At 36.2% G+C, this 72,089-nt stretch overlaps 1 protein-coding gene across 1 annotated transcript; it reads left to right on the forward strand.

Moving 5' to 3' along the window:
* The first annotated feature begins 1,506 nt into the window (after positions 1–1,506).
* On the forward strand, positions 1,507–29,902 carry LOC126883680 (uncharacterized). Its single transcript, XM_050649340.1, has 2 exons — positions 1,507–5,440; positions 29,064–29,902. The coding sequence occupies exons 1-2, from the start codon at positions 1,507–1,509 to the stop codon at positions 29,900–29,902; spliced, it is 4,773 nt and encodes a 1,590-aa protein (XP_050505297.1).
* The last annotated feature ends 42,187 nt before the right edge of the window (positions 29,903–72,089 follow it).

A 72,089-nucleotide genomic window follows, 5' to 3' on the forward strand; every position in this document is an offset into this window, starting at 1 on the left:
CGTATTTTTAAAGATATAAGGGCTTTTCCTAGCAAGCTTGGCTAGCCCTAGACCTGGCTCCTCCACCAAATTTTTAAATATTCCCAATTTCGCCCCTTCGCCAAACTTTTAAATATTCCGGTATTAACATCATTATCATTATTATATATAATAAAACTAAGTTGATAAAATGTGTGTGCCGATAAAACTTAAAAAGGATTCCCTATACGATAAAGGGACTTTATCGTAGCCCTTTATCCCCCCTCGAACAAGTAAGTTCCCGTTTTAACTTAAAGGGCGTATTTTTAAAGATATAAGGGCTTTTCCAATTCCTCAACTTGAAAATTAAGTGAAGTAGTGGCGCCATCTGTTGTCGAGTAGTTGAACTCCATTCAGAACAACGATTATTTGAGTTGCGTTTCGAATGGCGCTGCGGGCAATTACAGCATTTGTAGCAATGACGCGAAATTTGAAATTCCAATTTCAACAAAGTCTTAAATTACATTTGTTTCTATAATAAAGTTATTAAATTTTGTGTATTTATACAGCATTAAGTAGCTTTTATTTTGGAGTTGAAGCGAGATAAGTTTAGTTATTCAAATTATTAATTATTAATTCTGAAAATATTTAAAAATTTAAGTTTTCAAATTTCGCGCCTTTACTACTTATGCTATAGCTGCAGAACTTATTGTTACGGCGGACGATAATGTCGAGTACATTCTAGAATGTGTAAAAGAAAATACTCTCGAACTTTTCCGAATATGCTAGAGCCTAGCTCTCTGAATATATAAGGGCCCGGTATCACCCGCCAGAGTTAGTTCGATTTGAAAAGCGATTGCGAAAGGAACTGAAAGAAGTTATCTGTGAGCATTTATTTTGAAGTATCACGTGTCAGTATTTTTAATAGTGTGTTTAATTAATTCTCGATTTTGAAGCCGAGAAGAAAAAAGTCGTCTGTGAGCCTTTATTGTGAAATATCAAATGTAAGTATTTTTAACCGACTTCAGAAAAAGGAAGTTCTCAGTTTGATTATTAATTATTTATATTAATTATTTTTGAAAAAATAATTATTTTTGAAAAGATAATTAATAGTGTCTTTAATTAATTATAATGGTTGTTTTTCTTTTTCTTTTAATTGTTTGTCTATAAAATGTTTATTTAATTTATATTTTACAGAATACAATGCCTAGACGTAAAAAAGGAGGAGATCTTGCCAGTTCTGCAGCGAAACGGCGGAAACAAAAAGAACATAGAAGAAATGTAACGGAAGAAGAGCGCGAAGCACGTTTACAAAATCAACGAACTAGGATGAGAACTCTGAGAAGCACAAAAAATGAAGAAAGAAAAGAGAACGAAAGTATAGAAGAATCGAGAATTTTAAAAGATAATTTAACAAAGGAAGCATTCCACTACGAACCGACGAAAAAATATTACAATCATAAACATGTTGTGATCGGAAAAATGGATAACATTTGCCAATTTTGCCACGCGAAAAAAATCAGTAAAGAAACAGCAGGTCTCTGTTGCATGAATGGAAAAACTCGACTACCACCACTGGAAGCACCTCCACAGGAATTTCTACATTACATGACCGGGGAAACACAAGAATCAAAACACTTTCTTCAAAATATAAGATCATATAACTCCTGCTTTCAAATGACTTCTTTCGGTGTTACTTCGACCAACACTAATAGAAATAAATTTGAATATGTATTTTCAATTCAGGGGCAAATTTATCACAAAATAGGATCGTTACTGCCAATGCCTAACGAAGACTATAAATTTCTGCAAGTATATTTCATCGGAAATGAAGAACAAGAAATTGATCAACGATGCACAAATTTTAATGGATTGAGTTGCGAAATAATCCGAAATGTACAGAAGATCTTACACAGATACAATCAATTGATTTACATATTCAAAACAACATTAGACCGCATGATTTCTGATGACTATAAAATTGTAATTCGAGCCGATAAAAGACCACCTGGAGAGCACGAACGTAGATTTAATGCACCTCAGATAGATGAAGTTGCCATCGTAATTGTAGACAATGAAAATACAAGCCGTGACATAATTGTACAACGAAGAGGAAAAGGACTACAACGCATTGCAGAGACACACCGTTCCTATGATGCTCTTCAATATCCATTAATATTTCTGCACGGAGAGGACGGATACCATTTCAATATAAAACAAGTGCATCCTGAAACAGGCATAGAAACAAACAAAAAAGTCACTTCCAATGAGTTCTATGCTTACCGCTTAATGATCAGAGACAATGAAACATACAATCACATACTCAACACTCGCCGTTTATTTCAACAATTTCTGGTAGATATGTACGCAAAAATAGAAGCAGAACGGATGCTTTACATAAGACTGAATCAGAAGAAACTACGCACAGAAGAATACATCCATCTTCGAGACGCGATCATGAATGACGGCAATATTGACGATATTGGAACAATGGTAATCTTACCCTCATCATACACAGGAAGTCCAAGACATATGCATGAATATACTCAAGATGCCATGACTTACGTAAGAAAATATGGACGACCTGATCTCTTCATAACATTTACATGCAACTCATCATGGCCAGACATCAAAGAACAACTAAAATACGGACAAACCTCCATGGATCGACACGACATAATAGCCCGAGTTTTTCGACAAAAACAAAAAAGATTTATTGAAGTCATCACAAAATACCACATCTTTGGAACCGTTCGATGCTGGATGTATACAATTGAGTGGCAAAAACGAGGATTACCTCACTCACACAATCTCATATGGCTACACGATAAAATTTATCCCACGGATATTGACAAAATCATCCAAGCAGAATTTCCCAATCTACAAAAAGATCCGGAACTGTACAACATAGTAGTGAAAAACATGATTCACGGACCATGTGGATCATTAAACTTCAATGCACCATGCATGAGTGATGGAAAATGTACAAAAAAATATCCAAAACCATACTTGGATGATACAAAAACTGAAGAAGACGGCTATCCGAAATATAGAAGACGATCACCGAAAAATGGTGGCTTCACAGCAAAAATAAGAATACAAGGCAAAGACGAACTGGAAATAGATAACCAATGGGTAGTACCATATAACCCACTACTTTCGAAAATGTTCCAAGCTCACATAAACGTTGAATACTGCAATTCAGTAAAATCTATTAAATACATATGTAAGTACGTAAACAAAGGTAGTGATATGGCAGTATTCCAAATAGTCCAAAATAGCGAACAAAATAACAGAAATGATGAGATTCTTATGTACCAAATGGGAAGATACATCAACAGTAACGAAGCAGCATGGAGGATTTTTAGTTTTCCCATACATGAACGCAAACCAGCTGTGCAGCATCTAGCAGTACATTTGGAGAATGGACAAAGAGTTTACTTCACAAGAGACTCGACTAGAAAAATTGCAAGCGAACCACCTGAGAACACAACATTAATAGCTTTTTTCCAACTGTGCCAAACGGATTCATTCGCAAAGACATTACTGTATGTTGACGTCCCTATTTATTATACGTGGGACAAAACAAGGAAAATTTTTCAACGACGAAAACAAGGAATGCCAGAGGAGGGTCATCCAAAAATCATGAAAGCTGACACAATAGGTCGAGTATACACTGTACATCCAAACAATGCCGAATGTTTCTATCTCCGGATGTTGTTACACGAAATACGGGGACCAACAAGTTTCACAGATCTCAGGACTATTAACGGCTACCTATGCCAGACGTACAGAGAAGCATGTCAACGCTTAGGATTATTGGAAAACGATAACCACTGGGAATTAACACTACAAGAAGCTACACTCATAGCTTCAGCTGAACAACTTCGAGAGTTATTCGCCATAATTCTAACAACATGTAACCCATCGAACCCAAAACAACTATGGGACGCTTTCAAGAGGAGTATGAGTGATGATATATTGTACCAAATCCGACAAACTAATCCAGAACTGACTATAGAATTCAATGATGACATCTTCAATGAAACACTCATTCGCTTAGAAGATAAATGTTTAGCAATAAATAACCAGGCTTTAGTAGAACTTGGAATGCCAGCACCACAAAGAAATGCTTTCAGTGTGTTAAACTACGAAATTACAAAGGAAAAAAGCTACAACGTCAATGAACTGCTTGAATACATTGCTCACAACAAACCACTCCTCAATGACAATCAAAAAAAAGTTTACGACGTTATAATGGACCGGATAATTAACAACACTGGTGGAATTATTTACTTGGACGCACCAGGAGGCACCGGTAAAACGTTTCTACTAAATCTAATACTGGCAGAAATACGTGTTAAAAAACACATCGCACTGGCACTAGCATCATCCGGCATTGCAGCCACACTTATGGAAGGAGGACGAACTGCCCATTCTGCTTTACAACTACCGTTGAATATAGCAGAACAACAATTCCCGGTATGTAAAATCTCAGGAAAATCTGGACGGGGTCAATGTCTAAAACAAGCTAAAGTTATCTTATGGGATGAATGCACCATGGCCCATAAAAAATCACTTGAAGCAATGGACAGAACATTACAAGAATTGCGAAAAAACTCTGAAATAATGGGAGGAGCTCTACTCATACTGTCGGGAGATTTTCGACAAACACTTCCAGTTATTCCCAAGTCAACACCAGCAGACGAAATCAATGCATGCTTAAAAAAGTCACATCTCTGGTCACAAGTACAAATACTGCAATTAACAAAAAACATGAGAGTTGAATTATCAAAAGATGAAACAACAGCACATTTTGCTAAAATACTTTTACAAATAGGTGAAGACACATATCCTACTAACCAAACGACCGGCCTCATTGAACTCAATAGTGATTTCTGTAACATAGCCACTACTGAAAACGATCTAATCGACAAAATTTATCCAAATTTTGTTCAGAACTATACCAACGTAGAGTGGTTATTTCAAAGAGCAATTTTGGCTACTAAAAATAATGTTGTTGACGATATCAATTTTAATATTCTAAAGAAAATACCTGGTGAAGAGAGAATATATAAATCGATGGACACGATGGTATCCAGCGAGGAAAGTGTCAACTTCCCCACAGAATTTCTGAACTCTTTACAAGTACCAGGAATGCCATTACACTGCCTTCGTCTGAAAATTGGATCTCCAATCATACTACTGAGAAATCTCAGCTCTCCAAAACTATGTAATGGAACGAGGATGATCGTAAAACAGCTATCGAATAATATTATTGAAGCTGAACTTATTTCTGGAAAGAACAAAGGACAAACAGTATTTATACCTAGAATACCACTGATCTCTTCTGAATTGCCATTTCAATTTAAAAGATTGCAATTTCCAATTAAATTAGCTTTTAGTTTTACAATTAACAAAGCGCAAGGACAAACTTTAAAATATTGTGGCATTAACCTCAAAGAACCCTGCTTCTCTCACGGTCAGCTATATGTAGCTTGCTCAAGGGTAGGAAATCCGAAAAATCTATATATATATATATATATATATATATATATATATATATATATATATATATATATATATATATATATATATATACTCCAGACAATAAAATGAAAAACGTTGTTTATAAGCAAATAGTGTAAAAAATGAGCGAATGTTTTCAATAAATTTTTTTACTATTACGTCATAGTTTATTTTTTTATTGCAACTACCGCGTAATCTCATATCAACTCCCGGGCGAAGCCGGGTATTATAGCTAGTGATATAATTAAGATATTTTAAATATTTTTGTAAATAAAACGGATACTACTTTCTGAGTTATTTATATATACATACAGTAAAACCTGTCAGTAACGGCCACTAAAAATGAAAGAATAATTGGCCGATATAGAAAGGTGGCCTGTATTGCCAGTTTTTGTAGTCTACATATAATTGGTTTGGGGAATTTTTAAACTGGCCGTTAGTACAGGTGACCGGTAACACAGGTTTTACTGTAGGTACTTCTATTTTTTTTTATTTTTATATGCATATTTTATAGATGAACATGCATATTTTTGTGTAAAATGCTGCATATTTATGCGCATATTTCATATGTTTTTATTTGCATATTTGCCTAAGTCTAGTAATAACGTAATATTTTATTCTGCGTTTAAATTTTTCAAAAATACTTGTTAGTTTTCTCAGGATTCGAAAAAAAATGAATGCGCTTAAAAACAATTCGATCGAAATTTTGCGCCTACGCTCTTAAACAGGGTTAAAGTATTATACATTTTTGTAATCAGTACTTCAAACGCTTTTAAATGAGCTATAACATAATGTACTTTCCCATTAAAAAAAATCAAAGTTTTGCCTGTCGCCTTAAGAGGGATCGCGTAAAGTTCGAAATATTGATGTTATAATACTTTGATTATTTTAAAAATCGACATGTCGATTTTTAAAAATCGACAGGTCGATTAAAAGATAAAAGTCTGAGCGTTTTGCTTATGTGCTAGAAATAAATAAGTTATTAAGGGGGGTAACACTTATTCCAGCGCGTTATATAAGTTTTCGCTTTTGGAAACTCTCTTCTCGATAAAAGATACATTTAGAATGGACCAAGGACTAAGTCACGTAAAATAAATGGAATACAACAGAAAATAAAATTTATCGAAACAATAAATGAATATATTTCTCAACTGATACATTTCTTATCTAAGAAATATACAAGTGAACTTGTGACAAGTGTCAAAAATAATTTATAATTTTTAAAAATGTAATATTTTTTCAAATAAAAAAAGATTAAAACAATAACAGGGCTCTAAAACTAAAATATGCATTATGAAAAGTGAAGTCAATAGCAAATGAACGAGAACAAAAACGTTTATCATAGTTTTAAAAACTCATCAGAAATAGTATATAAAGGCTCAGAAAATTGGAACGTCTTGACAAACTTTTGGTACGAAAACACCAATGTTATTGTGATATCTACTGTATACAGTAGAACCCCGATTATCCGTGTGCGGATTATCCGGGTTGCGGATTATCCGTGCTATGATTTTCTATTACTCAAATTGCATTTTTAAGGTTTTATCAAAATAAAGTCACCGTAAATCACTCGACGGGAACTGTATACGTCGAGAGGGAGACGCATAATGAAAGGTTTATTTTTTTCTATTATCTTTTTATGGTAGGTACATACAGGGTTGCGAAAAAGTCTGGCAACACGTTATTTTCTCGGAAACAGCTGGAACGATTTTTATAGATTTTGGTGGGTAGGGGTCTTTTAATGTGGCTGATATTATAGTGGTAATAACATTGTTGTCAAATCTTCCGTTTTCCTGGAAATCTAATGAACTTTATTTCAAGTGGAACACCCTGTATATTTTTTGAGTTTTGGAATCCTTAAGGGATACTGATTATTTTTCATATGCTATTTCTTATACCTAAATGCCATAATTTCTGCGTTATTGCTATATTTATTAAAAAAATGTTTTTAAACAATTTATAAAAATCAATTTTTGCGGCCCGGGTAGACATTACATTAGGTTCTTTGGATCATTGGGAACAAAAAAGGTCTTTTGTAATTCTTCTTTTAAAGTTAATCGTTTTCGAGTTATAAACAATTCAAAATTGAAAAAACGGAAAATGACGATTTTCAAGGTTTAATAAAAACACAAGTAAAAAAAAATAATTTTTAAAATTACAAAGTACCTAAATTCAAGATCAAGCCTTCTTCGATCAGATACCTATAAGAATGTTTGGCACGTTTTATATTCTAAGGAAGCGCATATGTGAGAACGGGCGATCGGGCTGCATTACAACTAAAAAATAATATTTTAAAATGAAACAAGACCAAATTGCTTATCGGTAACTGATAAAATAAGGCTTGAACTTGAATTTAGGCACCTCGTAGTTTCAAAAGTAATATTTTTTACTTGTGTTTTTGAATCTAGAAAATCATCATTTTTCGATTTTTTTTCAGGTTTAAATTGTTTATAACTCGGAAACGATTAACTTTAGAGGAAAATTACAACAGACCTTTTTTGTTCACAATGATCCAAGGAACCTAAAATAATGTCTACCCGAGCCAAAAAAATTGATTTGTATAATTTGTTTAAATTTTTAAAGTTATACTTCTTTAGGCACGAGGGTGAAAAAATTTTGATTTTACTGGGCGCATGCTCACACCGACTGTATGGTATAAACGTTATACGGGATCTGATTGGGTGTTAAAATCATCTGTCAATAATTGTTCAATATGGAGATTTTGGATAAACAAATTAATGTTGTGTATATTCATATTAGTTTTTACTGTTGTGATGGCAGAGAAAAAAGTTTATAATTGTAGTGACTTTTTAAATAGTTTTTAAAAGCGACAGGTACGTAATAATTGTAAATGTTTCAGTATCCTAATAAAAAATTTCTACCTATTTGGTAGAACCTACCAAAATAGTATGTAATGCTTTGATTTACATAATTTGATTACCATCAAAATTTCTATCAATATTCACCTAATATATTGTTTTCTTACTCTATGTTTTGTTGTATATTTCAATTCTAAATAATTTCAATTCAAAATCAAAATAATTTGATTTAATTCAGAACTATCAAAAGTTTAATCCGTTTAGTTAGTTGATCTTCGCACATGGTCTCCATGGGTTAACGTTTAAGGTGAATGAATTTCAATACTAACTACGCTGATAAGCGGGTTTGAACCCCAATACAAACTTTTATTTTTTTATACATTTTATGATTGTAAGTATATTTATTATATAATTTTTTTTCAGAAAATACGTATTTAGTAAAAATTTTTCCGACAATTATTGTTCAGAAATCATTTGTGGCATTTTTCAATGTGTTTGTGTGTGTTTTATTCTTTTAATTTTTGGCACTGTTTTAATAAAAATTTTTGAGAAATAGTAAGTATAAGTTTTATTATTTAAATAAACTGCTTAAAGTATATTAATTTCGTTGAAATCATATAATAGAAGTATAACTTCTTACGTGCGTACAAAGTACACACACATTCATTTTTTTTAAATAAATGTAGCAATAACTCCGAAATTATGGCATTTAGGTATAGGGAATATTATATGAAAAATAATCAGTATCTCTTAAGAACTCCAAAACGCAAAAAATATACAGAGTGTTCCATTTGAAATAAGAAAGTTCATTAGATTACCAGAAAAACGGAAGATTTGACAACAATGTAATTGCCACTATAATATCGGCCGCATTAAAAGACTCTCACCCATTAAAATCCATAAAAATCGTTCCAGCGGTTTCCGAGAAATTACCGTGTTGCCAGACTTTTTCGCAACCCTGTATGTATGTATACGTGCATATATGTATTAAGTATGTATATATAAAAAATAAATGTTCTGATTATCAGCGCTTTTCAATTATCCGTGCTGGGGCTTCCAATCCCGCAATACCTAGATCTCGGTATTGCGGGATCCCGCGTCGTTTTCCAATCCCGCGTGATGCGGGATTACAGAAGCGGGATCCGCGGGATTTGCGGGACTGAAAAAAGCGTACATTACTGCTGTAGCAACGCTCAAAATGATCAAAAAACTGTCTTTGCGCCGTATTTTACAACGACGTAGAAATGTGACTGCACTACTGATTTATCTCAAAAGCCTCGTAGTTACCAAGCGTCGTGTGACAATGAAACTTTTCATCTCGCACCGAAAAGTTTATTCGAAAAGAAATTAATGATTTTGTAATGGGAATGAACTTCAGCCTTTTAAATTCATCTGAGAGCAATGATCACGAAGAGGCTAATCAAGTAAGAAACACGTGAGAAACAATGTAGAGGTTCCATCATCGGGTTCCGATCTTGATCTTACACTGCAACAGGAGTTAGAGTTAACTATAGCGTCAGCATGTAATGTATTTACTTTGCCCGTCGCCATCTCGAGCTAATACACTTGAGTCCATTATTAAAATAGAAATGACTGGGGACTATGAATCTGGGGAGTCAATGGGAAAATATCTTACATTTACATACATATAAAGCCTAAAAAGGAATACTGTCGACGTATGGAAGCCGAAAGGGCATTTTCTGCTGCTCGCTATATTGTGTCTAAAATAAAATGTGCAAAAAAAAAACCCAAATGCCCGAATTGCAGCGGTGACCACCCTGCATATTCAAACAAGTGTCCTGAAAGGCACACAGTCCCAACCTCCGCCCAAGAGATTCAACCCCTCACGGTTGAAAGATCATTTCCACCACACGCATTGCCTTTGGAGACGCAAAATATCATAATGATACAAACAACGCTACTGTTGAACTTGTTGCCTGAACTCAGGGAACACATAGCAGCAATCGCCGCAAACCTGGTCAGTCAGGTCTATGGTCACTCAACCGTGATCCATGGACATGGCAGCCAGATCCAACTGGCCTTCAGCCCGAACAACTAAACCCTCCCTTATGGATTTCACCTTAGGTGCAGTTAACTGTCAGGGTCTCTCCAAAAAGAGACCCCTCATCAAGAATATCCTGTCGAAACATAACATACAAATCCTTGCACTCACAGATACTCTGTCGAAAAGCGATCCACATTTCGCAGGATATTCGATCATTCATCGAAACCGCTGTCAGGTTTCACGTGGGAATGGTATTCTCGTGAAACACGGAATACCACACAGCGCACATACATACCCACCAAATTTTTGTCCACCTGACGTGGACTTCCTGGCAGTTGACGTGCACATCCCCAACAACGAAACCCTCACGATAGTCTCTTACTACAAACACCCGGATCAACCACTCAACAGGCATTTGCTAGAGTATTTTTCAACGCTCGGCAAGGCCGTGTTGATGGGCGATCTGAATTGTAGACATACACAGTTTGGTGATCACCGTCAAAACCCAGAAGGCATCCGCCTCACGGATTTTCTACTAGACCTTCCTATCTCTCGAATCACGCGAAACACTGAATACACGTTTCTGAACGCCGCTGGGGCCTCTATTATCGACCACATCCTAGTTACTAGTAACATTCTGGATCGGTTCGAGGATAGATGCCACATAGGTGACTCAATAACGTCAGACCACGTACCAATTCTTGTCAACACTGACATACTAATTCCAAAACAACCCAACCCTCCAAGAACTATAAGAGACTATCGTCACGCTAACTGGACTGAATTCCAATATTTCATCACTCAAAATATCCCTATGTTAGGCGAACTTGATACTAACGATAGTATCGACACCAGTGCAACCGAAATTGAGAACCTCATCACCGAGGCGATCACGCACGCAATCCCACTTAAACAAATAACCTATGCATCACCGGCACTTCCACAATACATCATTGCCAAAATCCAACAAAAAAGACGTCTTCTAAGTCAATACAAGGCCAACAGAAATCCACTAATCAAAACAGAGTACAACCGAATCTGCGCCAGGATAAAGAGAGAGATATCTGACCTAACGGCTCGCCGGTGGGAAGATGCTACCTCAAAACTGGACTACAGAGACGGTAGTAAATTCTGGCACAAATTCAAAGTCCTAACAAAACAAAAACTATCTCAACCCTCTCTCTGGACGAATTGGCAAGACACACAAGAAGACTCATTCACACTTACAAGACCTTTATTCGACCCGTCATGGAGTACAAATCATACCTCTACTCTCTTTGCACTAGAGCAAAACAAGAGAGGTTGTTGCGAGCGGAACGTAGAATCTTGCGTATATGCAACTACGAGCACTGGAGATATCCCTCAAACGAAATCCATAACATCTCAAACATCCCCAAAATCACTGAGAGAATTAACTCTCTGAACAGGAACTTCACAATCAAAGTAATCAACGGTCCCCCCTCCGACACACAAGAATCTCTCAAATGTTCCTGTTCATCTTCCGGCCACGTACTCTGCCGAAAGCCCAAATACAAAAAGATTCATTTACCGTCTGCTCTAATGCAAACGCATTGACGAACTCCCGGTAGAGTACGAAAATATCCTCGAGGCTACCCCGTTAGCCTACCGTACCCACCTACAGAGCCGCGTTTAGGTCGATTGATGCCCTAGGCAATTCTCTAGTAGCCGCCCTTCAAGCATGTACCATTTTTGCGAAAAAAAAATTGCAAGCAGAGTTTTTTATTTAAATAAGAATACATAAAATTGTCATTCCAGTTCGATCACATCAGATTTCTTTCTTGATTTTTCTTTGGAAAAATCATCTGTAATGTCGTTATAATTTATCGCCTTTGTTACGTCACTTTCTATGGACAAAATCGACAAATTGTTAAGACGTTCTTGCGTCATACTTGATCGGAAATTATTTTCATGTCTATTTTAAATTCTTGACATTTTCGAAAATGACCTTTCAGCGGACACGTTGGTTGGCAACTGGGAGGCACAAATAAATGCGCAAAGCAATATCAAAATTAGGGAAAATATCTCTCAATCCATCCTTCTTTAAATACTTAGATATGTCAATTATTGGTGATTGGTGATTTTATTGTGGTATCCAAATGAACCTTTAAGTGAATGAATTCATGTATGAATGATGTAGGTATCTATAGGGCTTTTCATCGATTGTCATTTGTTTCGAGCTTCTGTCACATGTTGTATAATCTATATATAATATTAATATACACGGATTATACGACATATGACGGAAGCTCGAAACAAATGACTGAATGAAAAGCCCTATTAGTGCAGTCAGTGAGGGTATTTGGCTCCGAATTACATCCTACTGCATCAATTTACTTGATATTTTCACTGTAAGTAGGGAATAGCTCAAGAAACAAAGTCTACACTATGACGCTTTTAACTTAGGGGTGGTTCCCACCCGTTCTCGGGGTGGAAATTTTTTTTATCAAACTAACACCGGAAGTGGCCAGAGAACCTAATTCTAAGCAATAACTGTTTTATACCCCATTCCACGAATATACAACCCTCTTGGATTATCGCGACGAATATTTTACTGTGCAAAATATGAAGAACTAAAGTAAATTGCAAATTATAGTGTTGTTTATTGGAGTAATTATTATAGCAAAATACTTTCGTACTTCTTATGTTGCACACTAAAATATTCGTTGTCGCGATAATCCAAAACAGTCGTATATTCGTGGAATACACCATATAAATTTTTTTGAAGACTCAATACTTTTTGAGTTATTCGTAGTTAAAAATTTGCCATTTTCATTGAAAAATAACACTTTTCGGAGACTGTTTTTTTGGGAATACCATAAAAATTGTGCATCTAATTTGTGCTATGTCGATTTTAGGGGTATAATGCTACGAATAAATTTTCTAGTGCTTGAAAAGACCTTTATAATGAGAACTGTTAAATGACGGTTACATTCAAACTAAGCGAGATATGGTGCAAAAAAAACTTATGACTAATGTATTTTAAGGAAAAATGAGAAGTATATTTAACCCCTCATCCACCAGAATTTAAATGCATCGTTTTTCTTCTAGAATACCTTCTACTATAGTGTTATTTCTATATTCAAAAAGTTGGTCGGGTTTAAAATGAGTTTTTGAAAAGAATAAAATCAAATTATAGAGCGCATTTTTAAATGTTCTTAAAAATCTTCCTTTTTCTCCATGTAATTCAAAAGTGATAAGAGATACGTAAAATAATACCTTACAAAAATGTAGGTTTTCTTTTAGATAACAAATTTATTTTTATTTCATTACTGTATCTCATTATCATTTTCGAGTTACATGGAGAAAAAGGAAGATGAAATAAATTAAAAATGCTCTCTATAATTTGATCTTATTTTTTTTTCAAAATCTATACATTTTAAACCAGTCAACTTGTTGAACATAGAAATAGCACTATAGTAAAAGGTATTGTAGAAGCAAAACGATGCATTTAAATCTGGTGGATGAGGGTTAAAATATACATACTTCGCATTTTATCTTAGTATAAAATAAATTATATTTTAAAATAAATTATTAGTCATCCTTTTTTGTTGCACCATATCTTGCTTAGTTTGAATGTAATCGAAATTTAACAGTGCGATCGTTTTTTCAGGCAGTACTCACAAAAGATATTGATAGCATTATACCCTTAAAATGGACCATTTCTCTGTTATTATGTTGAACACACCCATTTGAGCATGCACAAAAAAAATTATTTTCGCCTATATACCATATCTCTTTTTATGTTATCACTAGAAGACTTATAAAGGAACGAATCTCTTTGATTTTTCATAAGCTACAAAAATGTTTTATACAGTTTATATAGTTTTTTTCGTTAGATGCATAATTTGTAAGGTATTCGCAAAAAAACGTCCAAAAAGGCGACATTTTTCAATGAAAATGGCAAATTTTCAACCACGAATATCCCAAAAGCATTCAGTTTAAAAAAAAATATAGAACAGTGCGCCCGCCGCTTTTGCGGTGCTGCCGACGGCCCAATAATCCCTAAATTTACGACTTCTATCCTTTTTGAATGAATAGTGTTAAGAAAATGCAATTTGTTTTCTAGAAATGAATGCCCACTTATATTCCATTGATGGATGTACGATGTACTTAAATGTTATTCGATTTTAATTTTTACATACAAATATTTTTTTGTACAGTATTTTTGCCGCCCTAGGCAACTGCCTATATTGCCTAATGGATAAAGCTGCCTTGCCCACCTATAACATATCCTCTTCCCTACCCCGAACAGGGAGAAGTTGGTTTTTTGCGGTTTCCCAACTTCATTGCACAATTATACCTGTTCGTCCCAAGAAAATAGCCGCAACTATTTTCACCACTCGAACGCTCACTGTCCACGCTGCGCTCAAATGCCACCTCCTGACCGCCGACGAGGGACGCAGGTTCGCCTGTCGTTGTACAAGGGTTTCTAGGGAGACTGGTCGAGAGCAAAGCACGGACAGTACACGTAAATGTCTATGGAACCAACAACAATCCATCAAACTTTCTTCTCTGTTGACTTTTTAGCCTGCTGGACGCCACCGTCGGGCATAACCCAGGAATCCAAAAAACATCAGGATACGACACTTGCCCCAGTGCGTTTTTCGGACTGTTTGCTTTTGCGGCCACATTTTACATTCACTTCAAACCCTGAAGAGGACTAAATCCTAAACGGGGACACTCATTGAACGCATTTCTACATAGCAATATATCTATACACGCAAATCAAACAATGAGAAGAACCTCGGTATCTCAGTCGGCAGTCGTCCTCCGGCCTGCACGGGCTTGTCCCGTCAGCCTGGGGCGCTGCACTCTACCCTGACTCTGTGGTCTGGGGTCGTCTAAGAGCAAGCAGTTGTTTTATTTAAGTTCTAGTGTTTAGTTAGTCTAGTGATTTCTCTTTTAGGTTAATTTCCAATCATAGTGTAAGAAAACGAGCTTTGGTTTGGTTCTTTTCAGAACCAACCAAAGTCTCATAGAAGTAGTTCCAGTAGTTCTTAAGTGTAAGAACTGTACTGAGTTATGGATCAGGCAGAACTCAGTACAACTCTTCAACGTAGCAGTAGTAGCAGTATTTTATTTTAGGTCTATTTTTAATATAAGAAAACTTGTATCGAGTTCTTTTTAGAATTCGATACACAATGCACTGGCCTTTGTTAAGGGCCATGGTGCAAAACCCAAACCCATGGCAAATACCGAGATCCCGCGGGATTGAAAATTCGTCTTCTTCTTTTGCCCTTTAATCCGTCCAATTTTGAACATAGGCTTCCCCCAGTTTCCTCCATTCACTTCTGTTTAGTGCTTTCTGTTTCCAGTGCGTTCCTCCTATCTTTTTAATATCGTCTCCCCATCTCATCTGGGGTCGTCCTCTTGCTCTCTTTCCTGTCCGTGGTCTCCATTGTTGTATCGTGCTATTCCACCTATTGTCCGTTTGTCTAGCGTTATGACCTGCGAAGCTCCATTTTAGCCTGGCTATATGTTGGCCAGCGTCTTTGACTTTTGTTCTATTTCTGACCCAGTTGTTTTGCTTTTTGTCTGTCAATTTTACTCCTAACATTGCTCTCTCCATGGCTCTTTGTGTCTTCATTATTTTATCCATGTTTGCCTTTGTCAGGGTCCATGTTTGGCATGCGTATGTGAGAATTGGGAGTATGCACTGGTCAAACACTCTTGTTTTTAAGTATTGTTGTATTTTTTTTTTATTCTTTAGGACCCATTTTAATTTTTCTGCCCAGGCCAATCTGACCCTTCTTTTTACCTCCGTTGTTTGGTTTTCCTTATTTATTTTTATCATCTGTCCCAAATATATATAATCATTAACCGCTTCTATTGTGGTGTCGTTTAGTATTACGTTTCTATTGTCTTGTGTTTGTCATTGTTTTTGTTTTGGCAAAATTCATTTTTAGACCTATTTGTTCGGATTCATTTGCTAGTTCGGTTAGCATGGTTTGTAGTTCTTCAAAACTTGATGCTATGACTACTACATCGTCCGCATATCTTAGGTGGTTTAGTTTCTTTCCATTTATGTTTATTCCCATGTTTGTCCATTCCATTGTTTTGAAAACATCTTCCAGTGCTAATGTAAATAGTTTAGGAGAAATAACATCTCCCTGTCGCACTCCTTTGTTAATTGGTATGGGTTTTGTGGTTTCTTCCAATTGTACTGTCATTGTTGCTTTCTTATAGATATTATGTATTAGCATTCTGTATCTGGAATCTATTTTACAGTTGTTTATAGCTTTTCTATTGCCCACATTTCCACGCTGTCAAATGCTTTTTCGTAGTCAACGAACGCTAAGTGCAGATCTATATGGTATTCGTTAGCTTTTTCTATTAGTGTCCTAATTGTTAGAAGATGGTCAGTGGTGCTATAACCCTTTCGGAATCCTGCCTGCTCTACTGGTTGATACGAGTCCAATTTGTGTGTTAGCCTGTTGTTGATTTGCTGAAAATTCGTAGCCCCCGAAAATACCGAGATTGAACTCAGACTGCGGGATTGGAAGCCCTAATCCGTGCCACGTCCGGTCCCGAGGAGCACGGATAATCGGGGTTCTGCTGTAAATGCATTATAAACCTGTAGAAAACACTTAAATAAAATGTGGTTCCTTACTGAGTTACAGGGTGTTTTATCTAAAAATTTAAAAACTGTTTTTGCTCAGCATTTTAAAACTATTCAATGTATCCTTTTCATACTTGGCAGGTAGTATAGGTACTATACAAACTACTAAATTATGTTAGAAAAAAGTTTCTGGCTATTACCAGAGGCCTACGACGGGGGATAGTGAATGGTTGTTCGTTTTCAAATTCTACGCCACTGGCGGAATTGCTATTTTAGTTCAATTTTTGGATTCTCCAATACTTTCTGTGAAAATAATGTACTCTTCATTCGTAACGATAAAGTCATTAGTTTTCGAGATCTTTGAAGTTAAAAATGAAACGACACGGTTATTTTGATTAATGTATTGTGTCTCTTCATTTTTAATTTCAAATATCTCGAAAACTAATCATTTTATCGTTACAAATGAAGGGTATATTATTTACATAAAAAGTATTGGAAAATCAAAAAATTACACTAAAATAGCAATTTCGTCAGTGGCGTAGAAATTGGGAAGGGTCAACCAGACACTATCCCCTGTCGTACGCCTCTGGTAGTAGGTAGAAACGTTTATTTATCTTAATTTAGTAGGGTGTACAGTACCTACACTTTCTGCCAAGTATGATAAGAATACGATAAATAGTTTTAAAGTACTGGGTACAAATAATTTTTAAATTTTAATCATATGAGTTATATCATAAAATCAAAATAACTGTGCCGTTTCATATTTAACTTCAAATATCTCGAAAACTAATGACTTTATCGTTACCGATGAAGAGTATATTATTTACGTAAAGAGTATTGGGGAATTTAAAAATGGCACTAAAATAATAATTCCTCCAGTGGCGTAGAATTTCAGAAGGGTAAACCATTCACTATCCCCCGTCGTACGCCTCTGATAGTAGCTAGAAACGTCTGTCTATCATGATTTAGTAGGGTGTATAGTAGTCGCACTTTCTACCAAGTATGAAAGGGATACGTGGTATAGTTATAAAATGGTGAGCAAAAATATTTTTTAAATTTTTAGATAAAACACCCTGTAACTCAGTAAGGAACCACATTTTATTTAAGTGTTTTAGGTTAAATCTTCGTATTTTGTGCTAAGGTTTCTCCAGTTATTATATGGACAATTATTAATGAAACACCCTGTATATAATTTTTAATTTAAATATAATTTTTAAGAATTTAAAAATCAGGTAATTTAAATGCAGAGTAAATCCTGATTTTTAAATTCGAACCTAACATAACCTCAATTCATTTTTTTATATCTTAATCTTTTTTACACTAATATATTCGTTCAAGTTGTAAGCCAACAAGATTTTGACTTATGTAAATACTTTGTATATTGACATCAATAAACTGAATTGAATTGAATATGATATGTATCAAGGTCCAAATTCTTTTTATGCTATTTCTTTAAGTTTTGCCTTATTTAAATCAAATATTTTGCCAAGCAACATGCCCTACCGATTTTCTTGCTCTTTTTCATTCGCCACTGACTTCGGTGCAAATGATTTAATAAAAATTTGTTATAAAATCTATTTTACATAACGTTTATACAAAAATTAGAAAATATTCTAAACCCGAACTCTATTTAAATATCTAATAGTTTTAGAATAACAATTTATTTTCCATCCTTTTTGGTGAATCGTGTAGAAAATAGAACAAATGAAGGATCCACGGGAAAAACATGATAAGCGCCAATTTATTCATTTTGAGGTTTTACAAAATTATAATACGTTTAACTGGTCCCAACAAAATGTATTAACTCTGCTGGAAAATAAGCTGATAAATACCACGATATTGCCTATTAGAAATATGCATAATACAGGGGAAGAACTTGATATTCACCAGCCGTCCAGGGAAATAACTTGACAAGTCCATTTGATTGTGTCAATGTTAACGTTCATGTTTTATCCATGTCTTCATCCTTAGAGTGTTTTTCACAACTCCTTCATAAATAATTATTTTATATTAGAGTGTATTTTGAAAATAATGTTTTTAGTTTGTTACATATTCACTTTAAATATATAAATTTCATTTTGATCATCATCATTTATATAAATTTTCATATTAAAATATTTCTGGTTTCCAAAGTTTAGTATTTATTTCATATCCTATTATCATTAGTAAACCTATAAACCATAATTATTACAAATTAGTATAGCAGCTTTCATATTACTATGTTTTAAAGCGTTTTTTCGCTCTCCTGTAAAATTAGCAAAATGGCGCTTATCATGTTTTTCCCCTGGACCCTTCAAATATAAAGTATAGTAGAGAATATTCAGTCCATCTTTAAAAAAATATTACCAAATATCGCAGTTATCGAACCAATGATCATTTGAGAAGCTGTCGAGATCGAAAACGCCTAACGGGCCATAGCAAGAGATTACAAACAGCCCCTAATTACTTTTCACATTAATAATTCTATTAAATCACGAGAAAACCTAGATGCATTGAAATACACTGATCAAAGACTAGATAAAAGATTAATTCTATGACATTTCAATGACCCAATCGTTAAAAATGGCGAATGTGAGCGAATTTTTATGATAATTTTAAATGGTCATATTGCAAGTAATGCATCATTTCAAAACTTTTATATCATTGCGTATGTTATCAGATTCTTGTGCGATTCTACAGCATAGTTTCAAAATGACCACCATTCAATGGTAAATGGTGACAGTGGGGAAAAGTATGAACTGCCATTCATAATTTGTTAGTTATCAGCTTTTATAGAAAACTTTCGAACAGGTCCAATTTATTTTTTAAGTTTTCTCCATTCTAACTTGTTTATTTATTGTCATCTGTCAAATAAATGAATGGCACAGAAGCTTTAAAATGATGTTAGCATAAATGATGGTGCATGATGGTTACAGTTTTCCAGTAGTCTTAAATTTAAATATATCCCCTTTTAAGAATTTTTTAATTAAAGTCACTTAAAAAACGCTCATGAAAAGGAAACGTTACTGATACTACAATATTTGACATAATTGCTGGACTTTTATATAAAAACTTAACTTCTTCCAGCTTGTAGTGTAACAAAAGACGTAATAAAATGAAGAAAACCCTCAGAAAGGTTAGACAAAATGACTTCCGTCGCGGTAACATTAAAAGTAAACCTACCTAATGCCATAATCAAAGTAAGTCAAAATCAAAATTATATGTCATTTCTTTTCATAAAGATTTTTAGACCAGAATGAAATTCCTCCAACTGTTTATAACACATATATAACTAAATCAATCAATTGGCGATCAATCAGTGACCAGATAGCCGTCATCATTGACAAAGTTTTTCTTGCTGATAGACTGAATATTATATTTTTACCAAGAAAACTGAAGCTCATTTATAAAGCATCAATAAATCGTGACTATATAGGAAAATATTTATTGCTTTCACTTTCATTGGTGTTTGATATCCTAAAAAAAACATCTACAAAAAAATTTAACAATTAGGTATTGTTATTTTGTGCGTTTTATTTGCAAGAACTGATGTTGCTCCTCCGATTCATCGTAAAATGCATGGATTGTGCTGAAAACTACTTAGATCTGATAAATTAGTGTATAAATTTACCAAAGATCATTATAACCCCCTACTGAAAATTGAGTGTATTAAATTAAATAGTGTTTAAGAGATACTTTTAAAACACGTTAAGCCCGCATAACGCAGATGCTGTCTCACGGTGCTGTGACCTTGACGGACCGCGTGACCTTACCGTGTGTCACACAGCCGTATTAAAATTAATTTCCGGTCCACAGATCTCACAAAAAAAATTAATGCTGATGCTTAACGTTAAATGCTAACGTTAAGCGAACTAGAAACGCTAAAAAGGAAGAATTGCAATACGCTATAAAGAACGCAAAAAAGGCAAGGCTATCGGACCGGATGGAATTTACGTAGAAACACTAAAGCTTTTAGGTGACGAGGGCATTAAGATACTTCAACTTAATTTACGAAAGCGGAAAAATTCCAAAGGATTGGCTTAATCCTCATTTGTTGTACTACCAAAAAAACACAGACCCACAAAGTGCAGCGACTATCGCACCATCAGCCTAATGAGTCATGTACTGAAAACTTTTCTCACAATAATTCATCAAAGACCATATAAGAAAAATCGAGGACAGAACCTCAAGTACTCAATTCGGTTTTCGCTGTGGCCTTGGAACAGGTGATGCACTATTTGCAACCCAAGTTTTAATTCAAAGATGCAGATATGTAAATCATGTTTTCTTGTGCGCGATTGATTTTGAAAAAGCTTTTGATAAAGTTCGCCATGAAAAAATGCTACATATTCTCAAGACTTCCGATCTGTCTGGACGGTAGGGACATTAGAATCATCGCAAATTTGTATTGGGGCCAGGCTTCATGTGTTAGGGTTGGGAATCAGTGCTCTGAAGAAGTAAAAATCAAGCAAGTCAACAAGGCTGTATATTGTCACCAATGTTGTTTAATCTTTACGCTCAAACAATCTTGAATGAAGTGTTGGAAAACGCAAAAGAAGGCATACTCATTAATGGCGTGCTCATGAACAACATCAGATACGCAGATGACACCTTGTTAGTGACAGGATCAATTGAACATCTTCAAGCGTTATTGAACCGAATGGTGGCGTTCTGCGCGATATATGGGCTCAAACTCAACGCAATAAAAACAAAGTTTATGGTTAGTAGTAAACAGGCAGCCGTAAATAATAATATACTAATATAACTATAACGTAACAATTGGTAATCACTCAATTGAACGCGTAAGTTATTTGGTATATCTGGGTACTCATATTAATGAAAGCTGGAACCCTAGTACAGAAATAAAAAGTAGAATTGCCAAAGCAAGAACAAGTTTTATGAAGTTTAAGAAAATCCTGTGCAGTCACGATCTCAAGTTGGAACTTCGCATAAGAATGGTTCGATGTTATATATTCCCAGTACTACTTTACGGGGTTGAATCATGGACCCTGACAGAATCGCTTTTAAAAAACCTAGAAGCATTTGAGATGTGGGTCTACCGCCGTATTCTGAAGATCAGTTGGGTAGAAAGAGTCACAAACGAAAGGGTTTTACAACGTTTGAATAAAAGTTGAGAAGTAGTGAACACGGTTAACCCGCCGTTACACGCGTCTTCTATTGTGACGTGGTTGCACGCGTATGAGCGTCGCCCTCACCTACATCAATTCGACTTATTTCGAGGAAGAATGAATGTCGGTCTTGACGGTCCAGTTAGCTGGGGCTCAGTCGATCGACAAGTTTAGTGGATTTGCGATTTGCGGTCGCTGGTTCGAGCCTCAGCTAGGTCATGAAATTTATAAAAGGCCAACGCCGTAGTATAAAACTCAATAGAGTCTACGGCTTGGTCTGGATAAACTGGCGTCGGATCGGCCTATGGAGGAGCGGTACGGCAAGAGATAAGGGCTTGCGGCTTGGTGATACTCCTCCATAGATCCCTACCGAAGGGCGTTGACGCCTAAGAACGGTGTATACATACATGAATGTCAACATGTATAACTGTAAAATGGGTTGTACTCACATATTATAGAAGGTCTCGTAAACCATTTTTTTTTATTAATTTAACAAAACAAAAGTAAATATCAATAGCAAGTTTTCCTTATTTTCAATTTCAGGAAGCCACTGAAGTAATTGACGTTCTTTACGCGAATTCATTTTACTAAAAATACAAATTAAAATTAACAACTGTTCTGAAGTTATTTCTTTGTGGTATTTATGTAATTAACTATTAATATTTTGTATTTTGATAACGACGTCCGAGGTGGAATTCGAAACGTCAATAAAATCAATCTTTCAAGTTAAATTGTGGCTTATTTCCCAATTAGAATAGGTAAATTTAAAAATGGGTTCTTAACCAGTGGCGCACCTAGAATTTTCCTCTGGGGGGGAGGGGGGTTAGCTTGGGCACCGAAAGTTTTTTGTATTATTTGTGAAAGACAAGTTACATTTTCCTACTTTCCTTTATATATATATATATATATATATATATATATATATATATATATATATTTCTATATGCTCTGGGTGGGATTTTAATCCCCAAACCCCCCGCTCGGTGTGCCACTGTTCCTAACCTAATCCAGACAATAATATTTTAATTAAACCTACCTAAATATTAAATAAAAACCTAAAAGTTTCTTTGAGATAACAGTAACGTGATTTCACCGTGATTGCACGCGCAGTGAGGAATTCCCTCACTTGAAGAGGGATGTCTCTTCTTTCTACTATCACACAGCGCACTGACCGCCTGAAATATTCTATAACCTTTTCATACCCTCTCATGAACCATGCTAAAGGCATTCCTGGGTGCTTAAGGTTATCGTATTAGTTTACACAATTTCATTGGTTATAAACAAATATGGTGAGGGATTTCCTCATAGCGCGTGTAATGGCGGGTTAAAAGGCGTAAATTGGAATACTTTGGTCATATAATGCGTCACTCTGAAAAATATGACATACTTCACCTTGTCATGTAGGGTAAGATAATGGGAAAAAGAACTGTGGGCCGCCGTACGCCAATGGTTTGGGAAAACTAGGACTGAACTATTTCGTGCGGCTGTAAATAAGACAATGATTGTCAATATGCTGAGCAACATGAGAGCAAACGATCGACAAGCGGTCTCTGCACCTTAAGAAGAAGAGCTTAACGTTCCTATATTGGTGAAATATCAAAAATGACTCAGGCTTCAAAACTTGATGAGGTTCTCATTCTTGTACAAAATTACGCACAAAATAAAAAAAATATATTTCTAGTCTACTTGGCATGATCCAATTAAAAATTTGTGCTTCATTGGCAATTTTTCTATTATTCCAAACATTTTATACAAAAAATAATACTCTTATAACTTTCTTTTCACAGCATAACAAATTATAGTTAGTATAGAATGCAAAGTGTAATATAAAGAAATGTCTTGAGCATTGTAACCACAGAGATATTGTATTCCAGATGCATATTTTCTTATTAAAAAACAATATTGATCAGATAAAAGTAAAGGAAACATTTTCTTTTTGTTATTCTTTGAAACATCTGTACTTCTGAACTAATGTTCTGATCCTCAAGCTCTTGACTGAAATTATTTATATTACATTCTGCAATTTCCTTTTTTACAATGAAAATAACAAAAATTTAAACTAAAGTCATTCCGCTTCCGAAGCAGTCGTTTTCATGACATATTTGACTGTAAAAGCAAAAGCTGCAAAGCCTATGATGACACATAAATTGGTGATACAAGACTGGAAGCTACTGGGTTGTTCCACTGTCTGTAGATTATTTTGATTTTCAAAATTGAGGTTTTGATTGGCATTTCTTTCAGCTACTTCAGCCTAAAAATATCATTAAGATGTGGTCAAATAAAAATTAACCTCCTTTAAATTATATAGCACAATTTTTATAAGATTTTCAAGTAATAAATCAAAGACTGTTCAAAAAGTTGAACATTTAAAAGCTGTACCAGAATTCTATAGAAATATAGTGGAGTCACTGAAGGTGTATATGAGCTATTACCTCCGATTTCGTTCAACCTCCATCGATTTGCATGAAAATTGGTGAGTGGTTAGAGGATATCTCAAGAAACAAAGGTGACATGGTGCCAACTTGCGCTTTTACCCTGGAGGTGGACGCCACCCTTCTGGGGGTGAAAATTATTTTATTAAAAATAACTCCATAATTGGACAGGGGGACAAATCCTAAGCAAAATTTGTTATATAAAGTTATTAAAATAAATCAAAACTTTTTGTGTTATTAAAGATTATTATTACCAAAACTGAAGCTAATAAAAAATCAAATAAACCTTTTAGTATTAATACTAAAAAAACCTTTTACTATTAACTAAAAGTGAGTTATAGATAATTGAATGCATATTTTTTTCGGCGAGTACCCAAATAAGTATTCAAGCTTAAATTAAGGGAAAATAATGCATTATATAACATAAACTGATTAAACATTTGTGAAAGTACTTAGAAATGTCTATCAAATGAGATACCGAACAAGTTAATAGCATTAAAATTTATGCTACAAAAATTTTTCAAACTTTATCTTTTAAAAATGTTTACAAAAAATGTTATCGTTTTTTTAATAACTCCGTTAATTTTTAAGAAATCAGGTTCACCTAAAAACGATTTGAAAGATAATTCCAAAGGCTATTAAAATGCGTTGAATTTAATCTTTCAAACCCCTTACTTTTTTAAAAATCAAAAATTAAATGACTACGGTTACATGGTTCTCGCAGCAAAATTTAAGCTTTAACTGTTTCTATCTCGGTCATTTTTCACCCTACAGAAATGGTAAACAGGTATAATATTTGATATAGAAAAAACTAAAATTTGGTTATTTACCACTATTTACGTATATTGAGTATTTTTATAGTTATTATTAAAAGAAAATGAAAATGACGATAATTTTAAAAATTCTGATTTTTTTAAATTATATCTTTTTCAAAAATATGCATTCTAAACCGGTGAAAATTGTTCAAATCATTACTTATGCTAATACAAAGAAATTTTTGTAAGGATTACTATAAATTTTAATTTTTGTGGAAATTGGCGTATGTTTTATTTTTCACTTTTTCCTAAAAAAATCGAAAGGGTTCTCTTATTTTCATCATAACTTGCTTAATTTTGATGCTATTAACTTCTTATGGAGCTTATTTGTTAGGTATTCTGAAGAGCAGATATAAGTAGGGGGAGGTTCGGTTCAAGATCAGGGACTTCCGGCGGAAGTCCCTGATCTTGAACCAAACCTCCGCCCACTTATATAAGACTTCCGGTTTAATCCCGACTCTCCTAACGGAAGTCGACTTCTGGCGGAAGTCCCTGATCTTGAACCGAACTTCCCCCACTTATATAAAAGACTTCCGGTTTAATCCCGACTCTCCTAAATAGGATTAAAGATTAATCCCGACTCTGGAAGTCAAAAAATAAACCGGAAGTCTTATCTAACGGTACTTCCGCCGGAAGTCTCTGTTGAACCCACTTATATAAAAGACGTCCGGTTTAATCCTGACTCTCCTAAATAGGATTAAAGATTAATCCCGACTCTGGAAGTCTAAAAATAAATAAACCGTTAGATAAGAAAAACTGTTAGATAAGCTATCAGATAAGAAATAATTGTTGATAAGGCGAAAGTCTAAAAATAAATTAGTAGATAAGAAAAACCGTTGGATAAGGCGGAAATCTAAAAATAAATTAGTCAATAAGAAAAACAGAGATAAGCTATCAGATATAAAATACGAGGAAGTCTAAAAATAGCTCGGTAGTATAAGATAAGAAATAATCGTTGATAAGGCAGAAGTCTAAAAATAAATAATCCGGTAGAAAAGATCAGCTAAGAAATAATTGTTGATAAGGTCTAAAAAGAAAAAATCTGTTAAGATCGAACAGCTTATCAATAACAAGAAATGACAAGATATCTTATCACGGTAAACATTATTATAAATAAGAGATTCTTTCAGCATTATTTAGTTGTATTCAATACTTTGTCAAGTCTTATAGATCAGGTTCTTCTTCTTCTTCTTCTTGTGCCACTCCTATCGGAGATTGGAAATCATCAAGGCTACCCTGACTTTGTTTACAGCTGACCTAAAAAGTTCATTAGTGGTGCAGCCAAACCACTCTCTCAAATTCCGCATCCACGACATTCTTCTACGGCCTGGATTCCGTTTTCCTTCTATTTTTCCTTGCATTATATTTTGAAGTAATGCGTATTTATGACCTCTCATCAGGTGACCCAAATACTCGAGTTTTCTTCGTTTTATCGTTAATAAAATTTCTGGGTCTCTTCCTATCCTTCGTATTACTTCAAGATTTGTGATTCTTTCAACCCAACTTATCTTCAGCATTCGACGGTAGCACCACATCTCGAAACTTTCAATATTTTTTATGTTGTTCTGTTTGAGAGTCCAGGCCTCTACACCGTATAATAGCGTGTTAAATACGTAGCCACTTAGCATTCTTAATCGTAGAGGGATGCTTATATCTCTGTTGCAGAAGAATTTTCTCATCTTTATGAAGGTGGCCCTGGCAATTTCGATACGTCTTTTTATTTCATTGTTCTGGTCTCCAGTTTCGTTTATTAAAGTTCCCAAGTATTTATAACTTGATACTTTTTCAATTTGAATGCCGTTTATACTAATATGTGCTGGTTTTGTCATGATTTTACTGAAGACCATATACTTGGTTTTTTTGATATTAATGTTTATGCCATAATTGTTGCAAGCAATATTTATGTTTGTAAGTAATCGTTGTAATTCTTCTACTGTTCTTGCAACTAGTACAGTGTCGTCTGCGTATCGAATATTATTTACAACCTCTCCATTGATTACGATTCCTTCATTTGCTTGCAAAAGGGCTTCCTGACAGATCCTTTCACTATATACATTAAATAGCAGTGGTGACAAAATGCATCCCTGTCTTACTCCTCTATGTATTTCTATTGCTTTTGATATCTCGTTTTCTATTTTGATGTTAGCTTTCTGATTCCAATATAAGTTGAGAATTATTCGCAGATCTTTATTATCTATGTCTTTTCTTTCAAGAATGTCTCTTAGCCTATCGTGGCGACTCTGTCAAACGCTTTTTCAAAATCGATAAAACATGCATGTACTTCTTGATTAATGTCTAGGCATCTTTGTGTAAGAACATTCAAACCGAAGAGAGCTTCTCGAGTACCTAGTCCTTTTCTGAACCCCATCTGTGTATTACTAATATCTGACTCCAACTTTTGATAAACTCCTTTTGATAGATCAGGTTAGAAGTCTACAACTGGCAAATCCAAACCACTTTTAGCTCAACAGTGAAATACCTACCTGTAATGATCTAAAAGTGAATAACACATAATGTGGCAGTCGCTCTCAAAATGGGAAGTCGTTTTTCGAGATAAGGAGAGATTTAGAAAAAGTTCCAACCCGAGGCAAATCAAACCAATAAAAGTACTAAATGAACTTCAAACCATAAGGAAAACACTAAAGAGAGAGAATGTCTTCAACGACAGAACATAATACGAAGTTAGAAAATATTATTTTTTTACTAATGGAAAATATGACTAGTGCTGTGTGGTATTCTTACTCTCCAAAAATACGTGAAATCTTAAAACATTATTTGCCTTGTAAGAAGTATTATTTTAAACACGAATGGGGGGATGTGTGTGGTTGTTTTATGACTTCAAAGTGTGTTTTTTGCAATACTTCATACTATAAGCCTAAGTAGTACTGTATCATAGTTAAAATAAATTAGTTTTTAGTTCTATATCTGAATTATTTGTTAAAAAATGGTAATTTAATAAATATAAATTAAGAAACACGATTACATTATCAAGGTAGTAAATTTTTTTCACTAGACTTGTTAAAGAAAATTCCTAAATCTACAAGGTCATTTTCCTTTATAGACAAAGTCGTCTTATACAAGGTTATTTCAAAAAAAAAATAAGTCTAGACGATATCCGCTTGTTACTTGACAAGAATAGACAAGTAAGAAGAAAGTCCAAAAATAAATCGGTAAATAAGTAAAAGGAAGTCTAAAAATAAATAAACCGTTAGATAAGAAAAACCCTTAGATAAGCTGTTAGATAAGAAATAAGGAGGAAGTCCGAAAATAAAACAGTAGATAAGAAAAAATACAAGATAAGATAATAAATAACCGTTGATAAGTCAGAAGTCTAAGATAAGAAAAACCGTTAGATAAGGAGGAAGTCCGAAAATAAATAAATCGGTAATATAAGATCAGATTATAAAAACTGTTAATTAAGATCGGAAAACTTATCAATAACAAGAAATGACAGGATATGTTATCACTGTAAACATTATTATAAATAAGAGATTATTACAGCAGTATTTAGTTGTATTCAATACTTTGTCAAGATGAGGTGTGATCAGTGTCAACAAGACTTTGTTAACAAAAGCAATTTAGTTAGACATAAACGAAAAAGTTGTAGAGGATTAGAGAATATATCCAAGAAAAGAAAAATTGATCCGCCTGTTCTAGAAAATCTGGGAGATGGTGTTGAAAGACTACAAAAGGTGACGTGTGATCAGTGTCAACGGGAGTTTGCTAACAAAAGCACTTTATTTAGACATAAACAAAAAAGTTGTAGAGGATTAGAAAATATATCCAAGAAAAGAAAAATTGATCCTACCTGTTCTAGAAAATCTGGGAGATGGTGTTCAAAAACTGCAGCAGGCTTTCCAGTGCCGTATTGCCACTTACAGGTTTCGTGTTAAAGGAGACTGTATAGATCCTTCGCAGTTTATGAATGACGTAAAGCAAAAAGTGAGTAACGTGTTGAGTGATTATATTAGAAATCACCACAGCTTTAAGGTTAGTTTGGAACTTTTTAGACTTTATATTATACCTGTTAAAGAGATATCAGAAATAAAGTCATTTAATACAAAAAATAAAGTAGTAACAATATCCTCTGACTTGAACGAAATTTATGATGACTTTAAAGATGCAATTATGACCAAAGCTTCTGAGTTTGAAGAAGCAAAATCTGGTTGGAGTCTAAAAAATGTTATGTTTTTGAATTTGTACATTAACAAGTACAGTCCACTGACAGCGTCTTCGTATATAAGATTACCGTGCTCAATTGAAAAGAAAGGAGGTACGTTGAACATACAAAATCAAGATAGTGCTTGCTTCGCTTGGAGCATCAACGCGGCGATATTCCCACATGATGGTGATCCTACTAAACCAGAATCATATCCTCATTATAATACACTACTTATTTTTGATGGGATTGAGTTTCCTGTCAAACTAGGAGATATACATAAATTCGAACAGTTAAACAATATATCTGTCAACGTGTTTGGGCTTGAAACATATTTTAAAGATAGAAAAATGGTCACCGAAGTAGTTGGACCTTTCTACCATACGCCCAGCCGCCAAGCTACTCATGTGAATCTTCTATTGACAACGGATGATAATGGAAACAGCCTAATTAACAATTTAATCCAGACTTGTGCGAAGCCAAAAGACGAATCATAAGGGTCAAACTTTTATTTGTGATGGATGCTTACAATTTTTCTATACCCAGCAACACTTAACCAAACACCAAGAATTTGACTGCAACCATCTGCGAACAGAGGTGCCATCTACCGGTTTAAAAATAAATAAATATGGTGAGTACAGACATGAAAACATACTTAAATTTATTAATTTTGAACGCCAATTAGCGGTACCTTTTGTCATATACGCTGATTTTGAGAGTTTATTGAAACCTTTTGCTTACACCGAACCTAACAATAATGCCTCCTTCTCTATAAAAACATATGAACATGAACTTTATTCATTTGCTTTTTACGTAAAATGTAATTTTAATGATACATTTTCTAAATGTTATTCTTATCGGGGGCCTAATTGCGCAGAAGTTTTTACTACTATGATTGATGGTATAGTACAGGAACTGTATAATAAGCATCTTAAACATGTTAAACCAATGAGCCCACTTACAAAAAAACAAATTAATGAATCATGATCATTTAATTTCGGAAACAATTTTCGAGGTGCTGCGCACTCGGCATGTAACTTAAACTACAAAATTCAGAATTATATCCCAATTTTTTTTTCATAATTTATCTAATTACGATTGTCGTCTGTTTATTAAAAAACTATGTTTGAACAAAGAGCGCATTGATGTAATTGCACAAAATAAAGAGAAATATATTTATTTTTCTAAATATCTATTAGTGGAAAAGTCTAATGTTCCTAAAGTTCCAAATGTTTATATGAAACTGAGGTTTGTAGACTCTTTCCGTTTCCTGGCAAGTTCTCTAAGTAAATTATCTGAAACATTAAAATCGGATCAGGGTAGTGAAGTAAAAAAACATTTTCCTAATGAAGAAGAATTTATATTGATTAGACAGAAAGGTGTTTTCCCCTATACATATGTAGACAGTTTTGAGAAATTGGACGAAACTCGGTTACCAAGTAAGGAATGCTTTTATGATAATTTAAAAGGAGAACCGATTTCTGACGAAGACTAAAAACGAGCATCTGAAGTGTGGACAATTTTTAAATGTACTACACTTGGTTCTTATTCCGATGTGTACTTAAAATCAGATGTTCTTTTATTGGCAGATTTTATTGACAGATCTTTGAAAATTGTAGGAAAGTTTGTCTGAACCAATACAATTTAGATCCAGCTCATTACTTAACAGCGCCTTCTTAAGTTGGGATGCTATGCTACAATATACGAAAATAGAGATTGAGCTTTTGACAGATATCGATATGGTTCATTTTTTCAAGAAAGGTATTCGAGGTGGAGTAAGTCAATGTTCGAAGAGGAAAGTTGTTGCTAATAACCCATTTGTGTCAAATTATGATCCTTTACAACCAAATACTTATATTATGTACTTAGATGCAACAAACTTATATGGAGCTGCGATGAGTAACTATCTTCCTACAGGTGGATTCAGATGGCTAGAGACCTGTGATAATTTTGATTGTTTTGCAATAGCAGATGATTCGTAATTCGTTCAAAGGATATGTGTTAGATGTCGATTTAGATTATCCACCCAACTTACATAACATTCATAACGATCTGCCGTTTTGTCCTGAATCGATAAAGACTTCAAATAGTCAATACACAAAACTTGTGCCAAATCTTTACGATAAAAAAAAGTACATCATTCACTACCGTAATTTAAAGCAATGTCTTAAAAATGGTTTACAATTAGTGAAAATACACAGAGTGTTAGAATTTTCCCAATCTCCCTGGTTAAAAACTTATATTGATTTAAACACAAATCTTCGTAATTCGTCCAAAAACGAGTTTGAAAGGGATTTGTTTAAGCTCTTAGTTAACTCTATATTCGGAAAGACTATGGAGAATGTAGATAAGAGACAAAATATACGCTTATTAAGTCATTGGGAAAATAGGAAGCAACTTAGGGGTGTAAAGTCATATATCGATAAACCTAATTTCAAGACATGTTCAATTTTTGAAGAGAATTTAGTAGCTGTTCATATGAAGCGACTAAGAGTTGTGTATGATAAGCCTCTTTACGTAGGCTTTTGCATACTTGATCTATCCAAAACGGTAATATATGAGTTTTTTTACGATAACATCAAACCAATGTATAAAGACAATGTTACTTTATGTTATACAGACACAGACTCACTTATATTAGAAATTAATGCAGATAATGTTTACAATGATATTAAGAACAATATATCATACTTTGATACATCCAATTATCCAATTGATAATATTCACGGTATTCCCAAAACTCAATCAGTTATCGGAAAAATGAAAGATGAATTCAAAGGTGTTCCTGTTAAAAGTTTTATTGGGACGGGTGCTAAAGCTTACTGTTTTAAGTTATCAAATTCTAACTTATTGAAAAAAGCAAAAGGTATTTCAAAAAATGTAATCAAACAGCAGCTTCAATTATCGGATTATATTCAAGTTATAGAAGATAAAAAATCAATTCTTAGAAAAATGTATGTTTTCTCGTCTCACTCACACACTATATACACAGAATTAAAAAATAAAATAGCATTATCATCAGCGGACGATAAAAGAATAATTTTACCAGATAATGTTCACACATTAGCGTTAGGTCATTTTCTCACTAGGAGAAATTTACAGGGAGATTTAGACATATTAATTGAGGAGGCTGTAGGTTTATGTAAAAATGATGCACAATTAGAAGATTTAGATACGTTGGATGATTTATATGCTGTAGATAACCTAGATTTAGGTGTATATATAAAATAAAAACTTTATTATATTATTAAATGTGTTTTATTATCTATTATTTTAAACATAGTATTCTAGGTATACGCACTAAATATAAGTTTAATCAGACATTATAAACTTCTCATACAAAAAAAATACATTTGATAAAGCACATATACAATTATTTTTTTCGTGGTAATAACATGTAGATTCCATGGGTTGAAGAGGTGGATACTCATCAAACTCGTACACTGGAGCATTTGAGTACTTCCTTATATAATTTGCTTTTTCCAAACCTTTTACGTATACCATAGTAGCATTAGTTGTTATTTTTTCCAAAATATTCGGTAGTTGGTGAATAGGTGTGAAGCCGTTAGTCCAATTAATACAGTGATGATTATTCATCACCCATACAGCCTGTCTATGAAAATCTGGTGGAAGCATTCTTAATGGGAATGGGGGTTTAAACAAGAAGTGAGTTATATGGGTTCCATCATATGCTGCTAATTCTTTTATGATAAATTTGTTATTTTCCATTTTAAAACCTTGAACATCTATTACTAGCTTCATATTTTTAGGTTAGATAATTGTTGAACCCGTTTTTGGTTTTCGTAGTACACAATATCAGCTTTTAATTTAGCTATCTTTTGAAGGTACTGCTCTAACCTACGCAAGTATTCATCCAACATTGTAAACTGGCAATATTTTAGTTGGACTCAACTATTAAAGAGGTCAAGGAGCATGCGCATTACAATTGCCTTACAATTTTAGTTAGAGGATTATAATTAAATTCTTTTTCATGTAAAATTAAACAATAAGCTGATGCAGTATCACCAACATTTGTGTTGGTTTCAAATTCAATTCTTAATGAAACAGAACCACTTTGAAGAATTTCTTTCTGGCGAGAACAATCAATATAAGCAATAGGAGTATTACCTTTGAATTCTTCAGGATTAAATATAGGTTGATTAGTTTGAATATGATAGTAAGATTCTTGGAAATTTGCAAACATTTCATATAATGTAGCAAAGCGGTTGGTATCAAAATCCAAGTTTAAATCATGATACGGAAATTTTTCAGAGTTTAGGAACAAACGTACATTTGTTAAATTACAATGATCAAATTTACTCATATCTTTTAATAATTTTCCTTTGCGCCCATTTTGAAAAGCTATTGCGATATGTCTTGGACTTCTGAATTTAATAGGTAGTTCTACATTACTACGAATTATTTTATTGAGCCGTAGTTGTTCGCTAATATTAGGTAAAATATTAGAGCTCTCGTGCAATTACTACTGCAATAATAGGATCATCATTATCATTATATTTGCCTTTATCTTTATGCGAGGTCATCATCATCAATGGTGCTACAGCCCTATGAAAGAGCCTCGACCTTCCCAAGTCTATTACGCCAGTCAGTCCTATCCATTGCCAACCGTTGCCAGTTTGCTGCGCCTATTTTTCTCCCATCCGCATCTACACCATCCTTGCATCTAAGTTTTGGCCTACCCCTATTTCTACTTCCCACAGCTTGTGACATAAGGATTCTTCTAGGAGGGTTGTTATGCTGTGATCTGGCTAGATGTCCTGCACATCTTAGCCCCCCTATTCTTATGAGAGATACTATGTCTTTACTACCAAATATATGTTTATATCTGTGGTATACCTCGTAGTTGTACCTCCTCCTCCAAATACCATTTTCACAGATGCAACCGAATATGCGTCTCAGGATCCTTCGTTCAAATATAAGCCGAAGGTTTTCATCTGCCTTGGAGATGGTCCATGTCTCCGATCCATATGTCAACACTGGTTGTATAAGGGTTTTGTATATGGTTATTTTTGTTTTTTGGCTTAAGTTTCTGCTTCTCATATGTCTACTCAGTCCAAAATAGCATTTGTTCGCTAGGATTATCCTTCGCTTGATTTCTTCCGTCATGACGTTCTCCTTGGTCATCAGGGAGCCTAAGTATGCGAATTTGTCCACCACTTCAAAGGTAGAGTTATCAACAGAGAATTGGTGACCGATGTTTCTGGCTCTATTGTTGGGTGTTGATGCCATCATCTTAGTTTTCTCCTCGTTTACTTTCAGGCCCATATTTTTTGAGGCATTTGTGAAGGTGGTATACATTTCTTCTAGTTTGCGTGTTGTGCGGGCAACTAGGTCCACGTCATCGGCATATGCCAAATTTGGGATGATTTATTAAAACTATTTCCTCTGTTGTCTATTCGGGCATCTCTGACCGCCTTTTCCAGACCTATGTTGAACAGGAGACACGCCAGCGCATCTCCCTGTCGCAGCCCAACATTCGTTTCAAACGCCTGTGATTGTTCGCCTGTATTTCGACTTTGCAAACGACCCTTTGCAAATGAAAGGAACCATGTTGCCCTTTGAGCACAATTTGAGTCGCTACAATTATCACATTATGTATTAATATGTAAATCATGTTTCTCGATGTTACCAATTTTATAAGGTTGGTAGTTTCATCTACTAGGGTAATAAGACAAAAATATACCTTGTTAGTGGCACTTCAGCAGCCAGGGTACTGAAGCGTTTTTTCGACAAGTAATATTTACCTATAGGAACAAATTGTAACTATTTCCTGCGTAGGATCTGGCGGCCATTTTTATTTATAAACAATTAAGTGTCAAAAATGGCATTTTTCTCTTTTTTTTTATATCATATATTAATTCACTTCATAATAATATTGAGTTTACAATAGAAACAGAACAGAATAACTCCATAAACTTTCTAGATGTAACGATTTCCAGACTACACAACAAACATGAGTTCTCCGTATATCATAAACCTACCCATACTGACACAACTATACACAATTCATCATCCCATCCTACACAACATAAATTAGCAGCCTACCATAGCATGATACATAGACTGACAGAAATTCCCATGACAAAAAATAACTTCGAGATAGAACTAAACATCATTAAACAAATAGCAGTAAACAACGGCTATAACGAACAAACAGTTAACAAAATTTTAAACCAAAAACTCCATAAGAAAGCCCTGAAATTAGTGTATCCACCACCACAGAAAGAACCCAGTACCTTCTGCTCTCTCACATATACTGGCAAGATAACAACAAAGATAGCCAGATACATAAAAAAGAAAGGAATAACACCAGCTTTCAGAACTAACAACAACTTAAGCAAATATATTAAGAACAATAAAAGCCGAAAGAGAAAGCAACTACAGAGTGGTGTGTACAAACTAACTTGTGGTGACTGTCCGAAAACGTACATCGGTCAAACTGGCAGAACTTTTGACAAACGGATAGCAGAACACAAAAGGGCATTCAACAATAGAAAAACAGACACTTCTACATACGCACTTCACCTTCTAGATCATAATCATTCTTTCAATGAAGAGTTTCAAATTCTACATATTCAAAATAAAGGCCTTAAGCTATCTTTTTTAGAATCTATGGAAATTAATAAACTGAAAAATACAGATATAATTCTGAATGACCAACTCGAGACAAACAGCTCCCCACTCCTCAACCTCTTCAGTTGAAGACTTAAAAAGGCAAACACATTGTAAACTATATCACTTGAGAAAGGCACTCCGCCGAAACAGCTGTATTCACTTAGTTATAATAAATTTTGTGGAAGTATAGAAAACAAACGTTTTCAGTGTTTTATTGTTAGATAAAATGAACTTCCATCAAGTAACGGTCGAATCCATCAATCTTTTTTTTTCAAATTAATGGAAAACAGTAAAACTTATCATTTTTTTAGAACAAATATCTTTGAGATTATGGAAAAAGCTTTAAAATGACATATTACAAAGTTTGATATACTCATTTATTGTTAATATAATTGCGAAAAATGGTCGGAATTGCAAAAAAAATATTTTCGCAATAACTGTTGTAAAAATTAGTGTACAGGTTTAAAATTTTTGTCAAATGAGGGTCCTTTGGTGCTTAATATGTGATAAAAATTTCAAACCGATTCATTCAATTGTTTAAATTTTATTCGAATTGTTTATCTCAATGAGCATTTTTTTTGCAATAACATAAGTCAGAAAAAAATGACGTTAGAACCATTCCACAGGTGTCAAATGGAAGAGCATGAGCTATATTTTCAACTTGGTTTAAAAAAAGCGAATAAAAAATGCATTTATTAGTAAAAAATAATTATGCAAAAGTATCGTAACTCTTTCCTTATAAACTTTTTGAATAACTTTTTCCAAAAAAATTATCTTTTTTACCCTGTTTTAAGTGCAAAACTACCAAGTAATGTTATTTATAATTGATAAAAAATTGTAATAAATATATACAGGGTGTCCCGAAAAGATTGGTCATAAATTATATCACAGATTCTGGGGCCAAAAATAGGTTGATTGAACCTCCCTTACCTATATACAATATTGCACACAAAAAAAGTTACAGCCCTTTGAAGTTACAAAATGAAAATCGATTTTTTTTTCATATATCGAAAACTCTCAAAGATTTTTTATTGAAAATGGACATGCGGCATTTATATGGCAGCAACATCTTAAAAAAAAAATTCAAGTTAAATTTGTGCACCCCATAAAAATTTTATGGGGGTTTTGTTCCCTTAAACCCCCCCAAACTTTTGTGTACGTTCCAATTAAATTATTATTGTGGCACCATTAGTTAAACACATTATTTTTAAAACTTTTTTGCCTCTTAGTACTTTTTCGATAAGCCAGTGTTTATCGAGATATTTTGAATATTTTTCGAATCCACCACATATTTGTATATGGTCAAGTACGATTATAGAGACCTGTTAATAATCTGAAAATTTATTTATAATTTACATTTTTAGGTATATTTTGAAAAAGAAGCTACATCTCGATAAAAGGTGACTTATGAACAAAAGACTAAGAGGCAAAAGTTTTAAAAATACTGTGTTTAACTAACGGTACCACAATAATACTTTAATTGGAACGTACACAATCATTTGGGGGGTTTAAAGGAACAAACCCCCCATACAATTTTTACGTAAATATATTGAAAAAGAAGCCGCATCTCAATAAAAACTGACTTATCGAAAAAATACAAAGAGGCAAAAAACTTTTAGAAACGTTGTGTTTAACTAATGGTACCACAATAATGAATTAATTGGAACGTACAAAAAAGTGTGGGGGGGTTTAAGGGAACAAAATCCCCATAAATTTTTTATGAGGTGGACAAATTTCACTGAAATTTTGTTTCAAGATGTTCCTGCAATAAGAGTGATACATGTCCATTTGCAATAAAAAAATATCTAATAGTTTTCGACATATTGAAAAAAATCGATTTTCATTTTGTAACTTCAAAGGGCTATAACTTTTTTTATGAGCACATTTGTACTAAGGTAAGTTAGGTTAAATCGAACTATTTTTGACCCCAGAATGTGTGATATAATTTATGACCATTCTTTTCGGGACACCCTGTATAATTTCTTATGTAACACAATGAAAAGTTTATAAGGAAAGATTTATGATACTTTTGCATAATTATTTATTACTAATAAATGCATTTTTTATTCGATTTTTTTAAACCAAGTTGAAAATATAGCTCATGCTCTTTCATTTGACACCTGTGGAATGGTTCTAACGTAAGTTTTTTCTGACTTATGTTATTGCAAAAAAAATGCTCTCTGGGAAAAACAATTTGAATAAAATTTAAACAATTAAATGAATCGCTTTGAAATTTTTATCACATATTAAGCACCAAAGAACCCTTATATGATAAAAATTTCAAAGCTGTACACTAATTTTTACAATAGATATTGCAAAAAAAAAGAGAAAAATGCCATTTTTGACACTTAATTGATTATAAATAAAAATGGCCGCCAGATCCTACGCAGGAAATAGTTACAATTTGCTCTTATAGGTATTACCTGTCGAAAAAACGCTTCAGTACCCTGGCTGCTCGAATGTCATGGGAAAAAACTTATTATCCTGGACTATAAGCAGATCGTAAGTATTTACCACATTTTTTCTTTAACTAGTCACAATTTTAACTTTTTGCATTCATTCTAACGTGGAAATACATCGTTCTAGGCACTGAAGATGATCTGATCTAGATAGAAAACGTTTTGCAATCCATTTGGATGACTTTTTAATAGTTTTTTAATAAACTTTTTATACCATTGTACAACGAAGTATTTACTTCTGTATGATTTTTTAATTATGGTATACAGCCAGCTACTGGGATTTTCACATTGATTCTGTTTTTAATTTTTCATTTATTAAAAATTAATAAATGAAAATAGCTTCTCTCCTTGTGGGATCGGTACTCACCGGAGGGACCGCAGACGTTCGGATACAATCAGCGTTTCTTTGCAAAAACAATGACGCCGATTTTGCTAAGTAACAAGACATTTACTTAACACACACACTACACATTACACTCATATGTATACCTTGGAATAGTCATCAACTCGAAATGGGATCAAATAACCGAAATACGATCTAGAATTGAAAAGGCCAGAGCAACATTTAACAACATGAGAAATACATATATTCACCAAATTCGACATTATCTATCCCACTAAAAATACGACTGCTAAAATGATATATTTCCAGTCGTTTTGTATGGAGTAGAGGCCTGAAAAATAACGGAAACATTAATGATAAGCTAGAGGAATTAGAAATGTGGGTATGCCGACCTATCCTCAAAATATCCTGGACGACTCACACCACCAACGTAGAGGTACTGCGCCGAGGGGAAAATAAAAATAAGAAATCTCTTTCACAATTAAGAAACAGAAACCTGAATACCTCGATCATATTATGAGACATGCTAAATATCGTATACTGCAAGTTGCAGCTGCAGTCTGCAACTGACAATACAGAGTAAAATAGAGAGCAAAGAAGACACTCATGGCTTCAAAACTTACGCCAATGGTTTGGACTAACGTGCCAATTTCCGCAACAGACGAGGCACATGAAGAAGAAGAAGAATAATTTAAAATGAGATATTCTTCTTCTTCTCACGGTGCTTATCCGTTCCGGATGTTGGCCATTATCATGGCTATCCTAACTTTGTTTCTCAGGTTTTGAAGCCAAGATATTCTTCTTCGCCCTGGTCCTCTCTTCCTAAATACCTTGCCCTGAAGAATGAGTAGCGGCAATATCTGTTCATTCCTCATAACATGGCCAAGATATTCTACTTTGCGCTTTTTGATAAAAATGTGTGTTAATAATCTCGCATTCCTTGCCCATTGCCCATTCTACGTAAGACCTCAACATTAGTCACACGATCCATCCACGAAATTCTTAAAATGCGACTTTGAGTTTTCTTAAAGAAGCTTCGGAAAGAGTCCAGGCCTCTGCTCCGTATAATAATCTAGAAAATACATAGGATCTGATACTAGAAATTTTGCTACCAAGTGGCAAATTGTGACTTTAAACGAGACTTCATCATTATGAACGCTGATTTCGCTTTTCTATGCGTTGTTTTATTTCACTAGAGTAATCCCATTGACTGTTTATGTTGGTCCCAAGATATGTGTAGCTGTCCACCCTGTCAATTGGTTGTTGGTTAACCAAAAGCCGTGTATTTAACATTTCGATCTTACTGACTACCATTACTTTATATTTTTCGTATTGAAATTAATTCCATGTTCTCTACTTATATCTTATATGCGCGACATTATTCTTTGCAAATCATCTAGGCTATCTGCAAAAACTACTGCGTCGTCGGCATATCTAATGTTGTTTAGATCTATCATCTAATCCCGTTTTCTCCAAGATGGTTATGAGTATGAGCTTATCATGTTGTACTCTATCAAATGCCTTTTTGTAGTCGATAAAACAAATATATAGGTACGTCGTACGTCAGAGTTGACATTTCTTCACCTCTGCATAAGCATTTGGACAATAGAGCCTCTCGGGTGCCTAAGGGCAAGGCATTGCGGAATACAATCTATGTCCATGAAACTTCTTCGCATTTTTTATATAAGCGTTCTTCGCATTTTTTATATATTCTGCTGTGTATCACTTTTAAAAATGTTTTTAAGTAAGTTGCTCATTAGGCTAATTATTATTTTGTCCTCGCATGTTGAAATGAGAAATGAAATAAAAATGTGAAATTTTCAGAGGAAAAAACTTCCCCTGTTATATTCTATCCCCTATAACATTCGATATGAAAAAAAAATGTTATTGTAGTGACGCTGTTTTTCAATTAACTTACGTATTTTCGTTTATTAAAAATACTATTTTTATAAATAATAACTCGATCTTCATTCTGAGAATTAGGTAGCATAATCCTTTTTTGGTCATTTAGATAGGTACTTACTAGTATTTCAAATAATTGCAAATCTCTTTATCAGTTTGAAATAAATATTTTTGAGCAGGTAAAGAATTACGAATTGCCGTCTGTAAATACAATATTAAATAATAAACTATTTCCAAATGAATGAACGTTTAGTATCTATTAATGAGAATTTACCCTTGGCAGGCAAAGAAAGGATTAAGAACTGTCGTCTGTAAATACAAAGTACGATTGAGAGCGAACTGTGCCGATCGTAAGTTCCAGTACGTGGCATCAATGCTGTGTTGTTCAGAGAACTAAATTTAATAATAAAATATATGTACATACATCTATTCAAAGAATTGTTAAACCTTAATTTATATAATCGCCACCTATTTTATCTGCGGCGTGAACATACCCCTTAATGGGTAATGTGTGTGATATCTGGCGCGTCTAGATTTGAATTGTTTTGAAAGTCAAATAAGGATTCATTCAAAGTCTTAAATATTTAAGCTATGTACTGTAGGGAATATGATAATAAGAACAAAATGGCATTGGTTGTTTTTCTATAAAGAATTTATAAAATATCCAATAGTATTTACCCTTTTTGTGTGATTCCAAACATAGAAAAATGTCTTATAATGAAAGGTGAAATATGTACATACTATATAGGAAATTAATTCTAATTATTTTAATTCTTTAATTGAAGCGCTTATTGTATAAAGGGTATACGTTCACAATACTTAGGTTTCAGAAAAACGAAAAAAACTATTTAGTTTAGAAACTTGAGCACATATCAAATTTTGTTCTATAGATGAAATGTAGAAGGAGACTAGTAGAGTGACATGTGATACAACAAACTTGGCGTTGAAAACGATTAAGGCCAAAAAGTCGTTTTTAAAGGCTGGGACTTGATTCCTTTATACAATCAATGAATAAAAGACGAAAAAGTGCTGTTTCTCTACAGTTAAATTATTAATTTATTAATAAAAAAGGTTTATTATTACAAACAAGACCTAAAATACATCGTACGACTAACTAACGTAAGCTAACCTTCTTCTGCGCGCGACTAGGATTACTCCTGTTTGTCTGCCTTTTAGTCTGTTGCAGTTGTTGTTGACTGTACATTGTCTTTCCACCTTTTCGGCGGCCTTCCGACAGGTCTTCTGCTATACGGCTTGTTGTTTTTACAGATGTTCGCTAATCTATCTGGTTCCATTCGGTTTACATGTTCGTTCCAGTTTTTCTTTCTTGTTTTTATCCGCCTGTTAATATTTTGAATTTTGCATCGTTCTCGTATACTTCAGTTGCTTTGTCTGCCTCTTAATGATATGCCCGCTATTGATCTAATAGTTTCATTTCGATATTGTTGATTTGTTGTTTCGTCTATCTTGTATCGGTCCTTGTCTCCGCTGCATATGTTAGGATAGATCTTACTGTTGTCTTGTATACTTTTATTTTGCTTTCCGTGGTCAGATATTTGTTTCTCCATATGGTTTCTCGGACGCAACCACTTACTCTTGCCGCTTTTGTTGCTTGTGTTGTGGTCTCTGTTCTTATATTCCTGTCACTAGTGATCTCTACTCCTAGGTAATTGAATTTCATTACTTGCTCTACAATTTTGCCGTCTATTTCTAACTTGCATCTACGCGGCTCTTTACTTATCACTATACATTTAGTTTTTTCTACTGATATTCTCATATTAAGTTTATTTGCTGTGATATTGAAAGTGTGGAGCTGCCTTTGTAGGCCATCCTCGTTATCAGCAATTAGTACTGCATCATCGGCATAGCATAGTATCGTAATTTTATGCACTCCCATGTGGTATCCATGTCGCTTTCTTACTTCGTCAATTATTTGATTCATCACCATACTGAATAACAATGGACTGAGCAAGTCTCCTTAGCGGATTCCTCCTTTCAGTTCTATGCGTTCTTTTTCTCCTGTTGACATTATAACTCTGGTCTTGTTGTTCTTGTTAATTTCATTAATTAACCTTATTATCTGGTGGTCTATTTGTTCAGCTTGTAATAAATTTAAGATATCATTTCCCCTCACCCTGTCAAAAGCACTTTTTAAATCTACAAAGCACATGTATTCTGGTTTTCCATATTCAATAAACTTTTCTACTATTTGTCTGATAATAAAAATTGCATCTATTGTGCTGAGGTTCTTCCGGAAGCCTATTTGTTCATCTGCCATGTTCGATTTTTCCTCGATTTTATCTTTTATGACTGCCGTTAACAATTTTAATGTGCTGTTCATCAGACTAATGCCTCTATAATTTTCTGGATTTTTCGAGTTTCCCTTTTAGAGTATCGGTAGCAGGAGACTTTCCTTCCATTCCGCTGGTACTACTCCGATATTTATTATATCGACAAATAATTTTAGGAGCCATTTGAGCAGTGTTCCTCCTCCATATTTTAGCAGTTCATTACTTATCTTATCAGGACCAGGTGCTTTTCTATTTTTTAATTTTTTTATTCGTTCTTGTAGCTCTTCTTCTGATATTAGTACTCTATCGTGGGTTTCATTAATGTCTATATCTGTGTTCTCTTCTTCTCCTTCTCCATATAATTTCGTGAAATGCTCAGTCCATTGTGTCTCCGTAATGTTATCTATCCGTACAAATTCATTCATTTCTGTTTTTTGTCTCCTTATCATCTTCCACACCTTTTTCTGTGATCCATAGAGGTCGTATTCCATATCTTTGGTAAATTTCTCCCAGTGTTCTTTTTTGATGTTATCTATTTCTTGGTTTACTCTATTCCTGATTGTCACGTAGTCGTCTCGTGCCTCCGGTGTCTTCACTCTTTTGTATGTTTCTTTTGATTTGCTAGTGCTTTCACCCTTTCGTCGTACCATGGAGTTTTGTATTCCCGTTTTTTTCTGTTGACTTTTCTTTTACCTAAAGCTTCTTCTGCTGCTTGTAGGATACTTTTTCTAATAATTTTCCAGGTTTCTTCTATATCCTTTTTAGTCTCTAGGTTATGGCTGTTTAGCTTTTCTGTTAGTCTGTTTCTATATAAGTTTTGTGTTCCTTCGTCTTCTAAGCTTTCTATGTTTAACTTTTCTTCGACTTTTGTATTTCGCTTGCGTTGTATGTTGATTTCTATATTTATTTTCCCTAGTACCCGGCCATGGTCGGATCCTACATTGGCGGACGATAGAGTGCGCACATCTATTATATCCCTGGGGTGTATTTGTCTGTTTGTTATAATGTAGTCAATCATAGAGTTACGTCCTCTTGTATCTGACCAGGTGATCTTATGCTGTATTGGATGGTCAAAGTATGTGTTGTTAATTCGGAGTTTATTCAATAAACAAAGTTCTAGGAGTCTTTCTCCGTTGTCGTTGAGCGTTTCTTCGTTAAATCTTTGTGTAACTCCAGCCACAGGTATGTTGCCGACTCTGGCGTTTAAGTTGCCGAGAATTATTGTTTTACTACCGGCTATTGTGGTATCCAGTAGATCTTGGAGCTGTCCATAAAAAGCATCTTTTTCTTCCTTGTTTTTGTTGTTATCTGGGGCATATACAGGGATAATATTAAGTGTCGTGTGGTGAAGTTTAAGGCAAACCAGCATCATGTGTTCGTTGATGTATCTTATTTCTTGAATGGTGCTGCTATATTTATTGTGCATTAAGAGGCCTATTCCTACCTGTGCTCGTTTGTTTTTATCTACTCCGCTGTAATGGAACATAAATTTGTCCTATTGACATTTCCTTTCCCTTTCTTTTTTGTTTCATTCAGGGCACATATATCAATGATATGGAGCTCCAATTCCTGCACAACTTCCTGTTCTCTTTTGTTCCACGATGCGATGTTCCAAGTGCCAATTCGTAGTTTATTTGGTGTCTCTGTCCTTTTCTTTGCGTGGGTCGTCATCTGTGTATCCGTCCAATTTCGAGGCTTCTGTTCGGTTCTATGAGCGCTGATTGTTTTTACAGTAGGTAGGCTGCTAACCTTGCTCACCGACCCCCTTTTCGGAGGACCATTTCTCGTTCCTCGTCGGCCCTGACCTTGCCTTCCATTGGGGTTGGTTACCCAATCTCCAAAAAGGTTGCTCAGGTTTTCCAATGTTCACCCGTGCAGCCCAAGCTTCACTTCGTGGAGTTGAGGATAGGAATTGAGTAGGAGAAGCTAGAGAATGCTAACTGGAAACAGCATCTTATATTGCGCTTCACTACCCCCTTTGAATCCCCGTAAGCTAACCGAAGTAATAAACTAAACGACTCTGTAAACAAAATGCCACAAACGATAGTGGCGCCACAAGAATTATTGTATAAAGGTAATCAGTCCCGGACTAGTTCCCTTTATACGCTCAACAAATATTTTATCGTGCGATATTTCGCGTATGGTGAGAGATACTAATTTCCTTTATAGACCCATCGCTCCGCCGACGTTGGTTTAACAAAATGTGTATCTCACTTTAAGTTCGTACAGAAGTGGACTTATTCCCTTTATACAATAAGCGATTTAATTGTAACTTGTCTTTTTGGAAGTTAGATCTAACAAAAGTGTCTCATTTATTATTTAAAATTTGTTTTGATAATAAACTAAAACACTTTTATTTATATTTAAGGTGTTTTGATAAACGTAAATCCAATATAAATCCAATTAATCTACAAAGATCAATGAAAGTACAGAATACTACAGAACAAAATAAAAATGGATAAAAATAACAAAATGAAAGAGGCCAACACAGAGAAAAGAAATTTGTTTTTAATACTGTGCTATATTAATACTACTGCCTACTGTGAGCCTACTCGCCTACTGTGGTAAACGGGTCTATAAGATCTATTTTCGAAAGTTGACAATCGAACTGTCAGGTGTCAAATCGAAAATCTGTGACCACTGATTGGTGCAAATTCTCCCATAATACAAGTCCTGGAGAAACTGAAATCTCGCTGTCAAAATATGACAGGGTGGTAGCTGTATATTTTTGGCCTGAGAAAATGAGAAAACTGTGACTACCTACATAATTTTGAAATTATTTTTTTAAATAAAAAATAGTTTAAAAATTAAAGCAAAATTATTAACTAAGAATCTTTGTTTTATATTTATTTATGGAGTGTCTTGCTTTCAAACTCACTCATTCTATTACATACTTATAACAGCTGTCAATTAAAAACATGTTAATGTCATATTGTCATCAGGGGCGTAACAGAGGCCCCTGCAGCATGAAGCTTGCGGGGGGCCCCCAATATATCAGGAGCCCCATCTTGTCGTCTAATATATGTAAAAATGTGTTACTGATATATTATTTTACGCAGGGCCGTGGACAGAAAAATCGAGCCCGGGGGAAGTGACTCGACGGCCCCTGCCTGTATTGAGTAAAAATGGCCCTATTTTCTCAATCACTTAGTTCTACTACATAACTTAAAAATTGACATTTATTTTATTAACTTACTGTATGTACCATTAAAATTATGAAACCATATTGTCACAGTGGGATATCAAATAAAATGGAGCCAAATGAATTGATAAAACAGTTTGTCGTGTATTAATTCTTTATTACAATGTAAAGTAAAGTATATACATTATTTTATAACCTTATTCTAGTAACGATCTGCGTGCTTTTACTAAAGCGAACGAATTTATGATTTCACTGAAATTGACTTTTCTCGCTAATTCAGATTCTAGGCAAAGCATTGCGAGTCCTGCAACACGCATTTGTGAAGAACAAGAGCGATGAACATGTTTTACTCTTGAAAGAACGCTGAAAGAACGCTCAGCACTTGCGACGGATACTGGCAAAGTACAAAAAATTCGCAACGCGACGCAAATGTTAGGAAAGCGATGATACATTGTTAATCTAAAAACAAACAAAAAAAATGTGAAGAACGAATGGGTTACCTATCTTCAGTGATACAGATGAATTTAGGTGCCAAACAAAGAGTTGTTGCAATCGACGCTCTTCGGCAATAGCCGATCTGCTCAACATCTACTTCTATGGCCAAGTGTAGTTAGTGTGTAACTATAATTATTGAATTTTCGTCTTGCCCAAAAATACCGATTATATCAAACGATTATAGTATGATAAGATTGATCCAAAAGATGGCATAACCCAGACATCCAAAGTGAAAGTTCTCCTACAACACCAAATTGTTCTATATGGTCCACATAATGTTCAGAAAAAAGTCACAACATTTTGAGCGTCGGGTTTGGGGGGAGAGGGGGCAGAAATCGGTAAATTCGTAGTTTTTTTGCGTTTTTCGTCAATATTTCTAAAACTATGCCGTTTAGCATGAACAACCTTCTATATAAAAATGTTCTACATTAAATTTGAAATAAAAAGGTTCAATGCATAATCCTTCTAAAATGAACGGTTCCAAAGTTACAGAGGTAGTATAGTATAATTGGTCCAAAAAAAGACCTAACCCAGACATCAAAAATAAAAGTTTTCCTCCAACACCAAATTGTTCTATATGGTCCACATATGGTTCAGTAAAAAAAGTTACACCATTTTGAGCGTCCTGTTTGGGGGGGGGGGGAGATGGGGGAGAAGTCGGTAAATTAGTAGTTTTTTTTTTAAGTTTTTCGTCAATATTTCTAAAACTATGCCTTAGGGTAAACAATATCCCTCCCTGGACTGTAATTTACCTCGACGTTGGTGGGAGGGCCGAGTAAGTGGTCTTGGTCCCTAATAATGTGAGGGGAACACGACCACTGAAAGCAAGAACAGTCCAAACAGCGCCCGGGGACGGTGCACCGGGTGGTCGCCGGACTCCGCCACCGGACGCTAAAAGGCGCCGCAATCATCCCCAATTGCGACGCCTTCTATTTTTCATCTGATTGTACCATAACCTGACAAATTTGAAGGCTTCCGTGCCCTCACTGCCATTTTCTGTGTCTACGGCACAAATCATAGTCACAACTGGTCTACTACAAAAATCAAAGGACATTTTCTACCCAAAAAACTCCGAGTACAATCAGCATGACCCATTCCCCCTACCCCTTCCCATATTGCTCACCCCAACCTCCACTCCCACAGTATGTCCCTAGACACCTACTCCCACAGGAGACAACCTGGTCCTAAATCTGATGGAGTAAACCAGCAGTAAAAAATCCGGAAGTCAAAGTGTGGGACACCGTGCCGATGACTTAATGGCCGCACGAAACGCGGTCCTGAACGGTTCCCTTGGGGAGCTGGCGACACCCCATTGTACGTAGCCTTACTGCCGCATGCGGGGCCCTGCGGTAGCCGACTTCTACTTCCCTAGCTACTCGTGGGAATGCTATGTCTAAATCTACTACAAGTAAAAGAACCGGGGGCGACCCGCCCGGAAAAGCGGGAAGAGCAGACCAAGGCAAAACAGGTAGAGCGAGACTGAACTCACTCACTGATTTTTGTTACAGACTTGAGCCTTCGCAATTGATGGGGGCTAAACGCAAGTTTAGTACCTCGGATATTGAGGATAAGGTATATAAGAAGAGGGAGTGTCCGGAATATTTTATATTCACGGAATGCCTGATGATGCAGGAAAAACTGACTCGGGACCTCTGTAGGTTAGTTACAGAGGTGCCAAACACTCATAAAACAATTAAGGAAGCCGTACTCGCGTTACAGAAGAACACAAATAATATGAAAAATGAGTCACTAAAAACATGGATAGACAAAAGGCGGTTTGAGGAAACCGATATAATGCTGATAGACGCGGACGTTCAAACCGATCCACATTCTGACTCTACCGCGCAGCTTATGAAGTGCGCAGTAACACAAACTACCCCCGAGAGGACGGTTTGCTCCTGTAGTGACAGACCTGCAACTCGGGAGTTTAGCACTCAAACAGAACCTTGGCACGGTTTCGGCGTCAAACAGTTTGTAAGTTCCCTTGACGAAATCATCACTTTTGATGATTGGAAGAGGGTAACAGAGCAAGATTGGGCAAACAGCGTATATCAGAGAACCAAGATAGTAGTCGGAAATCCGGTAACTACGACTGATGAATATAACAAGGTTGTCTTCGTCGAACCGACGGATACAACAATGGAGGGGAGCATTCAAAGACTCTATAGGGATAGATTCCCAGAGCTGGCAGATATCGAAAACGACTTTGATGTCCTAGAGAGCAGAACATCAGTAAGGTCTAAGGCATCGGCGGGATTGGTACGCAAGGTTATAAGGGTTAATCTTACATTGGACGAGCGGGTTCTCTGGGAGCGCCTGGAACAGATCCGAGAGGAAGTTGGCCCGGAAGCGGTAGTTGCGCTGCACCACCTTAGTTTTATTACGATGATCGGGCTACAGAAAATGTGTGAGGTGATATTCCGAAATACCAAGGTCACAATAAACATCTATACCACTGCAACGAGGAAGGACCGCCCCACATATGGTATGATTGTGTCCAAAAAAGACACATCATACAAAGATTTATTAAGCTCGGTCAAAACGGCAGTTAAGACCACGGGAGCCACAGATTCAATCAGGACGCTGCGTAGCACCAAGGACGGTAAGCTCCTTATCACAATGGATAAGGACCAGGCGGCCCTAAAACAGATTAGAGACGCCCTGACCAACAAAGGTAGTGGGTTACGCACCCTTCAGCTTGGTGAAGAAAATAAGACGGTAACCGTCCATGTAAAAGGCATGTCGGAGGACACTAGTAAAGAGGAGCTTAAAGAAGCACTCGAGGTTTACACTGGTCGATGGCAAGAACAGAATAGAATCAAAGATATGAGGCCATTTAGGGGTAACACCCTAGCGGCTACAGTCATCCTCACCAAACAGGCGGCCGATTCTATTCTCCAGAGAGAGACAGTAAAGGTGGGCATCGTCCGATGCCAGGTTGAGAAACGTATCCGAGTCCCCAGGTGCAATAGATGCTGGGCCTTCGACCACGCTCGGGATGCGTGTGCCGGCCCCGATAGGACCGGTACTTGCTATGGCTGCGGGGCAACCGGGCACGATACAGAGTCCTGTCGGGCTGCGGCAAGATGCGTCTTGTGCGATGAGGCGCACAGATGTGGCAGTATGGCCTGTCCTAAATTCAGAGATGCCCTGAGGATGGCCAGACAGGCCGAAAAGCCAAAACTTAAAAAACAAGATATCCCGATGCCGGGAAATAAATCTGAAATATCCGTAACTGATTATATGAAAACCGTCTCCCTCGCTGATATGCCCAATGTCGGAGTAGACGTGGAAATGGAACCTTCCACATCGTCGTCCAGCCTTACAAACACCGCGACCCAGAATCAAGAACTGGGTGATGCTGCGGAAGTAGCACCGCCCTTGTCAGATATAGCCGGTCTAGTATAAGACAATACTCTCCACCGACAACTTCAACTTTAACCTTAAACTAAGACAAGGGTAATTATCTGCAATGGCTTCGCTAGGAAAAAAAAGACTTAAAATACTCCAGGTGAACATCGGGAGGGCCAAAATGGCACACCATATGATTTATACTAAAGCCCTCGAAATTGGAGCTGATTTACTGGTTGTCCCCGAGCCAAATAAAAACATGACTAAGAACCAAGGCTGGATTGCCGACCTGAAAGTTGATGTGGCCATATACCCCGTAAACAAGAACGTGTGCATCAGCAAAATCATAAAAAAGGAGGGTCATGTAATGATCAAAATAGATAACTTGGCAATCATCGCCTGCTATATCTCCCCTAACATAACTAGGGAGCGCTACCAACAACATGTCGAAAGCATCATACAAACGTCTCAACAATACAGAGACTTTATTGTGGCTGGGGATATAAACGCCAAATCGATCATATGGGGGTCTCCTAAAAACGACAACAGAGGGGAGATGTGGAACGATTGGATACTTTCAGAAGACCTAGTAGTGCTTAATAATGGCAAACCGACGTTTGTTAGAGGCGAAACACGAAGTCATATTGATGTTACCCTTGCAAGTAGAAATTATGCCAGGAAGTTGATGGGTTGGGATGTGTTGGAGGACAACCTCTACACGCATCATAGATACATCGTCTTCGAAACTGGAACTAAGGTCATGAAGATAGGAAGGAAAAGAATTACCTTCAACATAGAACGCTTTAAGACCGAAATAAGCAATCTACAAGAAGATGATACTACTGACTTTCAAAGTCTCCGACGGACCATTGTCAACGCACATACTCTTAGTAGAACGCGTGAGAATATTACGTACACAGTCCCATACTGGTGGAACGACGAGATTCAGTCTAAAAGAGCCGAATGTTTTAGGTGTAGACGAACAGCACAGAGGTATAGGACCCAGCAAAATATCGACGATTACAAGCGTTCTAAGAAAGAACTGGGCAGAGAAATCAAAAGGGCTAAGCGAAATTGTTGGCAAAATCTATGCACAGCGCTAGAAAATGATGTATGGGGAGAAGCATACAGAATCACAATAAAAACTTTGAGGTCAGAAACCCCGTACAGCCTCTGCTCACAAAAAAGGAATGAAATAGCGAACATACTTTTTCCCACAAAGCCCCGTCAAACATTCGCCCAAGTCAACATTACTGTTCAACCCGACGACTTCTCGGCGGAGGAAATAGCAGTAGCAGCAAGTAATATAAAAGTAGGTAAAGCAGCTGGTCCAGATGGTGTACCTCCAGAAGCGATTAAGATCATCATAGAAAAATATCCTGAAATAATCAGGAGGATTTTCAATAATCTCCTCCATAGGCAAGAGTTCCCCGACCAGATTAAACAGGCCAGATTAACGCTTATTTTGAAACCGGGGAAAGACCCCGATATAGCCAACTCATACAGGCCAATCTGCCTGTTGGATTGCTTGGGAAAATTCTATGAATATCTAATAAAGAATCGTCTGGAGGAGGATCTGCAAAGAAACAGAAGTATCTCGGATAGACAGTACAGATTTAGAAGATCCAGATCCACAATAGATCCGGTAAAGGCAATAACTGACACGGTCAAAGAGACGAGGAAAAGATGGGCCGTTCTCGTGATGTTCGATGTGAAAAATGCATTTAATTCTGCCAATTGGGGTCACATCGTCAAAGCTCTGGAAAAGTCAAGAGTGTCAGAATATTTAGTAAATATAATCAAGAACTACCTTAATGAAAGGTATGTCCAGGTGGCGAAGCCTAAAGACCTGCAAACCACAGCAGGAGTACCGCAAGGATCCGTACTGGGACCAACATTATGGAATGTTCTGTATAACGGGGTTCTGGAAATTACCTATGGAAGTAAAGTCAAAGCTATTGCGTATGCAGATGATCTAGCGCTACTGATTCAGACTGAAACGAACTGGGACTTAGAAGATATAGTGAATAAAAGTTGTAGGAAAGTATATGACTGGATGAGGGAACAAGATCTCGAATTGGCTACACATAAAACAGAAATTGTCATTTTAAAAGGCCCAAGAAAACGACCCAATCTAACTTTCATGGTAGGTAGTACAAGAATAGAGCCGACAAATTGTACGAAATACTTGGGCATACACCTGGATACAGGTCTTAGATATACCAAACATCTTAGTAAAATAGTCCAGAAAGCAGAAGGAAGGACCACTGCATTATCAAAGATCATGCCAAATATCGGCGGACCAAGCCGTCATAAAAGAAGAATGTACCTTCAGGTAGTGCATTCTACTCTTCTGTATGGTGCCCCCATATGGTACGAAGTTTTGAGAATGACAAAGTATAAAAACATGCTGGAAAAATCACAAAGAAAACCCCTCTTGAGACTAACAAGTGCGTACCGGACTACCTCGACAATTGCCCTTCAGGCAATATCAGGTACTCTCCCCATTCACCTCCTAGCCAAAGAAAGAATGCTATTATATGCAAATGATTACGGTCACTTGCCCCACATAAAGTCTGAGGTAAGAAGACAGATGTACCAAGAATGGCAAGGTGAATGGGAGGCACAAATCGAAAAGGCTCAATGGACCAAAAGGCTCATTCCAGATGTGGTGGCCTGGTCTGCATGTAAGTATATAAGATTAAATTATTATTTTACACAGTTCCTCACCGGCCATGGTTCCTTTAGATCGTATACGTATGTTATCAAGAAGACAGTAGATGACCAATGTTCAGAATGCAACATCAGAGACGACGCTCAACACTGCATATTTGTCTGCAGGCTCTTTGAAAGAGAGAGATTGATTCTAGAAACAAGGTTAGGAGAAATCTCCATTGATAACGTTGTGGAAAAATCTTTGCAAAGCAAAGATAACTTTAATTTGGTGGTCGATCTGATAACCGGAATTATGAAGAAAAAGGAGACGCTTGAGAGAGCGAGAGAGGATCAAGGTGGATAGACTTGTACTGGATTGATGGGACTAAACTACGGACGAAGTATATACGTGTATATGTGTTTGTTTGTACTATGTATGTTTGAATGTCTGTATGTGTAAATATGTGTATATTTTAAGCATGACATCATATAGATAATTATTTGCCTGTTGTATACATTCTTTTCTTTTCTTTTTTCTTTTATCTTTTTGGAAAGTTATCTGAGCCGTATTAGGCTTGACAGACTGCCCCGCTGCACTCGAAGTTACATCCGCCAAGGAATTTGTACCGTGTGCACCGGGGGAGAAGGGGGTGGACTTTAGTTGGTAGGCAGTTAGCCAGAGGGTGCCCGTAGGCAGGACTTCTTAGGGGGAAATGCATGGGGGTAAACTCTTCCTCTCTGAATCCAACACACGCTTAGCCATCCTTAAGTGGACACGGCTAGGTACGGTATTTAGAATATTTACCACCTCCTCAAAAAAAAAAAAAAAAAAAAAAAAAAAAAAAAGGTAAACAATATGCTATACAAAAATGTTCTACATAAAATTTAAAACAAAAAAGGTCCTATACATAATTGAATGGTGAGCTACAACAACGTTGTAAGCGACAGATTGGGTCAAAGTAAGGTTTTAATGCAATATTATTGTATATCCAATGACCAATGCGAGCATCTTTCAATCAGGCTAAAAACATTTTACCTTCCCCGAGTTTTTCGTACCGCAATATTGGTATCCGTATTGTCATAAATGACTTGTCAATAAGTTTTTTCCATCTCCTGCATAATCTTAATTCTGTCGCTTACAACATTGTTGTAGCCCACCATTCAATTGTTCTAAAATCAACGGTTCCAGAGTTACGGAGGGTGAAAGGTGGAGGTTTTCGATACTTTTTGTATTTTTTGGGCAATTGATGATGATTTTGGGTGGTGAGGTTGACGTTTCTTCAAGGGCTTATCACTAACATACCATCGGCCAGTGAAATAGCAAATTTGATTTATATAACCCAATCCTGTTAAAGAAAATTAGTAGGAAATTGCCCAAAAAATATAAAAAGTATCGAAAACCTCCACTTTTCACCCTCCGTAACTCTGGAACCGTTGATTTGATGACAATTACGTATGGGGCCTTTTTTGTTTTAAATTTTATGTAGAACATTTTTGTCTAGAAAATTGTTTACGCTAAAGCATAGTTTTAGAAATATTGACGAAAAACTTAAAAAAACTACTAATTTACCGAATTCTCCCCCATCTCCCCCCAAACCGGACGCTCAAAATGGTGTAACTTTGTACTGAACAATATGTGGACCATACAGAACAACTTGGTGTTGGAGGAAAACTTTTACTTTGGATGTTTAGGTTAGGCCTTTTTTTGGACCAATTATAATATACTACCTCCGTAACTTTGAAACCGTTCATTTTAGAAGGATTATGCATAGAGCCTTTTTTATTTAGAATTTAATGTAGAACATTTTTGTATAGAAGGTTTTTTCTGCTAAATCGTATAGTTTTAGAAATATTTACGATAAACGTAAAAAACTACGAATTTTTCAATTTCTCCCCCTCCCCCAAACCCGACGCTCAAAATGGTGTGACTTTTGTCTGAACATTATGTGGACCATATAGAACAATTTGGTGTTGGAGGATAACTTTCACTTTGGATGTCTGGGTTTGGGTCTAGTTATACCATACTAATTAATTTATTACAGTTATGAACTTAATGAATAGGAGTCGCTCAATAGATTTCTCTAGAATTGATATTTCTGAACTAAGCTCCTATTATAAACAATGCACAAGATTACATAAAAATATCTCGTCGTAAAATAGCAAAATGGCATCTAACGCCAACATTAACTAATCTTCGAGATTAATTATTACAAAAGTCTTGTTCAGTATCACTTTTTGAAAGAATTACACGGCATTAAATTTCAACTGTAACTATACTTTTAATTGTACATCTTAATCTTCCCCGTATACCTATTTTTATTTCGACTAGTACTAGTAGACATGCATCGCAATATATAGAAACGAGCTTTCGGATTCTTTTATTTATTGCTTGCACTCATTAACATATATACGAAATATTGGGCTAACCACATACACACAAAAATAATAATACATATTATGAACTTGCCGAATTAATGAGCTCTACGCCAAGAAGAAAATTATTATGCCGCTCCTGCGTGCAACAGTGGAAAGGAACACTTACAGTACGTCTATTCGTGCGAGAGTCTAATCGAAGAAAGAAAGAAGCAAGCGACCGGCAGGCATTAGGTGTCTCTTTCTCTCTCTATCGCTCTCGCCTGTCCGCTCGCCCGCGCATAGTATCTGAATGCATTATTGCTAGCACTTAAGATATCAAACTTAATGGATTTAAAAAACCGGGCCCCTTTGAAAACTCCGGGACCGGGAGGAAACACCCCGGTCCCTCCCCCTTGTCGCCAGGCCTGAATTTTACGCATGCATACGCAACGTTTTTAAGCAGTGCCTGGAAATCTTCAAAAACTTCCCTCGATTACCAAAGAATGCAGAAAAACGTCCAACCAAAATCGCTTACTCTAAAAACGTTATCGGTGACTAGGTGGGCATCCAGATTTCAAACTCTGCTTGGTGTAAAGCAGAACTACATGCAAATTTTAAAAACACTGTCTAAAATAATATTAACCATCACAGATCGTGAGTAGAGAATGACAACTAATAATTATTAAAAAAGTAAAATGGAACAGTTTGAATACTTATGTCTTCGCATCTATTTTACAAAATAGTAGTACTTTTACATAACTCTAAAGAATTTTTGTCAAATCCTTAGGGAAAACGATACGTCATTTTGCAAGAATCCAAAGATTTTGCTACTAATTGTGACTTTCCCTGTACTTTTAAAATCAAAAGATTTGGTAGAGCTAAGAAATATTTTGACGAATTATTACACATAATCAACGCATCTCAAACCCTGAAGAAATATAATATTATAATATTATAGAGTAGGCGTGTTTTTCGGAAATCTCGATGTAGTCATTGAACAAATTCAAGCTAGATTTATAAGTATGTACAAAGTGAACAACGATCTTAAAGTCTTACATCTTAGAAGTGGATATCTTTTCAAATCGGTTTCAGAAGTTTTTGCAGGAGCCAGTAAATTAGTTGCTGCATACGCGTCACATTTAAGTAATGAGTTGTTGGAGCAACTGAAATTTGTTAGAAAATCATTAAGGACACAATTGGAATCAGCGAACTCAATTTATGATGCAGCCAAAATTATTCTTATAGATTTTCATTGCACTAGTGCTTGTATCTTGCGTACCAGAAGTGTGTCATGCGTACACCTTGTTTTCAACTTTACTTGTTATGACCGCTAGTTCAGACAGATATATTTCTAAACCTAAATTAATAAAACCATATCTTCGTAGTACTTATTGAAAACGAAGTTGCCCGTCAGACATCAGATAGATATTAATAAAATAATTGTAGATATATTCGCTAATAGTAGTGCACAAAGAAATTTGTTCATCTCATAGAATCATACTATGTAATAATGTAATAATTTAAAGAGTGTAGGCCCAAAATTTCGGACTAATGCTTTTTAAATGCATTCATGTTTTTTGAATCCTGAGAAAACTAATAAAATTTAAAAGTTTAAACGCAGAAAGAAAGATTACATTATTACCGAGGGCTAAAAGTTACTTAAAATAAACAAAAAGTTTCTTTTGAATGGGATATTTGAAAATAACAACCATACTAAATTTTCTCTTCGTTTTCACCCCTGTAACTTATTAAATTAAACATTATAGAAGTTTTCAGGGTTCATATGCAATCTTTTATTCTGTGTTTAAATTTTTCAAAAATATTTACTAGTTTTCTCAGGATTCGAAAAAACTACGCTCTCAACTTTTGTTCTATTTTATTATATATCAATAAAGATCAAAAATATAAGTTTTTATAAACAGTGCATAAATACACTAACACCTATACGTTTTTGTTACACAAGTCGCATTTAGTAATTTTTTAAAGGGGGCCCATTTCCTATTCTGCGGGGGGGCCCGACGGAGTTTGTTACGCCACTGATTGTCATACCTATAATAATTATGGCTGAAGTCAACTAGCCTCTTACGCTAACGCCTAAAGGTGGGAAACTATCTATAGTAGTAATGTAATGTAAATTTATAGGTTTTCGTCGATAATTTCCAACCTCTACTAGTTTCATCTCTATTTGTTTCACAACGTATTGTTTCCAATCTTTTGCGTTATTTTGCTTTGTTTTTTACCTTGGTCAACAATTTAACTTTAAACTTTTTTCTTAACTAATACGGTTATACTTATTTTAGGTTACACTGATGATGTTCTTTTTACAGAGCGAAAACGTTTTGTTGTGATATTTGTGGCCCTTTTATGGATTTTTAAATAAATATACCTTTTACCAAGAAAAACATTTTTCATTAAAGTACCCCGCACAAACCTTATGGAAATTATTTAATAATTATTTAATTATTTAATATACCTTTTACCAAGAAAAACATTTTTCATTAAAGTACCCCGCACAAACCTTATGGAAATTAGGTCCTAGTGGATTTAGTCCATACTTTGGGAAAATACTCTTTGAAGCATCCTGATAAAAAGTTCTCATGAGCACATCTCGATCGTATGGAGGATTTTCAAGATATAAATGCACAAACTCAGAAAATTATAAGATTTACCAAGTATTCCAATTCCCTGAGTTACTGGTTATTTGGCAACATGTAGAAGTTTGGATTAAATAAAAGTACTATGGTTTATTTTTTAACCTGAAGGAGTAAACTAAAAAGACAGATTCACACCCAACAAAGTCACTAGAAAAATAAACAAATATATCTTCTTTTTTGGTTGATCATGTCGGCCCTCCATAAATATTATATTAATACGTCGCTAAGAGTTCTAAAAACAACTGCTCTTTATGTTAAATCAGACTAGAAATCTAAAAATTTAAGAAATATCACAGAAAACACAAAAATCGCTGATATAACTGAATTAACCTCTGAAATGCCAAAAGTGTCAAAACTTGATAAATGTCATTGTGTCAAAATTTTATAACAGTGGAGTAAACTTGCCTGCGGTTGGACCAATTACATACAAGCATTACAGCGCGGTAAATTTGAATCACTCCTCTTGGTTTAAAAACAAACTATAGTAGTCTAGGATTTTTTCCTGTCTATCCAATGGCGACCTTTACTTTGACTTTGACCTTCAACGGACGTCATCTCTTTTTTTTTTGGAGGTCGTCTGACATATGTCTCCGATGGCACTGCAGCCTCATGGGCTTATTGTGCCAACCATCATACCTTTCATGTCACCCTATCCACAAGCTTGGTTCCACGTACCAAATTGTACATCCCTAGCATGGGTTGGGTGGCATATTCTGCTGAACTTAATTTTGGTTGTCCATAAATAGCCTGCCTCTTGTGATCCAAAGCCTCACACTCGTACAGTACATGATATGCTGTTTCAGTTCCCCTATTGCACAGTCTGCAGTTAAGGTTCCCTTCGTACAGCCCAATTCTATTCAGGTGTCCTTTCAGGGCACAGTGACCCGTGAGAAGACCTGTAATTATGCGGAGATGACTCCTATGTAATTTTACTAGTTCCTCAGCTCTCAGTTTTGAGGGTTCCCTTATTAAGGGCCTCCCGTGTCGCTGACCAGGTACGTTCCCCTAGTATTCTTTGTGTTTGTTTTTGACCCATTCCCTGACTTGTCCCCTAATTATTGTTTTAGGTACTCCTAGAGCAGGTTCTGGGCCAAAATATGAAGTTGATGAACCGTTCCTTGCCAGCTCATCTGCTTTCTTATTACCGTCTATCCCGGTATGTCCTGGCACCCAGAATAGAGTTACACTATTTCTTTCGGCCAGTTCTTCCAGTTCTTGCCGGCATTCCCATACCAGCCTTGACGTCACTTTCGGGCTCATTAGTGCCTTCAGTGATGCTTGGCTGTCTGTGAGTATATTGATCCGTCTATTTTCATAGGCCCATAAGTTGTTCATTATGACACACTGCAGAATTGCGTACATTTCCGCTTGAAACACAGTTGTGTATGTTCCTAGTGAGAAACTGAGTCCTACATTCTCTGTTTCACTAAAAATACCGGCTCCAGTGCCTTCATCGGTTTTTGATGCGTCCTTATACCAGATCGTTCCCCTGATTTTGCTACTGATGCTGTCCCACTCCCTTCGGTCATTGATTTCTATTCCGAAGTTCCTATTAAATGTGTATTTTGGTACCATGTGGTCAGTGTATGTATCAGATATACTTACCCCACCTTGGTTCCAAATCTGATTATGCCCAAGGTTATCGTATTTATCCTTTGGTTTTCCTTGCAGCCTGTATGCTCCCATCCTCGCTTCCCCTTTGATAAATATATCAAGAGGGGGTAGGTCTAACAGGGTTTCCAGTGCCCCCGTCGGTGTTGTTTTTATTGCTCCCGTTATTCCCAAGCATGCAAGTCTTTGTATCCTGCTTATCTTGTTTATAGCGGTTCTTTGCTGCATCTCTGTCCACCATACCAAGGATGCATATGTTATCATGGGTCTCACTATCGTTGTATATGTCCAGTACGCCATTTTCGGACAGAGTCCCCATGTTTTTCCATGTGTGCGTCTGGTCAGCATTAATGTCGCCTCCGCTCTTTTAATTACTCTTTCAAGCTGTCGGTTCCAGGTAAGTTCTGGGTCCAGTATAACCCCTACATACTTTACCTCTTTAGACAGCTCCAATTGTTCACCATTAAGGATCAGAGGCCCTAAGTCCTCCAGCTTCCTTCTTCTGGTGAACGCAATTGTGACTGTTTTGGAAGGACTGACTCTCAGCCCTTCTTCCTCAGTCCATTTGGTGACAATATTAAGGGCCTGCTGCATGCGTTCCCTTACTATGTTTTGGAATTTTCCCTGGGAAAGGACTACCAAGTCGTCTGCATAGCCCAGGGTTTCATGGTCGTTCAATTCCAGGGACTCAAGCAAATCGTCCATGACAAGGTTCCATATTAGCGGGGACAGAACACCTCCCTGCGGACAACCTCGTCGGACCTGGGCGATAATGCTCTCCCCTAGAATGGACGTATATACGAGTCTCTATTGTAGCATGTGGTCTATCCACTTGCAACAAATTTCATCGATCCCTTTTCTCCTCGATGCTCTTGAGATTGTTTCTAAGGATATGTTATTGAACGCTCCTTCTATGTCCAAAAAGGTCGCTAATAGTACCTCTTTGTGCTTGAGAGCATATTCAGCTTTTTCTACAAGCTGATGTAATGCTGTCTCTGTTGACATTCCTGCTCTATATGCATACTGGTTCTTATGTATCGGTCTGTTTTCCAATACGCCATCCCGTATATGCCTATCTAGCAGTTTTTCTAGCGTCTTAAGCAGAACAGACATAAGACTTATTGGTCTCAAAGACTTTGCCCCATCCTGTCCAGTTTTTCCAGGTTTTGGTATAAAAGTTACTCTGATCATTCTCCATGCCTTTGGAATATATCCTAGAGCCAAACTGCTCCGAAGCACTGTACATATTCTATTTGCCAGAAGGTCGGATCCCTTCTGCAATAGTACTGGATAAATTCCATCTAATCCTGGCGATTTATAAGGTTCGAATGAGTGTAATGCCCATTCTACTTTTTCCCCAGTTACTACTTTCTTTGCTTCCTGCCATTTCTCCTTGGATGCCCACAGAGGGGTCTAGTTCTGATTTCTGGCAGTTCTCCAAAGTTAAGTCTGTAACTTGGGAACCGGGGAAGTGGACTTTCAGCAGTTCTCTGATAGTTCCTTCCCCTGTTTCTGTGTACTCTCCGTTTTCTGTTTGGAGAGTATATATCGAACTCTGAGGTCCTTTTGAGAGAATCTTATGGAGTCTACCGTATTCTGGAGTTCTTTCTATATCCTCACAGTACCTTCTCCATGATTCTCTTTTCTGCTTCCTCAGAGTTTTATTGTACTCAGTTAGGGCCTTTCTGTATTCATCCCAACTGATATTCTTGTTCATTGCGTTGTTGAATTTTTTTCGAACTTTCCTTCTTAATTCTTTAAGTTCCTCATTCCACCAGGGCACTTTCCTGTTGGATTCCTTATTGATTGAAGGGCACATCTTCTCTATAGTTTCGAGGGTTTTCAGCATTAAATTGTTATAAACAGATTATTCATGGGTTTTTGGGATAGCTAAACACGAATATGCCATCAGAATTGACCACCGGAGGACGTGGTGGCAAGGGCCACTGCAAGCGACGTCATCTCCTAGAGTTTCGATGGTTTTCAGCATTTAATTGATGCAAATGAATTACTGAAGGGTTTTTTGAGATCGCTAAACACGAATATGCCACTAGAACCGACTCCCGGAGCACCTCGTTTCCAAATTCAATGAAAGGGGCTCCTGGAGTTTCGAAGGTTTTCGGTAATACATTGATGAAAACGGATTACTCATAGGTTTTTGGAGTTGCTGAACACGAAATACCCCATCAGAACAGACATCGGAGTACCTGGTGCCTAAGACACGTCATGCTTTGGAGATTCGAGAGCTTTCGGTAGTAAATTAATGTAAACTGATTATGTACTCACAGGTTTTTGGGGCTGCCGAACGTGAATACGCCAACAGATCTGACCAACGGAGCACCTGGTGCCTAAGGCAGGTCTTCTTCTGAAGTTTCGACAGGTTTCGGCATTAAATGGATGCAGATGGGTATTACTCATGGGTTTCTGGGGCTGCTGAACACAAATACGCCATGAGAACAGACACCGGGGTACCTGGTGCCTAAGGCACGTCATCTTCTGAGGTTTCGAGAGTTTTCGGTACTAAATTGATTCAAGCTGATTACTCTTGTGTTTTTGGGGTTGCTGAACACGAATATGACTTAAATAAAAGACTCTGGAGTATCTAGTGACCACGATGAATAACACTATCAAAATGGAATATAGTAAATCGATCTTAAAATAAATGAAGGAAAATCATTGTCACGTATAAATTGAGTTTATATCTATAAATAAGGGGCCGTTCAAGTATTACGTAACGCAGGTTGGGGGGGGGGGGGTGTTAAAAATCTTCAAAAATTGCGTTACGCAATACGTGAACGCCCCATTAAGGTGCGTTACGTAGGGGGGAGGGGGTCAAAAATCTTCAAAAACCGCGTTACGTAATGCTTGAACGCTCCCTAATTAAAATGTGAAACAATTGAATAGCACAACATAGTTATCTTAATAAACCTCTACAAATAGCAAAAAAACTTTTCACCAATTTGTACGCTTTCTTTTAACATCAACTCAGAAAACCTCTGAGTACTCGGTGTATAGGGCATCAATTTAGTACCGAAAACCCTCGAAACTCCAGAAGATGACTTGCCTTAGGCGATACGTGCTCCGGTGTCTGTTCTGATAGCGTATTCGTATTCAGCAACTCCAAAAAGCCATGAGTAATCCATTCTTATCAATTTAATGCCGAAAACTCTCGAAATTCGAGGGTGCTCCGTGGGTCGGATCTGATGGCGTATCTCAGTAACGTTCAGCGACCCCAAAAAGCCATGTGGAGGGACGCCGGTGTTCAACATTCCTCCATGGAGAGTTTGGAGTAGTTCCAATGTCTCTTTCCAGCGTTTTGCACTTGCAGTAAGTTCAATGTGTCGCTAAGCCTTCGATAGCTAAGAGGAGAACTTTTAATGAACCGTAAGATGCTGTAATTCTGGCCTGTTGAATAGTTTATGTAAATAAAACACTTTTTATTTTGCTATGTGTAACGGTCACGTTACGAAAGTAGCTCTTTAATAATTATTATTATTATTTTCCCTCGGTCTCTCATTTAAATTCTCGTATAGGACCACTGAGGTGACGTCATACCTCGGTGATGGAACGTACTCCACCTATCGAGAATTATTCGGGTTCTGAGAGAATTTGACGTTTACCTTGGCGGAGAAACGCCTCTCGTTCTTTACTTGACTGTGAGCTGTGGTGTCGAATAGATATACCATATAGAATGGCGGATGATTTCCTCCAACTTATTTTATCACATAAGAAATTTAACGTAAAGTAAAAAGTTACCACCAGGGATTGTCTGGAGTGAGGAGACATGTGGGTGACAACTCCTGTTGGAGTATAAATAGGAATCATTCGGTGAGATCTACTTTTTCATAGTAATTTTTTTTGTATAGCCTTGGTTTTTGTGATGGAACCTTTGAGATATTAGGTTCATTGTTAAATTTCTTAGTCAACTCATTATTTGGATTTTATGTAGATTATTTCGATTATTGAATATTCATTCAAGGAAAATTATATATTAATATATTTTTTGGTTAGACATAACCAAACATATGCAATTCTCAATTAATATTAGAAATAATTATCATTTCTCTGTAGGTTTTAAATTTATTGAACCTCCAATATTTTTATAAATTCTATATATCTTTACAGATATTCCCTCAGATAAATCATATTCAAATTTCACATTTATCATTATTTGTTCATGTGTTCACACTCAAAATAGTTCAAGGTTACCTGAGATTAGTTTTTGTTCCATCTTAATGATCGGTTTTTCTATGTTAATGCTTCTAAAAAGTTTCCTCAATTATTTCTTCTTCCCTTTACTTTTTGCTAATGTTTAAAATGGGAAATAAAACTGGGAATGTTTTTAGCCATTTGGGAGAAACCCTACCATGAAGTCATAGACCTTATTTGACCACCTAGAGAAACCACTACAGCCACAGTCAAGTCATCATGGGAGTATGTCGATTTGGGAACAAGCTATGGGAGCGTTCCAGCTCAATTTTCGTCTTGGCACCTGGGCCTACAGGAGTCATGGGGTCGCACCATCCTGGTGCATCATTTTCTAGGATGCAACCGCAACCTCGTTTGGGAACATTTAGTGAGGTGTTGTAGTAACTATTGGTTTTTTTTATATTACAGACTATCTGTTAAATACACTATGTTTTTTTTCCAGATTTAGGTTACCTCTGGTTTTTTTTTTGACATAGTTGTATATTAGATTATTTGGTTCCCAAACTTTGTATCTACGGTAACTTCTTGTGCACAGGAATAAGCCTAGAGAAAATTAGGTTTTTAATACTTTATTATTGCTTTGATATTGGTTTATGTAATTCGGGTAAATTTATTTTTTAATATTACTAGCTTGTTTCCCAAATATTTTACTGTTATTCGCTTTATTCCATTTGTTCGGTTAATTTAGGTCATCGTCGGTATTTATCTCAACTTCATTTCTACTTTAGTCAATTGTATATTTAACTTTATTTATTCATTATTGTATTTTCCCTTAGTGAGGCTTGGCCTATTTATTTGTAGTATTTTCATCTTTGTCAGTTTCCTTTAGTTGTACGTAGCGGGCGTACTATAACCATTTGGTAGAAGACTTATGTAATTTTGGACCCTATATATATGTAAGAGGTATTTAAGTTTATAACAGATAACATTATTGTTGTTATCTTAGATATAACCTCTGTATAACTTTTGTCATGTTAGAGTCACAGCATAATATGAACTTGCTTAACTCAGAGATTGTTAAAAATCTGGTAGTTAATTTTAATAAATGTTTATTTATTTTGTATATCATGAATTTTATTATTCCTTTATGTTCATTATTACAGGTTTGATATATTTGATATTTGACAGCAGTATAAGATACCTGGGAAAATGATCGAAGATCATTTTCATGGCGCCCATGATTAGTTAGTTTTATTTATTTTGTTCGTCTTTAGCAATTATCCATCTTCATTCAGTTTCAGTACATTATTCTTATTTTATTATTTCATCTTTTAGTCATCATTACTATCTATATAGAGCTACTGTTCTTCGACAGGCATGCAAACGAGCCGTATCCATCCTTGAGTGTCAAGTGGTTTTCTTGCATCTCTTGCTAGCCAACTCTATTCAGTTTGCCTCTGTCTCTTCCCACTTCTACTTCTATCCCTTCTAATTCCCCTTTCTTCAGTACAACTGCACTTTAGTAGTATTTTTCCTATTGCGGCTTCTCAACGTAGAAGCCACTTCACCCTTTTCTTTCCACCCCAACTATTTAACTATTTAGTTACCTAGTCTCTACATCTATATCCCATTAGTTATTTATTTTTTTTCCTTACTTCTGTTGGAGTATATCTTTCTTTTTACTTTCACTCCAACAGAAGTTTTCTCATTTTTGTTACATATGACTGTAATGAAGTTGAAAAAGGGCAAGAAATAGAATTTTACATGTGAACAATTGAGTTACAACTATCCGTGAAAGACGCCACCACACATAATTTTACACTTTATGTACCGGCTTTTTGCTAATTGCCGCGTGAAGAATACACTTCGAACAAGCGTAATGAAAAAGTGCGTTCTTAAGAAGTGTCGATAGTTGACTGACTATTCGCCCTTGCATCCCGTTAACAAAACTTGCCGTTGGGGGTGCTTTGGGTAAAAAGAAGGCGGAGAGTAACATTCTTGGAAGATTTCTTCAGGCACTGCGTAATGGAATTATTTTATGGTTGTTACAGAGGCGGCGCGGAAATTTGTTGTTGGTGAAATAGAGTTTATCTTGGGTGGAGAATACAGTTCTCCAACATTCCCCCCGGCGTTAGAGCCTTGTGGTCTAACCTGAACCAAATGGTTGAGGTGAATGGCCAATGAGCCAAATCTTGTGTGGTGAATGGCCAATGAGCCAAATACACACGAGACATCCGTGAAAATAAATACATGAAGTAAGGAAATATGCTGAAGAACAGAACATTGACATTGGATGTATGCAAGAAGCATACACGAGGTTAGGAAACATACAGTTTATGCCCTTAAAATCACAGAAGGCAAGTGTAGGCGAGAATCCCATGGCGGTTACTGTGCTTTTCAATAGTGACATGAGACTCTTCTTGCTGAGACAGTTTAGCGACGAGCATTGCGTTTGTGTTGAGTTGCTGACTAAAGTCGGCAAAATTATAATTGCGAACCTGTATTGTCAGTTCAATGACGACATTGAACCATACATAGATAAAATTAAATCAATATTTCTAGCGTGCAGAAGTGAAAAAGTTGTGGTAGTGGCAGACGTAAATGCAAAGTCTGTCCTTTGGAACTCTCAACAGACAGACGAAAGAGGCACACTAGTTGAGGACATGTTAAATGAACTTCAACTATTTGTGCATAACAGACCAGGTAATCCTCCAACTTTCCAGAATCGGACGGGTGCAGCCAGCAACATCGACATCACGGTGTCGAATGTGAAAGCGGCCAGCCTGATTCAGAATTGGAGAGTCGTCGAGCATGCGACTGTCAGTGACCATAACTTGATCGCTTTTGAACTCACAGATAAATCAAACAACATGTATGTGTCGTCTAGAGCGTACAATATAGGCAAAGCAAATTGGGAAAGGCTTAAAGCTGGGTACTTGCCACCGCAACCTGCACTGAGAGGATGCAACGTACATGACGCAGCAAAGCAATTAACAGCAGCCATCAGACAAACTATGGATCTAGCGATACCGAAAGTAGCTAAGGCAAAATCGGTAACCAATAAGGCTTGGAAAGAGTGCCTTACGCGATTGAGAAGCAGAGTTCGGTGCGCCAGAAAGCGTTACCAGCGCTGCGGAATCTTTCACGAAAGGCAAAGACTCTTGACTGATTATAGGAGACTAAAGGAGGAATATAGGAAGGAAATTGAGGAAACGAAGGCACAGAGTTGGGAAAACTTTGTATCAAAGCATCTTGAACTTGACATGTGGGGTGTTCCATATAAGATTGTATCAAGCAAAATCAGAAGTCCAACCATGCTCTCAACTATGTTGAAGGCGGATGGCACGCTTACGGGCTGTTGGGAGGAATCAGCGGACACACTTTTGGATGTGCTGCTGCCTCCTGACAGTCTAGAAAACGAAACACACTCTCAAACTGAGATTAGAAATGCGATGATACAGCGATATGAGACACCTGACTTGCCAACAACTGCAGACTTCACAGAGAATGAAGTGCTTGAACAAATACGAAGCATGAAAAAGAAGAAGGCCCCTGGGCCGGACAACATTCATGCAGAAGTGCTGCAAGTTCTATATGAACAAGTGGCACCCACTCTAACAGCCTTATACAATGAATGTATAAGGCAAAGAAAATTTCCTAATTCCTTTAAACAAGCTGATGTGGTGATTATAAAAAAGGGAGAAGACAAAGATCCAACATTACCGAAATCATACAGGCCCATATGTTTGCTAAATACTATGGGCAAACTGTATGAAAAATTGCTTTGTGTCAGATTAAATCAACTCAGAAGCGTAAGTGGGTTGCACCCGGACCAGTATGGTTATAGGAGCGGAAGGTCAACTGAGGACGCTGTGAACAAGGTATACCAACTGATAGACAGTAGTGAACGAAAATACGTTTTGATGGTATTCATAGACATTTCTGGAGCCTTTGACAATCTCTGGTGGCCCGCATTTTTCGAAAGACTTCGGGCGATGCGGTGCCCTGGGGATTTGTACGGAGTCTTCAGAAACTACTGCCAGGACAGGTATGCAAGTCTGAGCTGCCCAAATGCCAAGAAGACTAGGCATATTACAAAAGGGTGCCCTCAAGGTTCAGTATGTGGTCCCATATTCTGGGATCTCATGCTGGAGGAATTGCTTGGCAGGATGACTGAAACTCCTGAAGTGTTGGGGTGCGTTGCTTATGCAGACGATTTGCTGCTATTAATAGACGCCGGAAGCAGACGAGAACTAGAAACTAAAGCGAATGTTGTGTTAGAGGAAATCAGCATGTGGACATCGAAAGTAAAACTTTCGATATCCCAACAGAAAACTGTTTACAGCCTAGTCAAAGGCAGACTAGAAAGAGATCCAATAATAAGGATAGATGGAAGACCAATTCGTAGAGAAAACACAACAAAGTATCTAGGGATCGTGACTGATGAATCACGATTATTCAATAAACATATCACAAGCGTCTGTGAAAGAGCAGCAAGGCTGATGCATAGCATTGCGAGCCTGGCACAGAGGGATTACAGACTACCGTTCTGCCGAGTAAGAGTGTACCTTAGTACGATACTTGCTTCCGTAATCGGATATGGAGCCAGCACGTGGGCACACCGACTAAAGAATGTGAAGAACAAAGAAAAAGTTGACAGAGCGCAAAGAGGATTTCTTGTCAGAATGACAGGAGCCTTTAGCACAACGTCAACTGAAAGTCTAACTGTGCTCACGGGCGTTTTGCCACTTCATTTGGAAATACAAAGACGTGCTAGCCAATATTGGCTAAGAAAGAGAAATGCGAATAAAGTACACGAAATATTAGGTGTGCAAGCGCACACTAGAGCAGACATAAACAATGAAGTGATGCGGAAGTGGCAAACTGAGTGGGAAGTGACCAATAAAGGGAGAAGACTACACCAGTACTTACCAAGACTGAGTGAGATCCCGGCGTACTTCAATCCAAAGCCGGGATTGGTGCACTTCCTAACGGGACATGGCCCATATCCGAGCAATTTGCATAGATTCAACCTCAAAGAGGATGATCTGTGTGAATGCGGACAAGTTGGAACGCCAGAACATGCACTGTTCGAATGCAATAATTATGACAATGTCACAGATATACGACAAAGAATTCGAGGACTGAATATACGTGATATTCTCCTAAATGAGGAGCATTATACTAACCTCAACGATTTAGCTGATAGAGTTTCCAAGAAACAGCTGGAACTCTATAACATGAGAAGACGAATGCCAGTTAACTAGTCGTTAGCGTGGTCCATATTACTGTAACTGTTATTATTGATATCGGAATGAAACAATTCCGAGCTATAAACATGTGTAAAATCAAATAAAAAATTGAAAATTAAATGTAACAAACTTTTTTTCCTTAAATAAATAATATTAACGTTAAATCTACTCAGGATCCGTAAAAAAAAACCGATAGCTCGTGATGGACTCTCTGGACAAGGTTTTGGACTAAGGGCCTAAGGCTCACCAGAACTGCCGGAGGGGAAGTTGCGAGCATCGGAATTGGGTTCCAGGCGGACTCAATTCGTAATAGTCGTAGTTAGGTGTAGGTATAAATAGTTTAATAGGGTGTTGTGAGAACAGGCCGCACCTAAGGTTGAGGGTGAGCAGCTCACGTTTTGGGTGCGGGCTGAGCTAACAGCACAAGGTGAAGGTTAGGTTAAGGTAGAGTAGATTGACATTCTGTAGAGGCCGAATGTACAAGTAACAAGTTAGACGTATAAATCGTAAACTTGACTAAATGATGAACTCTTCATTATATGATTAGGGCCTATATTTTTATAGATTTAGTTAAGTTGGGTTTTTTGTAGTTAGTTTTTAGTTAATTAATTATAAAATAAATATAACAATTGAAATTGGATATCTTGTAATCCCTTCAGGAAAAACCGACCAGGATTAGATTCCAGATGCCTGGTCATATGTTAAAATAAAAGATAAAAAAAAAAAAAAAAAAAAAAAAAAAAAAAAAAAAAAAAAAAAAAAAAAAAGATGTGGTCTAACCTACTCTTCTTTACCTTGATTAGGGAGAACCGAAATTTTAGAGATTGCCCTTGTGAATTGACCATCGATGGTCTTCAACTTGACCACTCTGACTTTGCCATCTTGCCCGGGCATTGTATCAACTACCCGTGCTAAAGGCCATTTTAGAGGAGGTACATTATGCTCTCTCAGAAGAACTAAGTCATTGACTTTTACGTTTTCCCTTGGTCGGGACCATTTTGGAGAATTTTGTAACCGGTTCAAGTAATCAACAGACCACTTTTTCCAGAAACTTTGTTGTATTTTTGCAATTTGCTGAAACATGGATAGTTTATTTTCCGGAATTTTTTGTAAGTTTTGCTCAGGATGCGCTGACAGGCTGGAGCCAATTATAAAATGCCCAGGACTGAGAAAGGTGTAATCTGAAGGGTCGCTGGACATGGAACAGATAGGCCTTGAATTCATCACAGCTTCAATTTGAACCATGACAGTGTAAAACTGTTCTAAAGTGAAAGAAGAACAGCCTATTAGCCTACGCATATGATATTTTGCGCTTTTTACTGAAGCTTCCCAGAGCCCAGCCCAATGAGGAGATCTAGGGGGGATAAACTTCCATGAGGTTTGATTTTCAGAAAGGTATTCCATAATGGTTTGAGAATTAGACTTATTTTGAAAAAATTTGTATAAGTCATAGAGTTGGTTTCCTGCACCAGAAAAACATGTGGCATTGTCACTGTAAATGACAGTTGGGTTACCACGCCGGGAAATGAACCTCTTAAGTGTTAATAGAAAGGAAGAAGTTGTTAGATCAGAAACAACCTCAATGTGCACAGCTTTGGTCACCATGCACACGAAAATGGCTATGTATGCCTTGATTTTTGGCGCTTTTCGGAGTGAAGAAGATTTTAACAGAAAGGGTCCACCATAATCTACACCCACTTTTTGAAAGGGTCTTGTTGTAATGGACAACCTATCTTCAGGTAAATTACCCATAAGCTGTTGTGCAGGAGCACACGAAAATCGGAAACATGTGGTACAGTTGCGAATGATTCGTTTTGCTTCCTTTAGATTAGACCATTGAGAGCCCAGAATTTCAAACGAAGATTTGAGAGAACTGTTTGCGCACCAGCATGTCCCCATCTGAGATGTTCATTTTTGATGATAAGATTGACGATAGGATTATTGGATGGAAGCAGTATCGGATGTTTTTGCAAATAGTCTATGTCGGGACAGTTCGTAAGTCTGCCTCCAACTCTGAGAAAATTAGAAGGATCTAAAAATGGTTTTAGTGAAATGAAGTTTTTATTCGAAATAAATTTGTTATTTTTAAGCGCCGAAATTTCTTTTGAAAATGCATCACCCTGTATTTGCTTGATGATGAAATCCATTGCATAATTTAACTCCGCAACAGAAAGAGGTTCAGAAATTTTTTGTTTTTTACAATTAGAAATAAAACGAAATACGTACGCTACTGTACGTTTTAAGCGTGAAATATTTGAGAAACGTGAGAAAATTTTTATCCAGAAATTTTCCACATTAGAATTTACCGCGAGGCTTATTTTTCTTTCCTCGGGCAGGTTTTCGAGAACTCTTTCATTTACTAGATTGGAAACATTGAAATTTTTATCTCGCAAGCATTTGGGACCTTGCCACCAGAAGTCGCTATTGAGAATTTCAGAACCAGACATTCCTCGAGAAAGAAGGTCTGCGGCATTTTGCGCAGACTTTATGTGAAGCCATGTAAAGTTTTGAGTCAACTCTTGGACAAGAGCTACCCGGTGAGCCACGAAAACCGACCACCGACTTGGATGACTTTTACACCACGACAGAGCTACTTGGGAGTCTGACCAGAGGCTGACTGAATGAAATTTTATAGATTGATTTTCAAAGATAGAAATTATTTTTGCAACAAGTTTTGAAAGAAGAACCATTGCGCACAGCTCAAGCCTAGGAAGTGTTACCGTCTTTAACGGAGTTATCCTTGATTTGGAAGAAACTAATGCACAAGAGATGGTCTCATCTGAATAGAAAGTTCTTAGGTATACGCATGCGCCATAAGCTGCCATGCTGCTGTCTGCAAATCCATGGAGCTCAACCTTCAGAATTATTTTTTCAGAAAAATAGAACCGAGGAATTTTTAACTTTTTTAATTGTGACAAGTCCTGTAGAAAGTTGTTCCAATCGTTTAGAATAGTTTTGTCCGAAATTTCTGTGTCCCAGTGAATTTTTTGCAGATAGAGTTTCTGCATAAGCATTTTGCCTTTAACAATAAACGGATTGATGAGTCCCAGAGGGTCGAAACATTGCGCTAACGCAGATAGGATTTTTCTTTTTGTTACTGGTGGGCAGAAATTATTTTCGGGGACGGAAATTGTTATTTGGTCTTCCGCAGGGTCCCATTTTAGGCCTAGAACCTTACTGGAAGTGGAATCGAAATTTAGGTCATATTCCTGAGTAATATTTTTTGAATGTTCTGGGTTGATTTGTTGTAGGAATATGGATGAATTTGAATGGAATTTATGTAAAGTAAACCCATGGCGGTTTAGAACAGAATTTAATTGCTGAAGTATTTCGAGCAATTCTTCAATATTATTTGACCCACATAAACCATCATCTACGTAGAATTGGTT

This window comes from Diabrotica virgifera, chromosome 4 (assembly GCF_917563875.1).
Source record: "Diabrotica virgifera virgifera chromosome 4, PGI_DIABVI_V3a".
In the NCBI taxonomy this organism is placed as follows: Eukaryota; Metazoa; Arthropoda; class Insecta; order Coleoptera; family Chrysomelidae; genus Diabrotica; species Diabrotica virgifera.

Bases quoted from the DNA above. Each gene is read 5' to 3' on its own strand.
- LOC126883680 (XM_050649340.1), top strand. From the start codon at position 1,507: ATGAATGGAAAAACTCGACTACCACCACTGGAAGCACCTCCACAGGAA. The intron at 5,441-29,063 runs GTCAGCTATATG...TACCTGTTCTAG, and splicing joins AGAACCCTGCTTCTCTCACG to AAAATCTGGGAGATGGTGTT.